We start from the raw sequence: 69,388 nt of genomic DNA on the forward strand, positions 1-69,388 counted from the left end.
ATTGTTGTAATTATTATTGTTATTATTATTACAAGTACAAGGAATTGAGCCCAGGGCCTCTTGTGTGCTAGGCAAGCACTGTACATTTGAGCTGCATGCCATTTTGAGTTTAATTGTAAAGCCAGTTTGAAAATGAGTACTGAGGGACTGGGGTTGTAGTTCAGTGATAGTGTGCTTGCCTTGCATGTGTGAGGCACAGGGTTTGATCCTCAGCACCACATAAAATAATAAATAAATAAAATAAAGTTATTTTAAAAAAGAAAATTATTCCTCCAAATAATGAGTGTTGGATTGAAACAATATTTTAGACCTCTTGTTGACATGAAGAAAAATGACCAAAGTAGAAAAATCTCAAAGAGAAATACATACATATGATAAAGTAACATGTCCAAAGAAGACAAGGACATTTGGAAGAGAGAGAACAAGAAATTACTAATATACTAAATAAATAATAAGTTACTAATATTCTAAACAAAATACTTAACCTCACTTACTTACATACTATAAACACTGAAAGCAAATTCCTTTTGCATACAAGACTACTACCACTTTAGTGAATATTTAAGAGGTTTGAGATAGCTTAGGGAAACTTTAATAATTCTGTTAGTTTTATATTTTTAAATTATGCCAAGAGTAGATGATGTTGGGATTTAACAATTCAGCTATGCTAAGCACATGTTAACTAGGCAAAAGCAGAATTGATTTTTTTTTTTTTTTTTTTTTTTTTTTGCCGGGGGTTAGGGGGACACAATCTGAAAGCATTTATATATGAATAACTAATGATTCATTTACTTCCAAAGTGAAGTATATGTATACTGTGAATACGATAGTAATGTAGTATGAGAGCTTTATTTGGATTTTGAAACACTATAAAGGTTTAGTGAATAGAATGTGATCTTTATTATTTAAAATGTTTACTCTGGGGTAGGAATGTTATTCAGTGGCAGAGTGATTGCCTAATATGCAGGAGGCCCTGGTTCAAGTCCCAGCACCACAAAAAATAAAATAAAATAAAATGCCGGCTCCTAGACCAATTTGATCATAAGAGAACTTTTTTTTTTTCCTTTTTACTAACTGCTTTAAAACCACAACAAACAAGTACAGAGAATACCCTGAAAAAAACACAATAAATGTTCAAAAAGTTCAAACTGTTCTGTCTTTGCAAGGCTAAAGATTTCCGTCTCTGGTACTTGGAATTTAGACTGCAGTCCTTGTTTGTGGATATATCACTGAGTGTGTGGCAAGTCCATGCTTTTAACCAGATCTGAACAGAAGAATGGCCACTTGGCCTTGTAGAAGGCTGGTTTCATGTGTTATATAACTACTGAAGTTCCTCTTCACAATGTAGTGTATGTGAAGAACAGCTAGGAGACAAGTGTGGCTGGAGCAAAGAGGGTAAGTGCCAAGAAGATAATGAGTACTGAGAAAATAAAATATCACAGGTTCACAGATTTATGTACACTGATGTCCAGTAATAAATATTACTGAAAAAAATCAGGATATCTCCATATGATATAATATCATACAATCCTGTTCATGAAGAATATTTAATGACCTAATAAAATGCTCATCACCTATGGCAACTGAAATGCATGCTCTAAAACATAAAATATAAACAGATTATAATAGATTATTTATGATACATAATCATATTGAGTAATAATCTCTTATTAATGTTATTGTAGCCAACTTTTCTTTATACTCTTTTTCCAAATTATTCATGCATGATTTTCTTTCTTTGTTTCTTTGTTAGAGATTGAACCCAGGGGCACTCTCCACTGAGCTATATCCCCAGGTCTCTTTATGTTTTATTTTGAGACGGGGTCCCCACTGAATTGCTGAGGCTGGCCTGGAACTTGTGGTCTCCTGCCTCAGCCTCCCAGGTCAGTGGGATTATAGGCTTGTACCTCTGAACCTAGCTCCATGCATGATTTCTTGTTTGGAAAAAACTATTTCCAATCTAGAAAAGTTTCCTTAAATTTTGAAAGAGATGGGGGTGGGGAGGATGTTGTCAATTAACTAGTTGCATCCAGGATCTGCATGATAGCATCTATAAAGTTAAGTGAATCAGTCTGTGGCAATCTGAGTAATGACTCAGTAAATATTTATTCTTCCTCACACTGTAGGTAAGATATACTTCACCAGCCTTATTGGATTGTACTTGGGCTTGTGATGTGCTTTTTTTGGCCAATGAATGTTAGTAGTCATGAGTTGAACAGAACCAAATGTGCTTGGTTCCTATTTGGCTCCTGGCATTCTAGTATAGTGACATACCATGAGGGCATGGCTCCGGTAGAACAAACACACATAGAACAAACCTGAATCTGACCTATACTCTGGACCTAAACCAAAAGCATGGCCACCTGGCTGAGCCCATATTAAATCAATGAACTGTAGTTGATTTGCAGATCCTTGAGCTTGAGAATAAATGCTTGTTTCTGAAAACCTTTGAATTTAGTTTGGCCATGTAATATTATTATGGTAATAATTAATTTGTAGGCCTGAAGTCATAGCTCTTTGGTAAAGTGCATGCTTGGTGTGCACAAAGTCCTGGGTTCCATCTCCAGCACTACATCCAAAAACAAAAAGCAAAATTAATACATGGACAGTATATTTTTCTTGAATGCCATTGAAAACCATATAAATAAAAGATTGAGAGAGAGAAATAAATTACAGTAGATGGGGTAGGGAGAGAAGATGGGAAGGGAGGGGAGGGGAGGGAAGAGATGAGGAGGGGAGGGGGGATAGTAGAGGATAGGAAAGGCAGCAGAATACAACAGACACTAGTATGGCAGTAGGTAAAAAAGTGGATGTGTAACCGATGTGAATCTGCAATATGTATATAGGGTAAAAATGGGAGTTCATAATCCGCTTGAATCAAATATATGAAATATGATATGTCAGGAACTTTGTAATGTTTTGAACAACTAATAAAAAAAAAGATTGAGAAGAAAAGATATAAGGTCATTATACTGCAGATTTTTATACCTGGCCCAGGATCTGACAGATTTGTTCCCTTGTTGTTCCCCCAGAGGAACTGGATACTGATCTTTTTGTAAATAAATTCTGGTGGCAAGAGTAGGTAAAGTTAGATTAGAACAAAATTATACGGAATCATTGTGGTTGCCAAGAGTAACCTGGTGGGGCTGTCAGCACTGCATTCCCACTTCTGCCCAGTCTGTTTCCTTTATTCTCCCACAGGGGTCATTCCTGGGCTCACCTTCCATATAGGATCTGTGTGCAAATCTCCATCTCAAGTCCATTTTCCTTGGAGGCTAATTTAAGGTAGTGAACTATGTGTGGAGTTTTATATTTATATGCTAACAATAAATAGTGAATAAGAGTGTCCGAAATACACATACACACATACACACACTTGTTAATACTTAACAAATTCTTGAAATGCGATAAGAAATTGTTGCTTAAGGAAATGAAGCTAACATGATTATTGAATTAAAAAAATAAATTGTTGCAATGGACATGGGAATGGCAGGATTGCCAATGAGAGGATTTAGTCTCTCGTGATACCTTTTTTCTTTGAGATTTTCTGAGATTACATTGTTTTCTCAATTTAAGAATTTATTTATTTATTTATGGTGCTGGGGTTAACCCAGGACCCTGCACATAGTAGACAAAGGCTCTCCCATTGAGATACCCCCCCCCAGCTCTCCTTTTTTTTTCTTATTTTGAGACAGGGTCTTTCTAAGTTGCCCAGGCTGGTCTTAAATTTGGGATCATCTTGTCTAAGCCTCCAGAGTCACTGGGATTACAGCCATGCACCACCACACCAGCTTAAAAAGATTTTTAAAGTCAAAACAAATATGATTTTAAAACCTCCTATAGGCTCCATTAGGGTAGAGAGCTGAATCAAAAGATTTTCTGACTGCCAGGTTCTGTGGCACAAGCAGAATCAATATAAAGAAATTAAGCAATGCAAAAAAAGCTTTAAAAACAAGCTTTAAAAATTATTGCCAATTTTCCCTCATAGAAATAACTTTACTCCAGAAATATGTCTGTACATATGTACATACAGAAGCATAGATTTGAGGAAATAACTTTTTAATGAGATCTTATTCTAAATGAAGAATATTACATTTAAATGTTTTTTGTTTAATGGAAATAATATTGGAGGGATATTCTATTTAGAGAGTTTCCTTAGCTTAAAAAAAAAAGTGATAGTGAAAAGCATTAAGAAATTGAAGTCATTCTTAAAAACTACTTCTTTCCATTTCTAACAGTATTGATTGAAGTCTCTGCTATGGAAAATGAGGACAGTACTAGCAAGAGTTAACTAACACACACTTGAGGGATGACCACGTGTCAGGCATTATTCTAAATACCTCTTCCTATGAGGATGACTGCAATTCATGAGGTGGAACTATCATTTTCATTTTTTAGATGAACAAAAACCCTAAAGTACAGAAAGTTTACATGAGCGTCCAGGGCCACATCACTGAGCAAGCAGTGTGGTTGGAGCTCTCTGCTAGGCCCAGAGCCCTAAGCTCCAGACCCCACAGCTGTGCCTTCTCTACAGTGGTGTCCTCATCCCCAAAGGTTAGGGAAACTTGTTTTATATTGTCAAACTGTGCACTGCTTACGTTGTTTTTCATGCCATTGTTGTTGAACCACGCTAGCATAGTATTTACTCCGTATTTAGGTAGATTCGTGCCTACCCGTCTATTTACGTGGATTTTCCACTTCTGAGTTTTGTTAACTTGTTTTTGTCTTTCGGTTTCTCCCCCTCTGAGTAAGAACTCATGAGTCCTATGTTCCTGGAGCTCTTTCAGATTTCTGAAGGTTTGCTTGGTGTTCTGACATCTTGATTGAATAATCTTCTTGGGCCATATGCTTTTTTTTTTTTTCCTTTAGAAAATTCCTTTATATATTTCTCCTCTGTGTTTTGGACTGGATCAGGCTGTGAGAAAGTAAAGACAGCCTCGGTTTTGTCTTCTTAAGGATTTTCATTTTCTGCTTGATGCCCGAAAAACGCCTTCTGCTTCCTTCTGTTCCCTTCCCACCTTTTTTCTTCCTCTTCCCTTTCTCTCTGCTTTCTTCCATTTGTTTTCTTCATTTAAAAAATATTCTAATTTTACTAACATATATTTTAACTTGATTATTCTGTGTGAAGTTTTCTTTCGTGTTTATACAAATGTTCAGTCTGATGGAATCATTCTTTATTTGAGTGTTATTTTTTAGTAATAATTTTTGAGTGCTTTTGTGGCATGAATTAAATTTGTCAGTTTCTGGATAACTTCTGTTAAATCTTGGATATCTGTGCTCCATATTCATTTACTTACATCTGATTCTTTCAATACCTACCTTTCTCTCCTATATTTTTATTTGGTGATTGATTTTATTGGTCATTATTTCAAAGCTTTCTCTTATCGTAGCAATTCAATTTTCATCCATTCTGTTTTTAACAACATAACATTAATTTTCTATATGCATAATTATGCTGTTTGGGCCTTCCATTGAATTCTTATAATCTATTTCCTTCCCTCCTATTTTTTCTTATTATGTTGTTTGTAGCTCTTGTTTTATTTATTAATATAATAGATTGTCTTTCCATTCCTTTTCACCTTATTCTTGCTTGTATTATCCAAAATTCATCTTTTTCTCTAATGCTTGTTGATTTTCTTTTCACTGTGCCTCACAGGAGCTGACTTTCTTTTCTGTGACACAATTTAAAGACGTTTCCTATGGCACAAAGCATGAGAGGGGGAATAGATTGCTCAGAGAAAATGGTGTCTCATATTTGTAACAATATCTAGGCTCTGTTGCCATATCTGAAATTTTCTTAATGTTCTGTCCTGGGGTTACCTATTAGAGTAAGTTATCTGCTGTAACAAGTAGTTTTCTAATCTTGAAGACTTACCACAATAAAAATCTTTCATAGTTCACTTAGGTCATAGTCTAATGAGGATATTGTGGGGAAGAGACTCATTGTCATTTACAGACTAAATTCCTTCTATCTTGTGATACTGTGATCTTCAACTTGTGGCCTTCAGGGTCACTATGGAAAGGTAAGAGAAAACCAAGGACTTCATATGGATCTGGAAGTGGCTGAAACTCAGTTTTGTGTCCCCAGTGTAGTTGTAAAATAGTTTGGAGATACAGAGAAAGTATGCTTAGGCCGGACATGGTGGTACAAGCCTGTAATTCCAGCTACTCAGGAAGCTGAGGCAGGAAGATCACAAGTTCAAGGCCAGCTTCAGCAACTTAGTGAAATCTGTTTCCAAAAAAAAAAAAATTGAAAAACATTTAAAAGGGGTTAGGGGTGTAGCACAGTGGTAAATTGCTCCTAGATTTAGTCTCCAGTGGTACTGGGAGAAAACAGTGTGCTCAGGAGGAAAATTAGAAAGATTTGGTTAACTCATAATCCCTTGTTTCTAGCACAGGTTCATTCCATGCTTTGATACCCTAAAAACAATTGCAAAGATTGAGTACCCTGGGGCTGGAGATGTGGCTCAAGCGGTAGCGCACTCGCCTGGCATGCGTGCGGCCCGGGTTCGATCCTCAGCACCACATACCAACAAAGATGTTGTGTCCGCCGAGAACTAAACAATAAAAAACATTAAAAATTCTCTCTCTCTCTCTCTCCTCTCTCACTCTCTCTTAAAAAAGATTGAGTACCCTGTGGCTTCAGGTGAGTCCTCAGTTCAGTGTGACTTGTTGAGAATGCGTCAAAGTCATGGTTCTTTCCCTGGGTTGAACCAGTTTCTTCCATCATTCATTTCTATGACGAAAGGAAGATGACTCATTTGGTTTTTATCCAAAAGTAAGCTTTTGGAGTACTAGAATTCTCAAGAATTTGTTTAACTCCATAGTATAGAGGGACAAGCACTAACATTTCAAGTACTACTATGACATCTTTGAGCCTCATAAGGTCCCAAAGGGCTGTGAGTTTCCCTGCCCTTGCTAGGTATGGCCCCATCCATCAAGAGGGTTTCCTCACTTGGTCTATTCTCCTTTGAACTCCAGCTGCACCCTCCCCATCCTCAACCTAGTGGGATTTTTCCCTCCTGGCCAGCCTGCAGAATTCCTCAAGCCGGCTAATTATGTTCTCAAGTGGGAACCAAAAGCCACCCCATGCACACTTGTTACCTCAAAGTCTGACTTCCTCAGCCCTTGCTGGTTCACTCCGCTCCAGATTGCAACCTCTGCACTGGCCTGTGTGGCATGCTGGGTCTTTTCCTCTGGACTAACTGCTGCCATTCTCATCTGTTCAGTCTTGGATGTTACATGCTAGGCCATTTTGTACTATTTAAGGTGAAGGATCTCTTCTTCATCAATAGGGTGAACAGTAGGTGATCAGAACAAGAGGGTTAGGAGGGCTACCACACTGCCTGGCCCAGCTTTATTCTGGAATTTTAAATCCCCCACCCCCCACCCCCGCCATTTGGTGTTAGAGATTGAACCCAGGGCCTTATGCATGTGAGGCAAGCACTCTACCAACTGAGATATACCCCAGCCCCAGAATTTTAATTCTTTATGGTGAAAAACCTTTTAGACAAGTAAAGAAGGACAATGGTGTGGGGATGTTCAGGAGCAGCTAGCATCGGTATTATAATTGGATGTGAACAGTAAATAAGACAGAAAACTTTAAATAAGAATGAGACTGTATACTGGCATTTAAAAGGGAACAAAAATACTCAGAGACTTTTTTAAAAATGAACTCAGTGAAGCTACTAAAATGCATAAACCATGTGATGTCATTTTAATTTCATCATGTTGAAAATTCTTATTTTATGAGAGGCCAATAGGTTAGTGCCATCAAAGACAAACTGGAATTACTGAGTTCCAGAGCAAATGGATCCTTAAGGACACTTAGTATTTTAGGGACTAAATCTCCTTTTTAAAGATTAAAAAAAAATTGTTATGAAATGCTTTCCTTTCCAGTGCCAGAGTATTCTTTTGGTTCTATCCACATGCCTCTACATAATAATCAATGTGTTTTATTATTAGTGCATTTTATTTCCTTAGACTTCCCTTAAGTTGGCAATTATGCCAACTATTTTTCATCTATAAATAAAAAAAAATAGTCCATATGTTGGATCTTGAGTTGATTCAGACCTGTGTGTCTAAATCCACTGCCTTCATCTCGTGGTCTACTTTTGTGGCTGACCATGTTTTAAAGAATACTATGATGTAGTCCTTTTCCCTCTCCATCTCTTCTTCTGTTCTCCTGTCTTGCTCTTCTTCTCCCTCCTTCTCTATCTTGCTTCCTTTATTTTCAGCAGTTTGCTTTGTGTTTTCCCTCTGTGATTCTAACTATACCACAAGGTCAATAAGCCTTAGAAAATATTTATACATTCATCCATTCATCATATGTTTTTCCATTATCTCCTGTGTCAGAAACCAAGGTAGGTGCTATGTTTGCACAAATGAAAACAATAGAACCAATCTTAAAAATGTTTGAAATAGAGTTGGGGAGATAACAGAACATCAAAAGTATAATGCAATAATAGATGTATTCAAAGATTTTATGGGGTACAGAAGAGAGTCACCTATTACATTAAAATTCATCTAAAAAGTGGACTTCTAGCGGGGCATGGTGGCATATACCTGTAATCCCAGCAGCTCAGGAGGCTGAGACAGGAGGATCCTGAGTTCAAAGTCAGCCTCAGCAAAAGCAAGGTGTTAAGCAATTCGGTGAGACCCTATCTCTAAATAAAATACAAAATAGGGCTGTGGATGTGGCTCAGTGGCTGAGTGCCCTTAAATTCAATCCCCGGTACAAAGAAAACAAAGGACTTCCACATGTTTGGTTATTCAGGAGAGAGCTACATCCATTTTGTATCAATAAAACATTTCCATCTCTAGAGAGTGTTTCCAAATACATCTTCTGCATGATGTGTTTCCTTGATAGAGATGTTTCTTTAGGAATAACCTTTCTTTCTTAGCACCTTTTTGACCAATTTGTATTTATTTCAATGTAGCTGAACTGCACTGCAAACCAGAGGATCATGTGCCTTTGTTATTCCCAAAGTGTTCTAACTTCTCTAGTTATGGATGTGATGATAATGTTAATTATTTATTCACTGTTTTGGTACTGGGAATTGAACCCAGGAGTGCTTTACCACCTAGCTACATCTTCAGCACCCCCACCACCTGCCTTTTGAGGCAGGGTCTCACTAAATTGCAGGGAGTGGCCATGAACTTGGAATCCTCTTGCCTCAGGCTTCTGAGTGTCTTGGGTTATAGGCGTGACATCCACACTGGGAAAGTCTATTCATTTTGATCACTGAATGAAACAACCATTTCAATAAATTAATTCTTTTTCAAATCTGGAATATATGCATATATATGCTGTTGATGGGCCTTTATTTTATTCATTTATTTATATGCAGTGCTAAGAATTAAACCCAGTTCCTCACACATGTGAGGCAAGCACTCTACCACTGAGCTACAACCCCAATACTTGAAATTCCTAGTTCTTGAAAAGGTAACTGAAATGGAAATAGCAGGAACTCAAGCAACTTAGATCTTCTAAGGGAAGCATATCTTCATATGACTCTTCTTCTACTTGAGAAGATGCTCCAGTCATGATCTGATAGGATATCAATGTGTATTACTCTTTGCTTGGGAAATCATTCAACAATAATGTTGTCTAAATCCTAATTTTCCAGTTTGTTGTTTTGCATCTTATCTTGAAGTTACTACTTAATAAAAACTCTCAAGTCTGATATGTTGAAATGATTCCTCAGGGGAGAGAGAGAGAGAGAGAGAGAGAGAGAGAGAGAGAGAGAGAGAGAGGGAGAGGGAGAGGGAGAGGGAGAGAGAGAGGGGAGGGGAGGGGAGGGGAGGGGAGGGGAGGAGAGGAGAGGAAGCTGACATTTTTTGCAGAAGTTGGGAAAAGACCATTCCTGACCTGAGGAAATATTGTGTTTGGACAACCATGCAACTAGGAATGCTTACAGGTTTAAAACCCATTAGTGGATTATTCACAAACCTTCATTCTCTGTTTCTTCTCAGTGATAGAGAGCTCCTGGGTTCAATCCCCAATTACACACACACACACACACACACAAAAAAAAAATTGTTTAAAAATTATTTAGAAAAAGATGTCTCAGTTATAAGTTTGTGCCAAGTACCAAAGATGATGAAGATGATGATGATGATGGTTGGCAGCTAGCAAATATGAAACCATTACAGAATGCTAGACATACTGCCAAAAACTCAATGTGATTCTATCTAATTCCCACATCAGCAAAATGTTATGTACCTCATTACCTGTGTTTTGTCAATAGAAAAATCATGGTATAGAGAAGTTTAGTAAAGAGCCACGGGTGTGCAACTAACATGTTTTCAGGCTGAGAATATAACCTTGTATTTCTGACTCTGTTGTCAAAGCTCTTAAATCCTCCCTGAGTATCCTGGGCTGCAGGAAAGAACTCTTGGCACAAGGACTACTCAGGCTGTCTTACAACTTTCTCCCATTTCAGCTTTTTTTCCAAAAGGCTTCTCTTGGGACTGGGGATGTGGCTCAGTGGTATAGCATGTGCTTAGTGTGTGTGAGACCCTGGGTCCAAACCACAGTGCCACAAAACAAAGCAAAACAAAAACCCAGAGGCTTCTTTCAAATTTTACTTTAATTGCTAGTGTTTCTATCCAGAAGCCATTTCATTGACCACTGATTCTAGCCTTGGAACTGTGCTTGATACTGTAAATATAAGAATGATTGAAAGGTAGTCTCTTTTCTTGAGCAACTCATGGTCCAATAGGAAAGTTAGCCAGTAAACAAAGAAATATAAATACAACATAGCAAGAACCACATTGGGACAAGCAAGGAGTGCTGGGTGCCCACAGCTGGTACTGGACAGTAAATGACTGGAAGTGATGACATTGTACTATGGTTCCCTTCCTTTAGAAATTCTCAAAGGTGAAGACTTTCCTTCCCTCTCTTTTTTGCTGTTTTTGTCTCACTCTTTCATCAAATGGTGAATGTATTTATTAAAAATAACCATGAAAACCACACAGTGGTTAAGAGCTCAACCTCTGAGGTCAGGCTCACTCACCTTCTTCACTCATTAGCTGAGAGACCTTGGATTAGTTACTTAACCTCTCAGAACCTTGTGTTTTCTCATTTGTCCTTCTTGTGCTAAATGAGATAAGGTCATCATACTCTAACCATTTTCTCTACTTTATTTTTCATGATTTTATTTATCTTGCCCCACTAGCATCTGTACTCCAAAAATGCAGGAATATTATGGGCTTTCCACATTGCTATAAGCCATGTACAAACTAGTGTTTGACAGTTAGAAGTAAAATAAATTAGTGAGTGAAGGTTGGCAAAGCACTCGTCAGCATCTGGCTCATAATAAACATTCAACAAAATGAAGTTTTATGATTTTGATTATTATCTGACATATACTTGCATTTCGAAAGTGGCTAAGTGTGGGTGCAGTGGTGTATACCTGTATCCCCAGTACTTTGGAGGCTGAGATAGGAGGATCCTTTGAGCCTAGGAGTTCAAGACCAGATTGGACAACATAGTGAGATCCAGAATGGGGGTGGGGAGCCTGAAAGTGGCAAAGCTAGCCTTAGTTATAAGAGAAAATTGACCATGATTTGTGTTGTGTGCCCTGTTTAATCATCTTCCATCTATCCCTGCTTTCCCATTATTTTTTAAATCAATATTGTAAAAGGTGTTAACTGATAGGTTTACCCTTAGCACTGGTATTTAAGAATTAATAAAAAAATGCCTGGACACAGAATAAGTCAAGAACAGAAGAATGAATCCTTAACTAATGTGGTTTGAAATTAGTGGTTGAAATCTTGATGAGAGCAAGGGATGTGTTTTGGGGGGAAGAGAAGAAACAAAACTGAGAAACAGTTTGAGGGAATTGTCAGTGTTTTTAAACCAGCCGCCTGCGGATCTCTTAAATTGTGCTATTAACCTGTTACAGTCTGACTAGAGCACAGCTAGATCATGTTTTGTGCATTTATAACATATTATTTTTTCCTAGTTGAGATCTGATTACTTGTGTTGCCCTTAAGAAAATCTGAACCATCTCTTGCTAATCACAGTCCTGATGCATATGTGGGATTGGGTGACTCGGGTAGATCCTGACAAAGATGTCCTCTAAAATCATCTCTGCCATTTGGATTTGTTTTACAGCTTTAGAGATGGCTCTGATTTTTTTGGTCGTTAACCCAGATGCTGTTTTCTGTATCATCAGCAGACAAACATGCAGGGAACTTTTATGAGGTTTCATATTCAAGGTATTAATCCAGCATGGTAATGACCCTAGTGATCATGTCACATTTTTGTTACCTATCTATAATATTTTCTCCATGGAATATCTGTTTTGTTTATTGTGAATATCCTTTAAGTTATATTTCGTTTTGTTTATTAAAAAGCATTGATTTATAATTATAATCAAGTGCTTCTTTATCTGATATATCAGATGAATATATACCAGAGCAGAAAGCTATAAAAAAAAACATACACACACACACACACAACTTTTGAACTATGCTCCAAATTCCAAATGTGTGATTAATCAATAATGGTAAAATTACTATATCTTTATTTCTGGAATGAGATACCATATTAATGTGCCTAAATTCATACCTAGTCTTTTATAGATTTATATTGTTTTAAACACTGTTTCTCTTTAAATTAATCTGCATGCTTATTTCATTAAAAGGAGCCAACAGCTTTCATCTTATTAAATTCTTTCTTCCTGTATTTTCTCTATTGAATTAGTAAGTTACCCTCAATTAAAAGAAATAATTACAATAAAACAAAATATTCTCTTCATTTCTTTCAACTTTTTCTGCACAATTAATATTTTTTACTGGTATTCTATTTCTGGGTAGAAGCCGATATATTAGAATACTTGCCGTATTTTTTTTTTTTGTACATTTTTACGTTTAAAAGTTTTTCAGCCAGTCATGATGACACATGACAGGAATCCCAGCTATACTAGAGACTGAGGTAGGAGGATCAAAAGTTTGAGGGTAGCCTCTGCAATTTAGCCAAACCGATGTCTCAACATAAAAAATACAAAGAGCTAGAGATGTAACTCAGTGGTAGAGCACCCGGGGTTCAATTCCCAGTACTGCAAAAAAACACAAAAACACCCAAAACAAATCAAAACCAAAAGAAAAAAAAACCCAAACATCAAATGCCTTAGAGAAGCAATGTTATTTAATGTGCATATTTAATTAAAAATATGACATCAATTTCCCATTCAAATACCATAACTATGTGACAAATAAATATTTGATTCTTGAGATTTAGGGTTTGTTATTATCTGCATTTTTGCAAACTCAATCTCATAGCTTTAAATTCACAATATCTGATAGCTATTTAAATTACAAATGAGAATACTCATACAGAGGATTATTATGACTTTGATTCTAGATATCAAATTTCTTTAAACTGTTTTGAGAGTCATATCATTCCATTAAGTTACTTATAATGTTGTTTTACAACTGCGACATTAGTCTTTCACATAAAATTGTGACTTTTAAGCCACACTTTCTCTCCCTGTACTTACTGACAACAGTACTGAGATAAAACTGGGGGGGGGGTATTTATTGAATATAGGAAAATATTTTGATTAATACAAATATATTGTATTGGACTGGGGTTGTGGCTCAGCAGTAGAGCGCTCGCCTAGAATGTGCAAGGCCCTGGGTTCGATCCTCAGCACCACATAAAAACAAATAAAATGAAGGTATTGTGTCCAATTACAACTAAAAAATATATATTTTAAAAAATACAAATATATTTTCTCTTTTCCTTAATGCTTTGAAATTTTATAGCCATTATAGCAATAAAAATGTACTTTTTCAGTGGTGTGTTGAAACTCTTGCCCTGGTTCACTGGAGCTGATGATTGTGTGCACCTTCTCAGCTCCAAGTCTAATGGTATCAGGTAGCTTGAAACAAACCAAAGTGGGAGTATTTACACCATGGGGAATAAGAACTCAGAGCAAGAGCTCCCTGCTGGATGTTCCCACAAGACAGGACTGTGGTACCGGCTTTTGCAAAAAGAGGAGTTTCATCGAGCAATCAACTGGCAACAAGGTCAGGAGCAGTAAACTCAGAACTGCCTCCCTGGTGGGTTCTTAACTGACGGAAGAATTTATAGAGAGAGAGAGAGGAGAGAAGCTGCTTGTTGTTTGGATATCAGAACAGGGAGTTTTAGTGTTCTTTTGCACAAGGGTAGATGGTCATCGTGTTTTTCACAGGTCACTTGTCTCTTTTGGAGGGGAAATTATGTTCTGAGTTATTTTTGAACTTGTGACATCAAAAGGTCATTGATGGGATGAGCTGAGTTCTTCTGTAAATGTCTGTTCTTGGAAAGCTGGTTTCCAACGGGTCCTTGAGTACATTCTGGAAACTCTTCCTGAAAAGCACGTTGTTATTTAAGGAGTTTATGTGAAGGTATGTCTGGGCCTTAACAAATTTCAACAGCAGATGTTACAAACCAGGGCTCTCTTTTTTTTTTTTTTTTTAAAGCATGGTGAGCAGTTTGTTAAACATGTACCAGTCTACCACCATTATATCAATGTTAATTTTTCTAGTTTTGATACTTGTGCTAAATTGTACAAGAGAACATTTGAAAAAACAATTTTTTTTTTAGTTGTAGATGGACACAATAGGCAAGGGCTCTACCACTGAGACATAACCCTTGCCCCAACAATATTTTTGTTTTAATAAATATACCCTGAAATATTTTCAGACAAAGAGGTTTTATCTCTGTAACTAACCTTCATGAGGTAAGTTGAGAATATATATATGTATATGTATGTATATATATATACATCTATATCTATATATCATACATATGATATATATTAATAAAATAATCATCACACATAAACAGATATGACAGAAAAAATAAGTACACAAGATAAGATAAATATAGTAAAGTGTTAACATTTGTAGAATTTGGGTGATGTTTATAAGGAATTCTTTGTATTATTTTTTGTAACTTTTCTGTAACTCTGAAATTATTTCAAAATATCTTCAAGTTACCCACATTTTTGTCTGACGTGTTTATAAATCAGGAATTCCTATGTCCCTCTTTCATGTTTGAACAAAGGGAAACACTTGTCTTACCATTCCTGGTTTATTATAAAGGTTTTTATAAAAGATTTGAGTGAACAGCCAGATGAGGAGTATATAGCATGAGATCCAAAAGGTCCTGAGCTCTAGAGCTTTGTGTCCTAGAAGGTGGGATATAGTTCTACAAGAAAAGTACAAAAGAACTTGCAAAAACCAAAACCACGTTCTTAAAAGGTGATATGGGGTATGATAAAGGGAAAATTATGAGATGCTCTGAATTTAATTGCAAAGGGCCAAGGGATAGAAGGAAGGAGAATGGGGTGGAAGTTAATGGATGACAAGCTACAGGAAGAAAAGAACAAGACCAGATTACATCCTTAAATATAAGTTAAATCCTATGGGGACTCCCTCAGTGCCCCAACCTCCAGATTATAGCTCTAGCCAACTGCTTCTGCCTATATACTGTCCTATTCCAAAGTCCTTCCTCATTGGAATAATCCAGCCCCTATTACCAACAACGAGTGTAGGTTCAATGTAATTGCTCCTTCCCTCCCCAAATTTTCATTAAGGGTTCAAGGGTGTAATTCAGTGTTACATGGCTTGCCTACTGTGCATGAGGGCCTAGGTTCTATCCTCAGTGCTGCAAAAGAAAGAAAAAAATTCAGTATAAATTATTCAGTAGTAGTGGAACCTGGTCCTTTTTCTGTCTAGTATTCTGCAATGGCTCAATAAACTCTTCTATTTCAGAGATCTCCTGGGCTCAGGAATTTTGGTTTAATAGGTAGTGGTCAAGAGCACAGACATTGGAGTTGTGCTGCCTGAGTTCCAAGGTCAGCTCTTTTGATTAATTTCTGTGCACTTGGCCTGTTAAATCTCCATGTGCTTGCTTCATCTATAAATTTGGGTAACAATACTTACGTAAAGGAAAACTGTTTCTCATAATACTTCTGACACCAAGTATTTTAGTTTCTCATATCAAACAATTGTCTACTTCTCTGCATACACCAAATGAGTATCCTGTGATTTAATTCAATTCTGACACTAACTATCTGGAGTTAGCACAGACCCCATAGATTAAGAGCTCAGTTCCACAAGACTCCCCATTTCAGATGCTAGTCACAAGTAGTGGGCCCTCAAGTTAACCACATTTCTTGGTGATGAATAGGAGTTTTCCATAATCCCCTCTCCTCATCTTTGATGATTTGCTATAATGGCTCACAAAACTCAGAGAAACACTTTACTTGCTATTACTGGTTTATTATAAAAATATTAAAAAGAATATAAATGAACAACCAGGTAAAGACCTATAAAGGCAAAGACTGGAAGGTCCCAAGCCCACAAGCTCTGGTCCTTGTGGAATCAGAGTGTACCCCCTCTCCCCAGCATGTCCATGTGTTGACCAAGCTGAAACTTTCTGAATCCCTTTGTTTAGCCTATTTTTAAATTTTTTTTGTGGATGTGCCATTAAATAGGCATGTCTAATCACAGTGTTGATTCCTCTTGTGACTAGCACCCTTCCTCTAAAAGTTACTCATTCCTATAAACTCAGGTAAGATTGAAAGGGGCTTATTATGAATAACAAAAGATGGCACTTAGAAAATTCCAAATGTTTTACAAGTGCTTACATCAGGTACTGTGACTCAGGTCAAGTATTATAACAAAAGATGCTTCTATCCTTCTATCACTCAGGAAATTATATATACTTCTTCTTATGTCACACTGTGTCATGCAGTTGTAATGATTAAATGAGTAATGGATGAAGCATTTGTGTTTGTGCCTGTTCCTTACATTAGTTATTACTGAGGTAGGAATTTAGGGATACAGAGAAAAATACTGACTCTCCAAAATGAAATGTCCATGAACTGTTTGTCCAATGCAGGCATGCCCATGAACCTAATGAGTACAAAACAAGCAACTTGCGAGCAATCCAGCTGGTATCCTGTGCCCTCATCTTTGCCTGCAGCTTTCCAGTTGGCTGGAAAAGCAACAAAACTGGGAGATACTAATAAGGCATCTGGAGGAACTTCTCCTTTTTTTTTTTTTTTTATTGGTTGTTCACAACATTACAAAGCTCTTGACATATCGTATTTCAAACATTAGATTGTAGTGGGTTATGAACTCCCAATTTTACCCCAAATGCAGATTGCAGAATCATGTCGGTTACGCATCCACAATTTTACATAATGCCCTATTAGTAATTGTTGTATTCTGCTACCTTTAGGAATCGTACACATTGGTCAACAAGGAGGTAGTGACCAGCATGGGAGCTCATGACACCATCATTGAAGGGTCCAGTCTTTCCTATGACAGCATTTTTCACTGGCTCTTAGTGAGATTTGCCTTTTATCACAACTGCCAGCCATTCTCATCTAATTCTTGTAAAACTTTTTTTTTTGGTGCTAGGGATTGAACCCAGGACCTTGTGCATGCAAGGCAAGCTCTCTACCACTGAGCTATATCCCCACCCCATAAAACTTATTTTGGTTATAATTCACATCTAATGCTTAGTCTATTTTATGAGCAGATTTTATAATGGAGATATAAAAGGTACTTTAAGTGTTACAGATAATTTACTTAAATAACTGTTTAGATTTTATTGGTTAATACAGCCTTAGCATGCCATAAGAACTGTACCTTCAGAAGACGTGGTGGTGCTCACTGGTCTCTGGAGTTTTGTGTGTGGTACACAGTCCTAAAGTACATCACCTGCATAGAGCTATACTTCCACTCTGAGGGCTGTCCTGATGCCCATGCAGCTAGGTTGGGTAAAATGCATACAGATGTTTCCTATATTATAGTTTACATTTTGTTGAGAGCCACAGTTTAGTCGGAATGATGCCTGGCATTTTGCTAGAGGGAATGGTTGAAAGGTGACCCTGCTCTGGGATTAGGGCGGATCCTGCTGGGATTAGGGTGGATCCTGCTGCCTCGGGAGCCCGCTACTTTGGAGTTCCTGTTGAGTTCTCTCGGGGTTCTGGGAGAATTGGCACGCGGAGCCTGATGGAGGTAGTGGTTCCTGGGAAGTGTGTGTAGAGTGCTGGTGAGAGTTCGGGAATAAAGAGTTGTTGTTTGAACCTACAAGGCTTTTTGGCGGCTCGGTTATTTGTGCCCAGCCAGACTGCGGCAACATTTCTAAGTCAAATTTACTACATAAAGCTAAATTTGGGAGTTGAAATTAGTATTTTGAATATTAATTTATTTTTAAAGATGTACGATAGGATTTGGTACAATGTGTTTTTGTAAATGCTTTTCAAAATATTTGTCTTTGGTAGTGTTATTTAGGGAAGAAAAAAAAAGGAGAACAGATCATTTTTACAATCGTCAGTAACCCTCTCAACCTTTTGCAGGTCTTTCTCTTCTCTCTTAGTGGGACCTAGAGCAAACTTGAAGGATCATGGTGTTGGGGATACTTGGAGGCAGACATGTCTGTCAAGTGAAGACTCTTAAAATTTTTGAAGCAAAACAGTCAGTAAGATGACATAAAATCATACCTCATGCTTGTTCTGTCTTCCTTACTAATGGATGAATTAAGAGAATACCAAGGGCTCCCTCCATCTCTCTATTTTATCTCCAGACCAAAAGGATACATCTGTCAACTTCTCCAAATGGATAATACCCATTGATCCCAACTGATGCCCTTTTGGGTTGCATTTTAAATAATTGATGTACCTCTAATTTGGGGCCTCAAGAAAAAGATGTTGTTTTTCTTTTGTAACATTGTATGGCCTCAATACAAGTTTGGGAGTGAAGAAATTTGGCTCAAAAATGTTCTTCCTATTTTGCAGTTGGATCTCTTTTGTGAATGAAAGGCAAAGAGACAGAAGTTCCTTATGTCCAGGCCTTCATGGTACAATAAAAGGACCCAAAACTTAGAGTTTTCTGTCCAACAATCGAAGTCCATGATCCTCTGCTTAAAGTTCAGGAAGAAATTGACTTTCTATAGGATGTGCCTTTGAGCTGTAGCCTAGAATACCTAATGAGCCTCCGCTTCAATTACAATGGGCATAGGAATCTAATGAGCCCCCACACACCTGAGCTTTCCCATTCATGCTGTTAGAGTGTGGTAAGGACATGGTGGTACTAGCCCTCCATGTTGAGAGAATCTTGAGACAACTTTCCAGAAGCTGCCATAGGTTATCTTGCCTTTAGGATACCTCCTCTTCTTTTCCTTTACTGCATTGACTGCCACTAATCTTGTTGGGGGAAAAAAAAAAAAGGAAATGGCATTGGGGGACACTCAACAGACTCCATCTGAATAAGTCCAGAATCTTGTCTCCACTCTGAGGGATTTTATACCATTTAGATCTAATGTGGAATGTTTGGGGGTAACAAATTTTTTTTTTTTTAACAGAATAAAAAAACGACAAGTACCAGCTTCTCCTTTGGGGACATTTGTTTTGGAAAGGTGCTTTATTTGGTTTTGATTTCCCTTGGTTATTTCTTTTGTTTCCTTTCTTAAAATCTGAAGTGGGCTACTCAAACTCAATACCTTCGGAGAGCCCAAAGGGGTGATTGGTTAACATAGAGGTACAAATCCATGACTAAGAAAAAGATGATTTTCTTTGTAAAATCATTTGCCTGGTCTTGGTATTTGAACTCATTTAAAAAAAAAAGAAAGAAAGAAAGAAAGAAAAGTCTTCCTCTTCAGAGGGTCCCAGAGAAGGTGATGAACAGCCCTGATGTTTGATGCAGATCTGCTTCACGGATGACAAATGGCATCTGAACCACAGCTTCAGTGTCAGCCATGACTGATAGGTGCTGCCCCAGCCATCCCTGCTATTCTATTATCTTTCTCTTATCCTTAGTGCTCATGTGTCACACAATAGTCATCTGTGACAGGTTCTGTTTTGGTTTCGGAAAGTCCGTATTAGATTACAGACTGAGTGAACCATTACATGGTCTTTGTTCTGGTTTCTAAAACTCTGTGGGCTCTGTTTTGGTTTCTGAAACACTAAATATGGTGTGTGCTCTGTTTAGTGAGCATCTGCAAATCTCTTGTCCCTTATATGTGGGAGTTCAATCCTTGGTCTATGTAAGCTATAAAAGAAATAGCTCTGTCTTTGACTCTTTTCCATTTCCTGTCTCTTGAAACACTTTTATACTTCTTAGTTAAAAGGGATATCTGGCCCATAAGTGACTGGGAAAGAATCTCTATAAAGAGAATATCTTACTGACCCCAAAACACTTCCTTACCATTGACTCTTGCTCAAGCCAATAAACCTCTAAAACAATAAATTCTAAAAACAGCATTGGGCAAAACATTCAACTAAAAAATAAAAAAATAAAGTTTTATAAAGCTCAAGGAAGGCTTTCTCAAGTTGGGTACGCATAAAAGTGCTCTTTTCCATACTCATTGAAGAACTCCATCTGGTTGGAAAACAAAGTAGGTCAGAAGGAGTAATCAACTAGATAGTTCTCCAAAGTATGTTTTTTTTTCTGACCTTTTATGACAGAAATTTCCATTTGTAAATATGTCACTCTCTATGGATTAACTTTAAAAATATAGAAAGATATTAACTTAAATTTGAATAACCAGCTTCACCTTTAAACCTTTTATTTTCACTGAGTTTTCTCAATGATGTTTAAATTCTGTCTTTGAGATGAAAATTTTCCAATTAAGTCATACATTTGGAAGTGAAGATTTAAGGTTAAGAATTGTTTAAGGCTATAAAATAATAACTTTAAAAATTTTATTTTTTAGTTGTAGATGGACCCAATACCTTTGTTTTATTTATTTATTTTTTTTAATGTGGTGCCAGGGGTGGGAACCCAATGCCTCAAACATGCTAGGCAAGCACTCTACACTGAGCCACAACCCTGGCCTCAATAGTAACTTTTTAAAAACTAACAAATGACCAAATTTAAATGAAAGCTGTAAAACAATTTTCTATTTTTTAAAGGATGTTTGTGTTCATGTGCCTATTATATGTTGTGTCTACATGTGTATTTGTGTTTTTACTTTGCTTACATGGTTACTGTTGTGGGAGAAGTGATGTCTAAGAAGAAGGGTCTAAGGATTTCCCAGAGAGAAGAGGGAACTTGACTCAGGACTGGCAGGGTTCTTGGCATACATGATGGGAAAGAATTTCAGCACATGCCAGTTAAAGGCATAGATAGAGGTTTATTTAGGAACATAGATACATGTTCAATGCAGAATGCAGTCTATCTCCAGAGGAAGAGTCTGCAACCCATCTGTGCAGGGTGTTAATATTTATAGAGGTTTTATGCTAGGGGTTGGACAAGAGATGGAGGCAGGGTAGAGCTACACAATTTTCCCCCCAGTGTTCCCTTTGCTTCTGCATTGCCCTTATTTTACAAGAGCACAGGCCAAGGGATTGTTACTCAAGATTTACAACTGTGCATTCTGCATCTCAGTGGCTCATGGGCTTTTCCTTTAATTCAGTTTTATCTTTCTTTTTATCCAAAATCCCTACCCTCGGTGCCAAATTGGCTTGTAGATAAATGAGCACTCATAAACTCAGAAAACATGAACCCAAATGCTTTTTTGCTCCTGGGTTCAATCCTCAGTGCCACATAATTAATTAATTAACTAATAAATAAATACATGCATATAAAAATAAGATAATAATAAATAATTTAAAACTATGTAGTTGCCTAGGTTATTAACCAATCAGGATTGTATTTGTCTCTGTTAGATGTTTGAAATACAATGTCCATTGATTTCAGGGTTTTTCTTTGACAAGATTAAGTATGCTTTTCTGATATTTCAGTTTTCATGGGTAATGTAAAACTAGCTGAAAGCAGTACATTATGTAGATATAAATAGGATAAGCAAAAACACCCAAGACAAAGGTATGTGGGGAAGATCTCATGAAAATCTAATGTAGATCAGTAGAATAGAGAAAAGGCACCAGGGTGAGGGGGTGGGGAGGACAAGGAGAAATGATGGAAATGATATTGGCCAAATTATATTTTTCTATGGTGTACATTATCAATATGTAACAACAAATCTCACCATTATGTATAACTATAAGGCACCAATAAAAATATGAAAAAAGACACTAATTGTTTATAAGTAACCTGAAATACTAAAATGTTAATTATAAACTCAAACATTCTTGGCTTCTTAAAGTCTGCAAGAAGACAATACATATGGGTCTATTAAATGTGTTCTCATAAATTTCTGATGTATAGAAAGTGGTTTAAAATTATTTTCTTTTGTGTAACTGTGATGCTAATAGTTACTGGATTCTATGTATGTAAAATGTATTTATGTTTCTCCAAGTGTACAATCTTTCTAAAATATAAAGTTTAGGAGAGCATTTCACCAAGCTATTGTTCTCCAAATTACAATTGTTAGTAGTGATAGCCTTTTTCAGGCTTACATAAAAATTGAAAATTTAGATGGGATTTTTTTATGTCACTTAAATTTTGCAATTGGCCAAGAGTAACATGTTATTGATAAGTTATATATGGAGACTTATGTTATTATTTACATGAGGGTGGAAATATAAATGTATATTTGGAAAGATAATAAGGAGAACCTGATTGGTTTAAAGGTTGACAATGTGGAACATGGAGTCATTTTGCCATTTTTTCCACAAAGAAATTAAAAGCTCTCTTAGCCTTTCTGTTTTATTCATGTTTCAGATGCAATGCTATTATGTTAAATGATCCTCAAACAAATTCAAGAAATAGGGCATGAAACTTTGTTTTCTTTTACTACTAAATAGAAGGATATTTAGAAGGAGGGCAAGGATTAGCTTCAAATATAAAAACTTAAGCTAAGATGTGTCAAAAGGCCATCCTCACTGGTGTAAGGCTCTGCTTTTTGCCCTGTTCCATGTTAGGATAGGCCTCAAAGAATGCTACAATTAAGCCCATTTAAAATTCTGTCCAAAAGGATAAAATTTGTCATAAAGCTTTACTGTGATCCCAAATTAGAAAAATAGATAAAACTAAGTAAGGGTCTTATAAATTATAAAAGATAGTTAAAAGTTATAAATGGGCTTCAAAAAGAAATAGAATTGATAAAATTTATGTGTGATTAAATTGACAAATTACTTAAGGTTTTTTGGAAAGGCCAAACAGGTGCATTAGTGTTATCATAAGGAAATTGTTTCTTGTTTCAGAACTATTATATACATTGGCTGTTATTAATCTTGTTAATTGTTTTGCATTTTTCTTGTAAACCTTTTTAAGTGTTGCCTGTTAGTATATTGCAGAAGTACATCTTCTAACAATATTTTTATATTCTATATATTCTAGCAGTATTTTGAGATGACAACCATCATATACAGGACAGATAGGATGTGACACTGGCTTCTAATACTACTACTGATCCCTTTTCAATGGAAGGGGTGTCTGTAAACTTGCAAAAATTAAAATTAGAACCCACTATTCCCACTTCAATACTGGTAGTACTGGCTTTCTGGATATTCAAGAACTGAGACTTGGAAGCCAAAATCAGAAAAGAAAAGGGCTAAGAAAACAGCCAATATTTTTGCCCTCACCCTCCAAGGTCAGCTAAAACCCATGGAACAATGGGACTTCTTATAAAGGGCCTGTAACTCTGGGGAGTTGCCCAACCTCCCAGTTAAGGGGTGAGGCTTTGATAAGGATAAAAGAAGAGTTTTAAGTTATAAAGCAAGAAAACTGAAAAACAGACAAACGAAAAGTAGAAACAACCACCCAAAATATTACTCCTTGGATTGGAGGAGGATTTGGAAGAGACAGAGAGCTTAGGTACATGTGAGGCTTCACTCCACTGCTGGGTTGAAATCTTTATAGCAATATTGATAATGATGATAGTGGTGATGTTTTCTAAGCAATAGGCATGTGCAATATTTTCTCAGTGCTTTACATAGATTATTTTTTAAATTCTCATAATAAAACTTAGCAGTGGTGATTTTCTCCATTTTAAACATGAGGAGTATGAGGAAGAAACATTAAATAAATTGCCCAGAGTCATATAAGGAGTAACTATTGAACCAGACATGGCGGCACACATCTGTAATACTGTGACTTGGGAGGCTGATGCAGAGAATTGCAAGTTTGAGGCCAGACGCAGCAACTAAGCGAGACCCCATCTCAAAATAAAAGAATAAGGGCTGGGAGTGCAGGTTAGTGTTAGAGTATCTTGGGTTCAGTTTCCAGTACTGCAAAAACAAGAACTGATTAAACAGAATTAGAACCCAAACAATACATTTCGGATCCTGTACCATCTCCATGGGTTTTGGGATTAGAAAGAAGAATGACTTTTGCCCAGCATTCCATGTGGAATTCTGGGACAAAGGAAGCTTGATGGATACTGATGTGAGAGTTGGCCTCTTAGAGGTCTCCCAGTGATCTCCTCCGGTACTGACGTGCTTTTGTGGTCCCCTTTAACATTGTATCAGTGTGACCAATGGAATAGGTCAGATGTCGTGGTAGACTTCTGAGCTTAGGTCAGAAGAGAGACCTGAGCTTGAACTACCCTGCTAAATTGCTTCTGAATTCCTCACTGACTGAAACAAAGGCAACACATGTTTGTTGTGTTAAACCATGAAGTGTTGGGGGTAATATGTTATACAATAATAGCTGACCAGTAGAATCTTGCACCAACAAAAGTTGGCTCCAATAGAAATGGTGGTGTGGTATATTTGGATAAAGTGAACATGAGCTAGTCCATTCTTCCCCCCAACTCTTTCTGGCTAAAGATTAAGATCTGCTAGGGGATTCAAGACCAGTGTTATGGGACTATGTAGCAGGATTTGCAAGGTGGACCATCTAGGTTAAGGCAACAGATTGTGCTTACTAGCCGAGGGCATTTATGGGAGGGCGGTAGAGAGAGAGGCAAATACCCAAATCCAGGTAGTCAGAACTCCACTCCAGTTGCAATCAAATATGAGTGAGGTCAGCACTGAGACTCAGATCCTTGTTCTCCCACAGGCACCATACAAATCTCTCAGGAAATTTATTCTGTGAAGAGAGGTGAAAGGAGGAGAGTTAAGGGACAGTTTTAAATTGAAAGTGACTAAGCTACCTTGAATTAATGAGAATGAAGTATCTACTACAGATAGAAATTGGAGTTTGAAAATAAAATGAATTTCAATTATAGATAAATAAAAGTTATTTACAGACATTTGCACTCCTGATATTTGCAGTTTGAAATCTTTATACCTGCTGGTTGAGTGACACAGGCCTGTAATCCCAGTGACCCAGAAAGCTGAAGCAGGAGAATTGCAAGTTCAAGTTCAGTCTCTTCAACTCAGCAATACTGTGACTCGGAATAAAATTAAAAAGGGTAGTGATGTAGCTTATTGGTAGAGCACCTCGGATTCCACCCCTGATGCTGCAGGGGAGAAAATATCTCCCCCTCTCAAAAAAAAAAAAAAAAAATCCTCACATCCACGGTTTCATGATTGACAGGGACCACATTTATTCTAGAGCAAGATGTCAGTTTTGTGTCCCTGTAACCAAAAGACAGAAATACTTTAGAGGTGGAAACGTTTATTTTGGCTCATGGTTTCAGAGGTTCAGTCCATGGTAAGCCAACTCCATGGTTGTTGGCCTGAGATGAGGCAGAACATCATGGTGAAAAGGTATAGCAGAGGAAAAAGCATCTCAGAACAAGGTAACCAGGAAGGGGAGAGAGAGAGCAAGAGGGAGAGGGGAAGGGGCACTCTGCTCACAGGGGTAAAAGATAAACCCAAAGGTACACCCCTCAGTGATCTACTTCCTGCAGCTATACCCTACCTGTCTATAGTCACCACCCAGTTGATTTATTCAGGTGGATTAATTCACCCACAGGGTTACAGCTCTTAATTTAATCATTCCACCTCTTAACATTTTTTTTTCATTGTCTCACACATGAGCTTTTACAAGATAAAAGAGATAGATCATTGGTGTCATAAAAGAGCAAGGGCAATTTCCTATTTTTAGAGAAAAGATACAACTTTAAGTTGTTTTTGGCATTTGGAAATAAACCATTATGAACAACAGGATTTCTTGCATTGTACTAATGACGGAGAATCCTCTTGATAACACTCAGAATGTTCCAGGGAATTGTTCTCACTATTTTACGAAAATTAAACTCATTCTGCTCTCACAATAAATATATGGGGTGCTTATTGTCAACTCCATTTTAAAATGGGGGGCTGAGGCACAGAAAAATTAATCAAAGTGCTAAAGTTTATAGCTAGTCTGACTCTGGAATATGTATCACTTCCTTCTCATGCTTCTCGGGATGTGTCTTCTATTTCTTCAAGTTTTTTTATTTCCAGTAAACCAGATTCAGAGAGCTGTTACTAAGTTGGAAAAGCATAGATTTAAAGGCAGATTAAGTGTGGATTCCCCCAATGACACTGGATGACTAGTTTATTGGCTGATCCCTAAAATGGAATTAATTACATGTAACTCCATGCATTAATATTTCGGGAGATTAATCTGTTATATCTGGGTTTCCCCTTAAAAGTTAATAGCATTGGGTGTCCTAGCTGAGGAGTAGAGGACTGCAGAAATCTTTAAAGGCTGACTAGTAAACATGTAATTGGAAGAGTTTGTGCTGCCTGAGAATCTAGAGCAGGTTTTAAATAGCTCACAGGGAGCTAAGCTAGTTTAGCCAAGGCCAAGTTATCAAAAATAGTTTCTTGGTTTTTGTGTGTGACCTTTCCTGGTCACAGAGGCTGAGCTTTGAAGGCCATTCTGCCTTTGTCTATCTCTGCAGGCAGGAAAGAACAAATTCATGGCACTCTCAATATGAACTATCATTTAAAAATCTAAATAATCTCAACCGTGGTATCTGCATAGAGTCCTGTGAGGTCCTTGAGTTTCAATGAATTCCATAGAATCATTCTTTCTACCAAATCTTTTAAAAAGAGCAAAACAGGGCTTCAATGGCCAGGTCCTAACTTCACCAAAATATTCAGTCAGAAATAGGAACAATTATAAACAGAGAGACTTGTGGCTTCTTCTATAGATAACCTGAGACTCTTTGATAGTGTTGGTTAAATTGTTCTGCCTGACTTGCCCAAGAATTTGCTGAAAGAAACATGAACACAATCTAATGGTTCTGCTCACTTCTCATTAGACCTGGAAGATAGGTTCCAACATTGCTAAGTCTATTTTATTAACTTTCCTCTGAGAATAGCTCTGGTCAATACCTATATGTGAAACCAGTTGGGAAGAAGAAAAATCATTTCCATCCTGAGATATTTTCTCAAATTCTTATTGTATGGACATATTATGAAACATGATAAATAAACTAATAAAATTGGAGGGCAAACATTCAAAGCAGTTAGGGAACCAAAATTTGGTGCCAGAAAAACATCCGGGCCCAGTGGTATACACTTGTCACTTCAAATACTCAGGAGATGGAGGTTGGAGATCATAGTTTCAAGGCTACTCTGAGCAATTTGGTGAGACCCTGTCTGAAAATAAAATTTAGAAAGCACTGGAGATGAAACTCAGCAACAGAGTGTTTTGCCTAGCATGACCCCGAGTTCAATACCCAGAACCACAAAATCGATCAACCAACAACAACAAAATCAATCTACTACATTGGTCCAGGAAAATAATATGGTTCAGTGGGGTTTTTTTTTTTTAGTTGTTGTTGTTGTTTTTTCTGTAAAGGGATTTCTAAATTTCCAGCAAGCAGAACTTGTTATGTTCACATGAAATACTAGGCACAGATCTTTCAATACCATTACTCAATTGCAAAGGATCTAGATTGATTTTCTGTGTAAGCTGGCAACGATTTACACTGCTTATTTTGCTTAATCATGATTGTATGTCAACATTTATTCAAAGATTAGAATGAATGGCATTTTATTTTTCTTAGAATAGCTACAGAAATTAAACAGCTATTTCTGGAAACTTTGTATTTCTCTTTTCTCGTGACTTTAATTGTAAGCAACTTGTCAGGTGCTATAGTTTGGATCTTAAATGTTCCCCCAAGGTCCAAGTGTTAAAAGATTAGTTTTCAGATTGACACTAATAAGATGTGGTAGAAACCTGCAAGAGGTGGGGAGATCTTAGGTCATTGCGGGGTGAGGGTGCCCTTAAAGGGAATAATGGGACCCCAGTCCCTTCCTTTTCCCCTCTTTCACATTTGTCCAAAGGTAAACAGGCTTCCTTTGCTACATGCCCCTGCCTTGATGAACTCTACTGCCACAAGCCCAAAGAACTGGGGCAAATTGGTCATGATCTGAAAGCTTCTGTGAACCAAATAAACCTTTCCTTCTTTTAAGTTGACTATTACAGGTATTTTTTTTAATAATTATCAAAGCTAACTAAAACACTAAGCCTGTGGTTTTCAAATCATGTAGATAACATTTTTAAATGGTGCATTGTAGGCACTCAAATTTCTTCTATAGACTGCTCCATTCAACCTTTCCTTGCACATGAACATTGCTTACCATGGATCCATTTCAACAGTGCAGAAGACTTTCACATTCACTAGGCACAGATCTTTTCAGGGTCATTTCTGCTTCCTTTATTAAGTTTCATTTTCTCTGAAGAAGAATCTGCTGGCCCAACTCATCTTCTTTATTAGGTCACATAGAGCAGCCATAAGCCACTGAATTTTGTATGCCGTTGGGCCAAGTAACTATCCCTGATAGACAGATGCTGAAGGTAATTGTGTTCTCTTAGTAAGAGGTGTGGGCTATGATTTGAATATGACTTGTCCCAAAGGTTTATGTGCTAGAAGTTTGGTCTCCAGCGTGGTGGTATTGAGATGGTGGAACTTGTAAGAGGTGAAGCCCGGTAGAAGGTAATTAGGTTAAGGGGGTTTCACCCCTGATGAATAGATTAGTGCTGATCTTGCAGAGTGGGTTGGATCCAACAGGCGTTCATTAATTCCCATGACAGTAGGTTGTTTTAAAAGGGAGAGCCTTGTCCTTCTCCCTCTCTTGCTTCCTGTCTTACATATGGCTGTCTTCACATGGCTGCCCCTCTTTCTGTTTCTTTGCCACTTTGGGACACTAGAAGGGAAGCCCTTGCTTTAGGGATTTTGTTATACCTACACAAAGAGAGTGTACAATGTCAAAACTTTATGTTGTTGTTGTTGTTGTTTTGTTTTGTCTTTCTTGTAGGGCCTTGCACATGCCAGGCAAGTGCTCAGCTTCATCCCCAACCCTTTTTATTTTATCTTGTTACAGGGTCTTGATAAGTTGCCAGGCTAGCCCTGAACTTAGAATAATGCTTCAGTCTCCTGAGCCACTGGGAATACAGGTGTGCATCTCTATGCTTGATTGTCAGGCCCTACTGTCTTATTCCTATAGGACATCATACAAGATGAGGACATATAGGTTACTATAGTTCCTAGAATATTTAATTCTATCAAAATCAATGACTTACAGTTTATTTTGAAGTTTTCAAACTTATTTGTTTCATAATAAGGATTTTAGGCTTAAGAATTAAAAACAGTATTTAGGCTGGGGTTGTAGCTCCACAATAGACTGCTTGCCTAGCATGTGAGAGGTTCTGGGTTCAATCTCTAGTACCACAAAACAAAACAAAAACACAGCTTGGTGGTGTAGCTTATAGTACCAGCTAATGGGGAATCTGATCACTTGAGCCTAGGAGTTTAAGGCCAGCAAGTGCAATAGAGCTGGAACCTGTCTCAAAAACAAAAACAACAACAATAAAACTAGCTGCTGAAAATGTCTTAGACTGTTGGTTAATTTACCCAATAGTTCTTCAAAATGACTGCATTTTCTTGGTTTTAATTTTTTCTTTTTGTAAAAGACACGTTATATAAGGTTGTACTACCTCCCTTCCCTAACTCTTCCCCTGGTTGGTGTTGCTATACCTAAATCTCTAGCAGCATCTTGGGATCATTAGGGACTTTGTGGAGATAAGCCACTGAGTGATGGCTACCTCAAGCTTCCTCTTATGCAAGAAAAAATAGACTATATTTTTAAAACTGTTCAGATTTCCTAGAACCTCATTTGTACATAGTTCTAACTGATACAATGAGAGATGATTATGCAAATACTTGGAAGACTGATGATATTGAGGGTAAACTGGACATTGTCTGTATAAGGAAAATTTTCAAGGCCAATTTCAAAATTGAAGATGTATTTATTATTTACCTTTCCCCCTTTCCATCTACCATTTTTTTCTATCTAAGTCTAGTTATAAGTATCAACTCATGAACAATGCAGACAAGCATGGATTTTTATAAACTGACCATTTCCCCTCAGGCATTATTATAGGTCAATATAAGAGCTTCTACTTTGAAGCCAGGTGCAGTGATGCACAACTATAATCCCAGCTACTTGGGAGGCTGAGGCAGGAGGATAGCAAGTTTCAGATCAGCCTGGGCTGTTTAGTAAGACCATGTCTCAAAATAAAAGATAAAAAGGTGAAGCAGACCAGGCACTCCCACCTAAAAGACTCTTGTCATAATTAAGTTTCTCCTCTTGTCAGATCAGCAGGATGTTTGTAGATGTTCTTGTGGTTGGTAGTTTCCTCTCTTGTAAAGGCCAGGTTTGTGCACAAAAGGTGTGACAGGGTTAGAGTCTGTAGGCTTGTTGTACTTTTTAAAAAGATATTATCTCTGTTTTCTTAGTTAAAAAAAAAACAACAACAAAAGAACTTGTGAACCCTGTGTCTGGTTGAGGTGGATGGAACAGAGAGCACTTGTCATGCAAACTCCAACCACCCCCCACCTATACCTTCCCGGATATAAAATTCAAAGAATTTCCTAAATCTTTGTTCAACCTTTTCTGTCCTACTTCAAAGGCACTGGGGATATTCAGTGATAGAGCGCCCCTGGGTTCTAGCCATTGTACTGCAAAGGCAAAAACAAAACAAGCAAACAAATCCAAAAACTTTTGTTTTGAATGATCTCTTAAGATTTGAAGAATATGATTTAATTAATAGCAAGAGGATGAATTAGATTTCCTTTCTTACATTTTTCATCTCTCTTCCTTTCCAACTCTCTCTTCTTTTAACATTTTCCTTTAGTCTTCCTGCCCTTCATTTTTCTTTGTTTTGGTTGTTGTTGCTGTTGTTGGTTGTGGTCCTTTTATCACTGCATTGCAATATATTTTTTTGTAAAGTATCTGGAGATTTTCTTAATACTTACGTACCTTTGTGGCAAGACACTTTGTCCTTATGAAGTTTGTGAGTTTTGTGTTTGTCCTTGTTTTCCCCAGCATGTTAAACAACACACCATGTGCAACAGAACTAGTAGTGGAAAAGTTTTCTAAATTTTCAATTTTGAATAACTCCTCCCTACTTTATTCTGTACAAATATGATCCTTGTCTTAAGTACATGCTATTATGTCAGAGTTGTAACTTTTTGATCCAAGTAAAAATATGACATAAAAACGCTAGTTAACATTCAATTATTTACTAACATTTTTCAGTTCATAAGTATAAAAATACTTAACATGTTGATGTTATATTTATTAGCTAAATGACATAACTCCTTGATCAGTGTCCGAAAAACAAGACAGAATGCAATAACACAAATTGATATGTTGTAAATATTTTAAACTGAAGGATCAGAAAAAAAATGCTGGTGAGTAAAACACTGAAAGCAAACCTTGATAACGAATGGCCACCTAGACAGTATGTAAGAGAGAGAAGCAAACCAGAACATTCTTTCTAAATTTAGAAGGTTGGAAAGAGTGTATTCAAACAGTGCTGTTTTCCTGTGTTAGTCTAAAAGTCTAAACACACATCGTTTAACTAGATTCCAAAGTTCAGAGGTAAGATAGGTGAAAGATCCCTAATTTTAAAATCATTGTTTGTAGAAGCAAACCTTTGTCCTCAATCTGTAAACTATTACAATAAGTAATCTCTGAGTTTGTCAGGATGAACTCAATTACTAAGCATAACCACAAAGACCTAATAAAATAAAAAACAAAATTAACAAATAAGTAACTTAAGTTCTCAGGCGTCCTCATTTGATCTTGTACATGCAAATATTTGTTTCCTTACTTATGTAAGGACAGGGGCTGCTTAGTGGTGGAGCAGGTGCTTAATATGCATGAGGCCCTGGTTCACTCTGCAGCACTGAAACAACTACAAAGAAAGAGGCAGGTGGGGGAAGAGGAGATATATATGGGGCAAAGGCAAATTCCCCCTTTGTCTCTGAAGATTTGCCTCTTTTGAGTTGGCTGAAACAAATTGGCAATAGATTAACAGAAGAAAACCATATAAATTGATTGATGCATGCAAGTGTGCAGGAGCCACGCAAAATATGAAATTCAAAGCAGGGCCAGATGATGGAAGGTTGTATAGTGTCTTCATAGGGAAGAGGGAAGTCAGGGGGCTGTAGACAATTTTAAAGGGAATAGTAAATGATTTGTAGGGGAAATCAATGGGCCTGAAGAACAGACAATGGCCTGGGACAAAGTTCCTACAGGCTCTAGGTGTGGGTGCTCAATTTTTGTTCTCTTTCTTTATGATATGAATTCAATTTTCTTTGGTTAGCGAACTATCAGGAAGAAAGTTGAAAGTAATTGTATTTCTCTTTGTGGATTCTGTCTTTAGGTAGTATCTTTGACTGTTTATGTTACTATAATACCAGAGATTGAGTCATTTATAAAAGTAGAAATTTCTTTGACTCATGGTTCTGAAGGTTGGGAAGTCTAAGACCATTGTGCCAGCATCTGCCCAGCACCTGGTGAGAACCTTCTTACTGCATCATAGTGTGGTGGGGACATGATATGATAAGACAGAGCAAGTTACTAGCTAGCTTGGGTCTCTCTTCCTCTTTTTGTAGAGCCACTAATTCCATCAAGGGGACCCTACCTTTTTGAGCTTATACAATGGGCTGCCTCCAGATGCCATTAAATTATAAACTTGGGTTTTGAGTTTCTAACACATGAACTTTGGGGAACACATTCAAACTATAGCATTCTGCCCCTGCCCCCTCCACACATTTATGTCCTTGTCATATGCACAATACATTCATTGTATCCTAATAGCCCCAAAGTCTTAATTCATTCCAGTGCCAACTTGAAAGTCCAAAGTTTCATTTGAATCAAATATGGGTGAGACTCAAGGGCAAATTCTGGGGTAAATTCACTCCAGCTATGAGCCTTTGAAATCAAAACAAGTTATCTACTTCCCAAATGCAATGGTGGGCCAGCCCAGGACAGACATTCCCATTCAGAAGAAGAATAGAGGCAAGTAGAAAGAGATAACTAGTTACAAGTAAGTTCAAAACCAAACAGAGGGGCTGGGGACATATCTCAATTGGTAGAGTGCTTGCCTTGCATGCACAAGGCCATGGGTTCAATCCCCAGCACCACAAAAAACAAACAACAACAATAACAAAAACAAACAGAAAACTTAAGTTTTAATGAAGAATAATTTCCTTTGAGTCTGTGTTCCACATTCTGTGCATACTGGCATAGGCTTTGGGCCCCCAAGGCCTCTGTAGCTTGGCACCTGTGGTTTTTGCTGGACTAGCCCACATTTTAGCTCTCTTGGGTTAGAATCTCCTGTGGGCAGCTCTCCCATGTTGATATTGCATGTTGGTAGCTCTACAGTTCTGGGATCTCCAAAGTGATACTACTCCCTTGCCTCTATTAAGCCCCTGAGGTGGCTTCGGGGTTTACTAAGCAGTGTCCTACCAGGGGTTTTCAGCAGTGACTCCACCTCTGCATCAGGACTCTACCTGGGCCCCCAGATGACCTGGATAGAAGAAGCCATATCCCCTCAGCTTTTGATTTCTGTGTACCTACAGACTTAACACCACCAAATACCACAAGGCTTGCCATTTGGATCTTGGCCGAGCAGCAGGTGGAGTCATACTTGGGCTGCTTGAGTCAGCTTGAGCAGAGGTTGGAGCAGCTCAGGAGTTCTGTCTGGAATGCAAGGAGCAGAATCCTGACAAAGTTCTGTGGGGAACCAAAATGGGGAGGGCACCCTGGGCCTTTCCTGCCGACCATTCAGCCCTTCTCAAGCTCTGGGCCTGTGGGGAGGGGAACTTCAAAGGTTCCTGAGATGTCTTTAGGTTCTTTCTCCCATTGTCTTGATGAGCCCTTCTCTATGCTAATCTCTTTGCTTGTTTGTTTTTGAGAGAGGGTCTCTCTGTGTTGTTCAGGCTGGCCTCAGACTCCTCAAGTGATCCTCTTGACCAGCCTCTTGGGTAGCTGGGATTATAGGCACATATCACCTGACCTGGTGAAAATGCTCTGTCATTCTCTACCACACAGCCAGGCTGAAAATTTCCCAAATGTTTTCATTCTGTTTCCCTTTCAATTATAAATTCTGCCTTTGACTTCTCTCTTTGGTTTTATTTCACTGGAAGCAATTAAAAGCAGCCAGGCATGAACCTTTGCTGCTAAAAAATTTCTTTTGCCAGATATCCTAGTTCATTGCTCTTAAATTTTGACGTCCATAGACAAGGGGCTGGGATTGTAGCTCAGTTGATAGAGCATTGCCTTGCATTTCTGAGGCACTGGATTTGATCCTCAGCACCTCATAAAAATAAATATAATGAAGGTATTGTGTCTGTCTACAACTAAAAAAATCAAGCCAAAGGAAGAAAAAAAAAAAATATATATATATATATATATATGAGAAGGTCTTGCTAAATTGCCCAGGCTGACCTTGAATTTGCAAAGCTCTTGCCTCAGCCTCCTGGGATAACACACGTGTGCCACCATGCTCAGCTTCTATTTTTGATTTCTACTTTAACTCCACTTGTATGATTCATATTCTTATAAACTTATTAATACTATACTGCATGGCTTAGTATATGATTTATCCTGAAGAATATTTCATGTATGGTTAAAAATAGGGTATTCTGCTGCTGTTAATGGGTATTAGCTTAAGTTGGTTGATAATTTTTCTTTTATATTTTACATATCCTTGCTGATTTTCTTTCTATTTGCCTCTATTAGTTTTTGAGAGTGAAGTATTAAAGTCTGCAAATATTATTGTTGAATTCTCTATTTCTATCTTCAATTCTGTCCATTTTAGTTTTGCATATTTTGAGTTCAGTTGTTAAGTATTTATAAGTTTATAATTATCATTGATTCATAATGAATTGATCATAAAATATCTCTCCTGCCTTTTATATTACTTTATTCTGTTTGTATAAAATCCTAGAAAAATATAAAACTACAGGGACAGAAAGCAGATTCATGATTGCTCAGAATCACAGATGGAGAGAAGGAATGGCCTGCGAAGAGGAAGAAAGGAACATTTTTGAGATGATAAAAATGTTCCATATTGTAGTTATTACATTTGTTATATAATTGTGTGTGCAATCATCAAAACTTAGATTATACAACTTAAATTTAGTCAGTTTTATTATGTATAAATTTAGTTTCAATAAAACTGAATTTTAAAATGTATGATGATAGCTATGACTAAGTTAAAAGTACCATGCTACTTAATTATTATTAGTGGTGATCATGACTTGAAAGGGAGGACTATCTCTCCTGAAAAGAGTCAAATATAATCAAATGGATCTCCTTCACATCAGATTTTTATGGGCTGAATGCTTTCATTTTAAAAACCTTTTTTATTGTTGATTTTTTTTAACCAAACACATCTTATATAAATTATCTGTGTTTGTTCCCTTTTCTTTATTCAGACATGAATTTACAACATAATTCAAGTCTACAGATCAAATTAAATCTTTCTGCATTAGAAGACTATCAACTTCGGTGTTCTAATTCAGGAGAACATAGTAGTTACCAAAAAGACATTTATATTGCTTTTTAAATATCTATGTGGTTGCCTTTACTGATACTTCATGTGGATTTTAGTTATCATCTATGTCATCTTTTTAGGCTGATGTAGTTCTTTTAGGACAGATCTGCTAGTTGTGAATTCCTTCAGCTTTTGTTTATTTTGGAATATGTTTTTGTCTCCTCCAACTTTAAAAAATTGTTTTGCTCTATATAGAATTCTTTTAGATATTTCCTGGGAATTTGCACAGCTCTGAATATACATGTAGACTTCTAAATCTTCAGGAATATGCCAGAATTTTTTGAAGGTCCTGTGGACATTTCCTCCAGATAGTCCAGTCTTACATTCTGTTTTTCTCAACTGGTATTGTAGCCTTAGGCAATGGCTGTGTTAGATAATGACAGTCGATTGTTTCAGACAGATGACCTACAAATAGGGATTTTCCCATGGAGCAATTTCTTACTCACATTAAATAGCAACCTATGCTCTGTAAATGGGACTTTTTCAAGGACTAAGAGATCTGCCTTAGAGCACTAGTCTTAGAGCTAAGAACAGTTCTCTGGAAATGTTTTTTTTTTTGTTTGTTTGTTTGGTTGGTTGTTTTTTGTTCTGTTTTGTTTTTGAGAAGTTTTGCAAAGAAGCTTCTTTTTCAAAAATACCATCATGTTTGAAATTCCGTTTTTTTTCCATCTGAAAAAATTAAATTTTAATTTTGATAATAATTAAAAGACAAGTTAAACTAACTTTCACAAGTAATTTATTGTTCTTCACTTAAATGTGTCACATATAATATGTTAATTATTGAAAATAGACTGTATTTAGTGAGGGTAGAACAAAAGGGACAGCACTGTTTTATTTTAGAGAATCCATCCTTTTCAGCAATATAGGCAGGAAAATTCAGAAAAGGTAACTTATAGATTTCAAAAGCTCCTCAATTACCATGGATAAAGAGAAGAAAATACAGCTTAAGAGAAATTTTGGATATTTCAGGGGCACAAGTTTTTTAATTATTAATATAATTGGTGCAGGGATTTTTGTGTCACCCAAAGGGGTTTTGGAGTATTCTTGCATGAACGTGGGCCTCTCCCTGTGTGTTTGGGCCATCTGTGCCGTGTTGTCCTTGACAGAATCTCTCTGCTATGCAGAGATAGGAATAACCTTCCCATACAGTGGAGCTCACTATTATTTTCTCAAGAGATGCTTTGGCCCCTTGATCGCTTTCCTGAGACTTTGGACAAGCTTGTTTGAGGGGTCAGGGATAATTGCTACTCAAGCCCTGCTTCTTGCTGAGTACAGCATCCAACCTTTTTTTCCCAGCTGCTTAACACCAAAACTACCAAAGAAATGTCTAGCCCTGGCCATGTTGTGGAGTGTGGGAATTCTGAATTCTCGAGGTATGAGAGAAGCAGCCTGGCTTCAGATGGTAAGCACAGTGCTGAAAGTGGCCATACTTGGCCTTATTTCCCTCAGTGGAGTGTTCATGCTGGTGAGAGGCAAGAAGGAGAATGTAGAAAGATTTCAGAATGCTTTTGATGGTGAGTTTCCAGACATCTCCCAGATAATAGAAGCCATCTTCCAAGGATATTTTGCATTTTCAGGCGGGGAAACCTTAACGTTTATAGCAGGTAATTACCAGTCTATTGAGAAAAAAATTTTAAAAACTCAAGCTTCACTTATTGCATGCATTATGAAATGCACATCTTTTATTGTATTTTGAGCTTTATCTTAACTAAATGAGTCAATATTTTTTCCTGTCAGCCTCATACTTGCTACTTCCTTTTAATTATTTTTCCTTTTAATTCCAAAGTTCTTTATTGAACAACTTCTCTTTTTTACCTTTCTTTTCTAGGACCACAAATATGAGACTCCTTAATTAATATTTTTTTAAACAACCATTTCATCGTTTTTCTCTTGATTCTCTTAATATTTGTTGACCTTTGCTTCAAATGCTTGAGAGGAATTTTCTTATATATTGGAAATGATTGGCTTCCATTGGGTAGGATGTCACCTGGTTCTATTGCCAGTGATCAGGGCAGAGGCTCACATTGTATAAACAAGTCTGTAGTTGTTGAGTTCATTGGGTTGGGGTAATTTTCAGAGAATGTCAAAATTGAGAAAAATGGTGTGACAAATTGAAAAGCATTTGAAAATAACAGTGTTCTAGAAAAACCATTACAATAATGCTAAAGCATGCCCCCATCCCCCCCTTTTTTTACTATTGGTATAAAGGAAAGGGAGAGAAAAATCTATGACTGATTCTTTAATTCTCTTTAAAATAAGCCTTGCAAATGTTTAAAAAGTCAATTTTGTTAACCAGGGATAGTTTCCTCTCTTCCTTTCCCAGAAGAAGTAGTAATTTTGCTGTGCTGTGTAGGGATCATCTAGGCAATTAGGAAAAGTAAGGTCATTCCACATAAGAGAATGGCCACATTGGCAAGCCAGGGCATGACATTTTTGAGGAATAAAAAAGTGCCATTCTGTCTATTTATAACAGAAATGGCAAATGGGACCATCAAATTGTCACATGATATATTCCACAACACTTTCTTTCCAGATGGTTAAATAGTCATTATTTTAACTTTTGTTTATGTGATTGTTTAATGGTTAAATTTCATGGAATTTTTGATCACTATTTTATTCCTACTACTTTAACTCAGTGCCTAGTTCCTACTAGAAGAGAACGAAGATGTAGGTAGATTCCAAATGGTCCAGACACTATGGGCTCAAATTTCATTTTTGATTTTTGTATGTTCAAAAAATTATCATCTAGGAAATATTTGGGAAACTTTCCCTTTTCTTCACTTAGCACTAAATTTGGAGTGGGATAGGTGTGTAGTGGCTTGCTTCTGTGTGTGTGTGTGTGTGTGTGTGTGTGTGTGTGTGTGTGTGTGGGTGTGTAGAGGAGGAAGAATCCAGCCTAATATTTGAAATGTGTAACAATTTTAAAGATACATTTAAGAAATGATTTTTTTTGCTAGATATGATTTTGCTCTTTCATGTTTTATAGGGGAGCTGAAGAAACCCAGCAAAACCATTCCCAAATGCATATTTACAGCAATACCTCTGGTGACTGTTTTGTTTTTACTGGTTAACATTTCCTACCTGACTGTTCTGACACCCAGAGAAATTCTCTCTTCAGGTTTGTACACAAATGGCTAAGGCAATAAATAAAGTGTTGCTCCTTTCAGCACATCTTAAGTATCACTTTACCAGTCAGTACTGCTGTTTGTTCTTCATTATTCTATATATAGAGTACACTTGTAATTTTCTAATAACAGAGTTCTGAGGAGTGTGATTTGGCTTAGAAAGGAGATTCATGTTTAAAAACATGACTATACGTTTTCTGATAATGTGGAAAATGTTTGTGTAATTCTGATGTAAATTCAAGAAATTAATTATTCCTTTCAGGACTGCTTTTTATCACAGTGACATTGTACAATCGGTGTTTATATCTACTAAAATTTTCAAAGCATTTGATTCTTGATATCTTTCTATGTGACAAGAAGAAATGATAAATTTAAAATGGAAGATACTAGCCATTAAAAGAGTAAATACTAATGATTAATCGATGCATATAATTAATATGTAAAATAATGGAGTTCATACTTAATAACTCTAACTCTAAAATTTATAGTGGTAAAAGACCCTGAAAATAGTGGAAATTTGGCTAAAAATTACCATTTTAAAGCTCACATTGTAGAATACAGTGTAAAAGAATAAGAAAATTTTAGAGAAATAAACAGATATTTAAAAATAGCAGATTTAAGGAATTAAAAAAATAGAAAGAAATTGAAATACAGGGAAAGTGGAATCTAGCAATTTTCTCACACAAGCATTAAACCTTAATTTATCACCTTCTGAGATAAGCCTGTCACCCAGCACCTATAGGATTAATTCCTTTTCAAGCCTTGTAATGGTGGCAGCAATTTTGTAGGTGGCACCATAGTTGGGCTTGTGTGGAAAATTCATGAAGTGTTTTAACTATAATCACTTTTAATTTGGTTTATAATGCTTACTCTTTCAGGAATACAGATCTAAGACCATTTAAATTCTGAATTAGTATTTTTGAATTTAAATTTCTGCATAAGTTCAAATTTAGAAAATTAGAACTATGTATGAAAAATATCTATATAGGGATGGTTATCAATCACATCATTAAGTGTGGCAGCAAAAATTAAAGATCACAAAATATCCAATAAATTTGTAATAAACACATAATTTGGGGGAAAGTACATGAAAGACTATTCTGAAGCTGTGGACTGGCAGTGCACATCTGCAACCCCAGCAACTCAGCAGGCTGAGCAGGATTACGAGTTCGAGGCCAGCCTGGGCAATATAGTGAAACCCTGACTTTAAAAGGGTCTGGGATATACCTCAGTGGTAGATCACTTTCCTAGCATGCATAAGATCCTGGGTTTGACTCCCAGTATTGCAAACAAAACAAAAAACCCATAAAAGATAATATTTTTGACGATGCTTAAAGGAACAATGTTTATAATGCAATACTGATAGAAAATATGATATTCTCACATAAAACAGAAAAAGATAGTTAACAATGATGATCAATTGGCATAGTACTGTGATTTTTTTCCTTTGTTTTTTTTTTTACACTGAATTTAACAGATTTTCTTTAGTGCAGTGCATAATTTGTATAATTAGTTAGAAAAGTTACCAACAAAAGAATTAGAAATTTTAAGGATTGGGGGCTGCATTTGTTTCAAACGGGTATATCAGAAAGGTGTGAAGAATTTCTAAATGCAGAGGGATATCTCTGATACAATGTGGATTGGTTGTTACATTTTATTTGAGGAACACTGAAAAAACTATGCCAAGCAGTAATAAATATTAGATTCTATGGTTTATGTGGTAAAAGAACCAAAGCTGTTAATCACGTGACATTTTTGTCTGTGTCAGTGTAGGAGAACTGACCTGTTTCTTCATCCATTGTTTTCTTAGAAGAAAGGAAATATTCTTTAGTGAGGAAAGAAGGGACACCATCTAGAACAAGGTGTATGGAAATGTGGGAGTGAGGAGGCCTGGTTCCATTTTCTTCAGCCCTAGGATTTCAGGGTTCTGGAAGGAGAGCTTACAGTAGTGTTGTTGGGGTTTTGATGACATATTTAAGACTAGAGAATATTGGTCCAGGACAAGATTATCTTAACAGGAAATAAACTGTATGCAGACAGAGCTAAGAAGGTTTTCTTCTTCAGACATACCTTCTAGAAAGCTGGTCTCAAACACCCAGATGTGGTTAAAAATTTAGAAATTCAAGTGGGAATTTAAGAATTATTTGCAGATTGATACAATCATTTTTAGAGAGTGATTTTATAATATTTTCCTTACTTGACAGTGTCTACACCTTTGGATTCACAAGTCTCACTTCTAAGAATTTACTCTGAGGAGAATAATACGATCATTAAAATTTAAAGCATGACTTTTTATTAGCAAAAAACAAAACAAACAAACAAAAAACACCTGAAAATATCCTACAAATCCACCATTGTGGAATGGGTCGATAAATTAATTTATTGAGAATTCACCAACATAATTAGATCGATGTGAATGGTGGATATAAGTTAGATGGATGTATATATAATCAAGATACTTCGGGAAGTGAGCAAAAGCAAGACTAAGCATGCTCACACATATGTACATGCATACAAACATTCAGGCACACAAGTATAAACACACACACCCTCATAGATGCTTTTACAGTATAATTGTAGAAAATCTGTGGAATAGGATCCAAAGAGATGTTAACGTAGTTACATTTGGGGTGCATGAATAAGAAATTGTTGAGGAGAGGGACATTTATTTTTTAATTCATGAATTCAGTGCTATTTTACTTTTTACAAAAGCATATATGATACAATTTTAAAAAGAAAAAATGGCACATGGAAAGGAGTAGAAAAGAGAAAAATCACTTGAGGGATAAAAATTACGTAGGAAGATTATGTATTATTTTTGCCAGCCACACTGGGAGAGCTGCACTGGATTCTCCTCCTATTTTACAACCTACTACATTTGTAGGTCACTCACTAGGAAATTGGAGAATTTACTTTTCATTACAAGAAAAAAAATTTAAAAAATGTATCTGAAAGTGGGTAGTTATGTGGAGGTCTGGACAAACATTTAACAATACTTTTTTTGAAATGATTAAGAACTGAAACTAGAGATATTTTAACCAGTATTATAGAATAGTATCAAAGAGAAAATCAACATGACTCCTGAAGCTATTAAAAATGGGTTAAAAATAAAGATCTTGAGAACATAAGCATCGATGATATTTTAATTTTGTCACATTTGAAAAGTCTTTTTGTTATATAAACCAGTATACTGATGTCCTGGAGGTTCCCCTGGAAACCAGCCTACCTACACATCAAAATGTGATCCCAGAGGGTACTACCCCCAGGGACATTAGGCCCTGTTGTGCTTACTCTGCTGAAAAACTGAGAAGTTGTTTCTCTGTGATAGAATAATCTGTCCTAGTATATATCTATGTAGTACAAATTGAACTCAAGTGGATTTTCATCAACAATTTATGTTTATCTTCATTGGTGATTTTAATACCTATTGCCTCATATTGAATTGGTATTATAAGGTCTCTTCACCTTTAAGCCAAAAAAAAAAAAAAAAAAAGAAAGAAAGAAGGAAAAGAGAAAGAATATTTTCTAAAGATTCATCTGTAGCATGTATAGCAGGGTTTCTCAATTTCAACTCCATTGACATTTTTGGACATATATTTGTGTGTGTGTGTGTGGTGCTGGGGATCAAACCTAAGGCTTCATGCATGCTAGGCAAGTACTGTGCTACTGAGCTACGTTTCCAGCCTGGACTATGCAGTTCTTTGTTGTATAGGGCTGTTCTGTGCATAGTAGGGTGTTTAGTAGCATCCTTGGCTTGTACCCAGTGGGTTTCAGTAGCAACTTTCTACCCGGCTAGTTGTGATAACCACGAGTCTTCAGACATTTCCACATGACCTCTAGCTGAGAGTCACCTGCCTGTAATTTAGACAAATCCCAAAAGTCATACATGTTTTTATTCTTGTGTAATTTATTTTCTCTGTGTACTTGGTTCTTTTTTTCTGAGTATTTTATTACACACCGTGGTGTGGTAAGTCTCATTCCTGGGGCAACAGGGTTGCGCTGTGCTTTTTTTTCTCTGACTGTATCTATCAGCACTCTGCATATTTGTTTTAGAAAACAAGCATGCCTTCAATCATCTGTTCAATAAAACCAATTCATTTTACAAGCATTTATTGAAAACTCACTCTATGTCTGTTGGCGAGTGAAGTACTAGGTTTGTAGAAAAGATATGGAGGGACCTTGCCCTCAAAAAGTTCCTGGTCTTTTGGGGAAGACATGAACACAATAAGCACTTATGATACATTGTGATGAGGCTAAAATGGACATATGCATATGACATTATAACAAAAACAAATTTCTATTCTCTTTAAATTTTTTGTTTTCAAATAAAATAATATTATTAAAAGGCTCATGCTTCATTTCTCTTTCTTAACACTTTTCCTTTCATGTATTTTGTTTCTCTGCAGATGCTGTGGCTATTACATGGACTGATCGAATGATCCCCCAATTAACATGGATTATTCCTTTTGCTATTTCTGCTTCATTATATAGCAACCTTCTGGTTAATGTGCTTGACTCAACAAGAGTGACATATATTGCAGGCCAACAAGGCCAGCTGCCTTTGTTATTTAATACACTTAACATTCACTCCTCTCCACTAATATCTGTACTACTAATTGTTGCTCTAGCATCCACTGTGATTGTCTTAACAAACCTAATTGAACTGATAAACAATCTTTATTTCATGATTTCTATCTGGACCGTATTAACAATGATGGGAATACTAAAACTGAGATACCAGGAGCCGAATCTCCATAGACCTTATAAGGTAAAAGTGGGTTTTCTAAATATTTTTTTTCTATGTGAAATAAAACATATTATGTATAACTGTATTTGAAGATTATAGTCAGGACACCTATGAGTAGATGTTTTACTACTCAGCAAATTGTGAAACACGTAAGGATAATCGGATCTTAATTTTTATTTTAAATTTTATTGGATAGGCTTTACTCAGTATAAAGAGTGTAAGTTTCCATCTAATGGTTCATTAGAAAGATAATTCTCTGGGTGATGGGACAGATCATTATGCGTCTTTTGACCAGAGATTACTTGGTTTACTTATGTAGCTATTTATACAAACAAGTTTCTTCCACTTTTGGGGTCAAATTCAGCAAATGAGAAAGAGAAGAGGCAAAGTGAGATCACAAAGGATGACATCTACTGTTCTGAAACATCAGCTTATTTTGATCATTTAACTGATTTTGATCATTTAACTAATTTCGTCATTTCAGCTTTGCTACTTTTAAACTTACTTTCAGTCTAGATGATGAAACATTTCACAGGAGAGGAGACAGTACTTTAACGAAAAAGATATAAGCAAAAACTTAGCAGCATAAAGGATATGATGGGGAAAGATGTCCTAACAGATTAATACAATAGTTTTGGTTGGCTAGGTAGTATGAGCAAAGATTTGCTTGGATGATCACCTTTAATTCCTTCAATAATACAAAAGGTGGATACTAGCCAGGCTCAGTGATGATGCACACCTGTAAATCCAGCAACTTGGAAGGCTGAGACAAGAGAATCATGAGTTCAAAGCTAGCCTCTGCAATTTAGCAAGGCCCTAAGCAACTTAGTGAGACTCTGTCTCGAAAAATAAAAGGGGCTGGAGATGTGGCTCAATGATTAAGAGCCCCTGGGTTCAATCTCTGTTACCAAAACTGAACAAACAAACAACCAAAAAAACCCAAAAGGTGAATACTTCTGTTCCATTTTACAGACAAGGAAATGAGTTTAGAGGAACTAGGTCACTTACCAGAGCTCACCTAGCATGGAGCTAGTTCCTGTAAAGGTCCTGGTTCAAACCAAGATTTGAACTAGGCAGTCTCTTCAGCGTATTTAATAAAATAAAAGAAACTGTTCTGGGAGGAAGAAATGAATGTCCCAATCATCACAACTTTGATTGACTGACAGCCATCTTTCCAGTTCTCCCTTTACTTCTTCCATCCAGCCTCCACTTCAATGTTGTGTATTTCAATATTTGTTATTAAGAAGTGACTATATTGGAAGCACCTTCCTAGGTTCTTTGGGTTGAGAAAGAAATTAAGACTTGGCTCCTTCCTTTAGGCAGGTTGTAATCTCTTGAAACAATCAGGTGACACAAAAACCATAGTGTGCTAACTGTTCCATAGTGGCATCCAGAGGATCCTTCCTTGGGAGAGGATGTGTGGACGTATGGTATGGATGTCCATGTTGCCCTTTGGAGGGGCCTCCCCAAGGTCTTCTATCCTTCTGGTTTCACACCCTGCATCTTTTCAGTCTATCCCTTCTTTGCTGTTTTCTGACCCACACTGTTAGACGCAATTAAAGAGAAGCTATGAATCAATTATGAATTTGTAATACTCCAAGAAACAGTATAACCATTAAGAGCTTGAACTCAAGTCCAATTCCTCACCATTTTTCTGTACTTTATCTTGTTATTTAGCCTCTGACCCTCAATTCCTTCATATCTAAAATGGGGATGCATAATACTTGCCTCCTAGAAATGCTGTATATGCTAATATGTTGTATATTGTAGCATGCCAAGGCATGCTAACAATCCAGGGTCAGACATTAATGGTTATTATTTGACTTATGTTTGTGACAAAAGGAAGGCCAAGTACAAGGTTAAAATTTTCTTGTCTTCCCACATTAGTGCTTTTTCTTCCTTTCTCAATTATTTGACAACTAATGTTGAGCTGTAGGATGATCGTTATCTTAGGGGTATTTTTGAAATTAGGAGGAGATTCTTCATTCATTAAAGCCTGAAATGAAGGACCCTCTCATTAAAGTGTTTCATAAATTGTGACTAGATGTGTTGTATTTTAAGGGTATAAACTCATCTCAAAAATGACTGATGTTATCTCCCTAGAATGGGTAATATAGGCTCTCTCTAATCCTAACACAAAGCAGGTGCCAAGGATGGATCTTTAAGATTTTTGGCTAAACAAACAACAACAAACAAACAAACAAAAAACAGGGAGAACTGTTTAAGTTTTTGGTTTCTTTCTTAATATGCTGAGCTTATAAAGTCATAATTTTTTACTTACCAGTATTTACCAATGTAACAGAGAGTCTAAATGGTCTCTATGTTTTTGTTTTGAATTTTTTACTAACTTGAAGTATTTTCCAGGGAAGATGGTTGTGACCTTCCCTTGGCCCTAGAAACTCCTTCTGAACAAATTCATGCCATCTAGATCAACAGATGGCTATTTTACCAGCACATGGTCATAATTATTTCCAGGCCCGAACAATCAAAGGCTACATGTCCATTCCCTCCAACCTAACCTTGCAGATTAGAGTCTTAATCATTTCCTCTTATTCAGACATTGATCAAAAGTTCTAAGCCTGCTTTATCTAACTTAATAGCCAATTTAGCCTATTTTCTATCATTAATTTATGCCTCATTTTTTGTTTACATAAATATGTATCACACATGAATATTCATATCTAATTATTATTCTTTAAATTTTTGCTCTTTTCAGGTGTTTTTGCCATTTACATTCATAACAATGGCCATCAGCCTGGGCCTGGTTTTGATACCATTGGTAAAGTCTCCCAAGATGCATTATATCTATGTCTTTTTGTTTCTTCTCAGTGGACTGCTGTTTTACATACCTTTAGTATATTTTAAATTGAAGTTGGTTTGGTTTGAGAAGATGACTTGCTATTTACAATTACTATTTAATGTTTGCATTCCTGATGTATCTGATGAAGAGACAGAAGTAGATACTTTAAAAAATTAGCCTTCTGGGCTGGAGTTGTAGTTCAGTGGTACAAAGCTTGCCTAGCATGAATGAGGCACTGGGTTTGATTCTTGGCACCACCTATAAATAAATAAATGAATAAATAAATAAATAAATAAATAAATAAATAAATAAAAGGTTTATCAACAACTAAAAATATATTTTTTAAAAAAATAGCCTTCCAAAAAATACAAAACAGACTATGGGATAGTAACAGTGAAATTCCCATGACAACTTTTTCAAATGAAATAATATGTGTAAAAGACAGTACCTGACTTTAAATTCATAGAGAAATAATTATGCATCGCTAAAGCTCTGTTTTGTTTGGTAATAAACTTAAATCAGTTTGTATAGTTTGATTTATTGATGCTATCGCATTTTCTCATTTTTCTTTTCTGTATCGCATCCCTTTGCTACTGAATTTGTACTGCTCTAATTGTAAAAGTTGATGATTAAAAATAAAAAAAAGCATTCTCTTCATCTTAAGTCTTTTTTTTGGGGGGGGGTGCTGCTGATTTGAAGCTCTAGAGAATGATTCCATTTGTTCTGTTAGCTTTTCCCCTCTAATGGTATATATTTTTAACCTAATTGTTATTTTAGAAGCATAAGTTTTTAACTGATCTTCATTTGGTTGCCTTTCTTTAAATTCAGAGGTGCCTTAGAAGAGCAATCTTACCATGTACTGTACTAAAATTTGACCCATTTACAATCTGTGTTTATTGTATGTATAAAAATTGTGTGAAAGGGGTGGGTAGTGTTCCAGTAGACACCCTCATGTGGTAGCATTCAATTTGTAAAAATTTCTCTACTTAGTATAGAGTTTTAAAGGATCTGGGTTAAGAGATGTCCTTTTTGTTAAGGTAGCTGATGCAAATATCCACCAGAGACACAAGCTCTGAGTTCACGCAAAGGTTTGACAGAGGCTGTCCTTCTTCAAGGCGCAGAATGGAAGCTTAAATATCTTTTGGAAAAGGAACAAAAGCAAGCTGGAAATGACCTTAGGTACAGCAAGCTAGAATTGACCTTGGGTGCAGGTGGTTGGGTAACAACAGATTTTGAATTTAGGGATCTTGGAGTGGGGGGGAGGGTATGGGAACAGGGTATCTTAAGTTTCTATTTCTTGGCAGTTTATGTTTTGGTTTCTGGTCAAGATAAGAGTCCCAGAACCAAAATGGAGTTACTAATGTCTTGGGACCTAACACTTTCAGAAAGAAGAGAGGCAATATCAGAAGACATTGAGCAACCTTTGTTAGGCAGCTCTGTTGCTCATCTTTTTGGGCCTCAAAGGTGGCATCCACAATACCTCTTGTCAAGTGTAAGAAGCCATCCTCTACTGTGATAGTTAATCATTTCCTCTTCCTCCTCCTCTACCTCCAGTACTTCCTCCTCCTCCTCCTTCTCCTTCCTCTTTTCTTTCCCCTTTCTATTCTCCTCTTCCTTCTCTTTTCTTTTTTAAATTTTATTTTTTGTTTTGAGATGGGTTCTTGTTATTTTGCCCAGGCTGGCCTCAAACTCCTGAGCTCAAATTGTCCTTCTGCCTCAGCTTTCCCAAGTACTTGGGACTACAGGAGAGTGCCCCCATGCCTGGATGGGCAAGGAACAAGAGCAAGCTGGAAATTATCGATGGCTAATTTTATGTGTCAACTGCACTGAGTCATACTGATCAGACGTTTGGTCAAACATTATTCTGGATGTTTCTGCAAAGATGGTTTTTGAATGAGGTTAGCAAATTAAGTAAGAGGACTTTGAATAAACCAGAATAAGGTGTGGATGGGCCTCATACAGTCAATTGAAGCTCATAATAGAACAAAGATGGACTCTCCACCCCACATCCACCAGCAGGAGGGAATTCTCAGCAGCTGGTCTTTGACTTTGAACTACAATACTTGTTCTCCAGCCGGCCAGCCCACACCACAACCTCAATAATCCCGTAGCTATTTCTTTGAATTACTGATGCCCCCTTCTCCGTGTATACATGCGTTGGTTGGTTCTGTTTCTCTGGAGAACCCTGACTAATAAAATTAACTTAGCTTTCTGTCAATTTAGACTTCCTGTTGCTGCTTTCTAACAACAAATCTTCTCAGTTATAGACACTCCTTCCTTCCTCTTTTTTTTTTTTTTGGTACTGTGGATTGAACATAGGGTGCTTAACCACTGAGGCACATCCCCTGCTCTTTTTTGTATTTTATTTAGAGACAGGGTCTCACCAAGTTGCTTATGGCCTCACTAAATTGTGGAGGCTGGCTTTGAATTAGCGACCCTCCTGCCTCAGCCTCCCAAGCAGCTAGGATTACAGGTGTGTACCACTGCACCCAGCTTCCTTCCCCTTTTGGCATATATGTTGCTAAACATTCAAGTTTAGCCAACATATTCAAGTTAGCAGGATAGATACATCTATGTATACCATATTACTTATTCATTTCCTAAGATAGCTGCCCTTATGGGCAATATGGTTCAACTTTCTCTACATAGGAAACCTATGTCATATCTATACAACAGCTTAACTTTCCTCTTCCTGTGAACTTTCAACATAGTGTGTGGCAAAAAAAAAATGCTTCTTAAATTTAGTTCCATAGAAGCCATTCATATTTAGTAGATTCAGGATCACAACTTCAGATTCTGAGGACCTGAAAATGTTTAAATTATAAGTGAGAAGAAATACATATTTGATTAATGTCAGAATTAAAAGAAAGCTTTAATGTCATCACCCCCTGCAAAATAGCTCACACTCCTATACCTGCATATTTTCAGGGGTCAGGGAATCAATACTCGGTAAAGATGCTGGTCCCAATGGAGCCAGAATTAGATAGGCAATCAGTTTAGATAGGTAAATTCAGTCAGTTTGGATCAAGGAGGCCAATTTTGAGTGAGCCCTGGAAGTTGGAGTCTGCCCTCTGAGGGATTGAATTGTTAATTGCTTCAGAGCCCTTTCTCCAAAGAACCTGCCCCTGCTCCAACCTGTTGCTAAGGTAACCTGTCCCAGGAATTATCCCTCTCTACAGGGAGCTATACAGTTGTTAATGTGTTCTGGGCTGCACCATTCTGCCCTTCCGCCTTCAGCCCACCTGTTTCCCACCTTTTGGCCATACCACTGAGCAGGAAGGAGAAAGATAAGGGGAAGAGAGCAGGAGAATAAAAGAAGCCTAGGACATAAAAAGGGCAGAACACCTTGCTTCTTAGGATACCAGGATACCAGCTCTGGTCCCCCTCTCCCTTGCAAGAGAATTTTATGTTTCCCCTTTTAAAATAAACCCTGCTTTATACGATTGCCTCGGCGTGCTTCTCTACCAAACTTCAACAAGAGGGGAAGCAGGACTCACCAATAACCGGTGTTATCATCCTCTTTGGACAGATGTGCATTTCTAAACCTTTACCTAACATGATCTCCATGTAATGTTTTTCTACTGGGTAAGTCTAATACTCTGTCACATTATATCCTTTCAGAATTTAGTGACAACCATATCATGGCTCTCAGTCTCCTCCAGATTAAGCCCCCCCCCCCAATATTCGATCTCTTAATTTTTATTCTGTAAGCAATGTAGTCTCTCTAGATATGGTCTGACTATGGCCGGGTAAAGCAGAACTATCACCTCCTTTGTTCTAAATATTTTACTTTTGTTATGCCTCCTACATCTTTCATATAAATTATGGCTGAGACACACCTATTCTAAGTCTGAGTCAGATACCACCTAGGCAAGTGTGACAGGTCAATAACATTTCCCAGGGAAATTTTGTTCAGTGGCAAGTTCACAAGAAATTGGCTGATAGTAGCAAAAGAAATGTTATTTTATTTTGCAGTACTGGGAATTGAATCCCCAGAGCTCATGCATGCTGGGCAAGTACTCTACCACTCAGACTTGAGACCTTTTCAAAATTTTTGTTTTTGAAACAGGGTCTCCCTAAGTTGCCCAGGCTAGCTTCAGACTTGTTATTCTCCCATCTCAGCCTCTGGAATAGCTAGGGTGATAGGTGTGTCACTGTGCCCAGCTCTGGAGGCACTTTAGTGTGCGAGTGAGATCTATTGTTTACCCTTGTCTTCCTTGCTAAGAGAAGTTATTTTTATATATGTAAAAGGCAAAATTATTCCACCTACTTGGGAGACCAAAGGCAGAAGGGTTGTAAGTTTGAGTCCAGCTTGGGACTATTTTTTTTTTAACAAGACTTTGTCTCAAAAAAGAAAAAAAAAATCATATTCAGCTTCAAGGAATGAATCACAAATAATCTTAGCCAATCATTAAATCCCATCCCTTCTGCCCTGTGCTTTGGTACACACACGTGACCCAATTTTTGCCAATGAAATGGCAAGGAAAGTTGTGTTAGCTTTGTGTTGCTGTGACAGAATACCTGAGATAAACAACTTAAAAGGAGGAAAAGTTTATTTTGATACATAGTTTCAGTTCATGATCACTTGGCCTGGTGACTTGAAGGCCTAAGGTGAGGCAAAGCATCATGGGAGAAGCCCACAGTGACAGAAGAAAGCTGCTCTCCTCATGGAGGCCAAGAAGCAACGCTGGTGGAGGCATGTGGAGTGGGTGTGTGGGCGTGCACGCAATATTCCCTTCAAGGGCATTCACCTGATGACCTAACTTCCTCTCACCTTCTAAAGGTTCCAAATCTCCCAATAGCACCATTATCTGGAGACCAATCCTTCAACACACCAGGCTTGGGTGGATATTTAAGATCCAATCCGAAGCTAAAGTCTAGTAGAGTTTATAAAATTACCTCCTTCCTGATTGAAAGAAACCAGAAAAAGTTCTCCATCCGTTCCTTTCTTAGTGTGGAAGTATGACGCTTGAATCTGTGCTGACTGTTCTGTGACCCTGAAACCAGTTAGGGGAACCAGGGTGAAACAGAGCTTCTGCAATCCTGGAACTGCCTGCTTTCAGATTTCTTGTTCTGTGGCTTAATTGAACATGTTGTGATTTAAGACACTTTTACCTAACTTTTCTCCTTCACACCAAAAATGGTTTAACTAGCAAAAAAAAAAAAGATCAAATATAAGGTGCTTAAGATCACTTAGTGATGAAAGTTGGTGATTAATCTCTTTAAGCTGGTTTTATGATCTACACATTGTACTTAATGCCTGCCACTTAGATTTTTATGAGAATTAAATAAGATAAAATTTTAAAAATAAGAAGTGTTTTTCTTAGTGATTGGCACATGGTAGATGCCAAAGTTATGGAAGTTAATATTATTTTAAATTAAGACCTCTATTTTTTTTTCGTTTAAATAGTCATCTTGAAAACACCTATGATTTGGCCTAATGAAGGTATGCAAATTGGAGGTATGCACAGCTCTTTTTTTAAAGTCCAACATCTGGCATATGTAAATGCTCCATAAAAATTTTAAAACAAGGAACATAATAGATATCAAATACATTTTTATAAATGAATAAATGAAAAAATAAATGAATACGTGAATAAACTAATGAATGTCAACAGATTTTAGTGCCGATTGGTACTACTTTAAATTGCTAGAAGAAACAGTAGTGTGGTATCCAAACAAATGCTATGAAAAATGTAATATAGTTTCTCTGGAGAACTTAGAATGGTAAGTGGCAAAATATGAATTCTCCATAAAACATTGTATTTGCAATTTATTATGGGGAAAATAGCTCTTTTATGTTTTTTTAAACTACTTTTTATTATTTTTTATTGTGGGAAAATAGATATAAGATAGGCCTTATCATTTTTATCATTTAAAATTTTTTTCTTGTATTTTTATTTTTATTGTTTTCCATATTCTTATTGGTGCACTATGGTTATACATGATGGGATTCATTATTAAGTATTTGTACATGAATATATCATATGACATCATAATTTGATCAATATCTTTTCCCAGTATTTTTTATTTCTCTTCCCTCCTACCTCCCCCTAGTTCCTTTCCTCTACTCTACTGATGTCACTTCAATTTTTATGAGATTTTCCTACCACTACCTTTCTTTTCCTTTTTCCTCTCTAGCATCCACGTATGAAAGAAAACATACAACCCTTTACTTTCTGGGTTTGATTTATTTTATTTAACTTAATGATCTCAAGCCCCACCCATTTCCCTGCAAATGACGTAATTTCATTCTTCTTTATGGCTGAATAGAACTCCTGTTTTAGTCAGATTTTTTGCCTCTGTGACCAAAAGACCTGACAAGAACAATTTTAGAAGAGAAAAGGTTTATGAAGGAATTATAGTTTCAGAGATCTCAGTTCATAGAGAGTCGACTCCATTGCTCTGGGCCTAAAGTGAGGCAGAGCATCATGGCAGAAGGGTGTGGAAGAGCAAAGCAACTGAGGATGCTATAATCAGGAAGCAGAGAGAGAGCTCCACTCATTAAGGACAAAATATAGACCCCTGACCTGGACCCAGCTTCTCTGGTCATGCCTTACCTGCCTATGGTTACTACCTAGTTAATCCTATCAGTGAATTAATTCTCTGATTAGGTTAAGGCTCTCCCAACTCAATCATTTCACCTCTAAACTTTCTTGCATTGTCTCTCATGTAAGCTTTTGGGTAACGCATTATACCTAAACAATAACAACTCAAATGTGTCTATATACCACATTTTCTTTACTCATTCACACATTGATGAACACTTAGGGCAATTCTATAGTTTGGCTGTTATGGATTATGCTGCTATAAATATGAGTATGCATGTATTGGTTTAGTATGCTGACTTTAATTCTAACACTGACGAGTGGAATAGCTGGGTCATAAGGTGGTCTCATTCCAAGTCTTTTAAGGAATCTCCATACCAATTTCTACAGCAGTTATACTAATTTACAATTCCACCATCAGGGTAAAAATATTATTTTCTCCACATCCTCTCTAGTATTTTTATTGTTTGCGTTCTTGATGTCTGTCATTCTAACAAGCGAATTAGAAGTCTGAGTGTAGTTTTGATTTGCTTTCCTTAATTGCTAAGGAGGTTGAACATTTTTTCATATATTTGTTGGCAACTTGTATTTCTTCTTTTGAGAGAGATCTGTTTAGTTCATTTTCCCCTTTATCAACTGGGTTATGTGGGTTTTTTTGAGGGGAGGGATGTTTTTGAGTTCTTGTACAGATATTAATCTCTGTCAGAAGAGTAGCTAGCAAAGATTTTCTCCCATCCTGTAGGTTCTCTCTTTATATTCTTAATTATTTATTTTGCTGGGCAGAAGCTTTTTAATTTGATGCCATTCCATTTATTAAATCTTGGCATTATTTCTTGAGCTTTAGGGGTTCTACTGAGAAAATTATTGACTGCATCTGTAGGTTGGAATGTTGACCTTATCTTTTCTTCTTGGAGCTGCATAGTTTCTTGTTTAAGTCCCATGTCTTTGATTTGTTTTGAGTTGACTTTTGTGCAAGGTGAGAGATATGGATCTCTTCTTATTTTTCTACATATGGACAACCAATTTTCTCACACCATTTGTTAAAAAGGCTATCTTTTCTCCAGTGTATGTTTTTGGTATCTTTGTCAAAGATTAGATGATGGTAGATGTGTGGGTTTGTCTCTATGTCTTCCATTCTGTATGATTGGTTTATATGTCTGTTTTTATGCAAGTACTAAGCAGCTTTTGTTGCTAAAACTCTGTAATATAATTTGTAATATAATATAATATAATTTGGAGGTATTGTAATATCTCCAGCATTATATATTTTTTTGGCTTAAAATTGCTTTGGCTATTATGGGTCTTTTATTCTTCCAAATAAATATTAGGACTATTTTTTTTCCTATTTCTGTGAAGAATATCATTGGTATTTTCCCGATAACCTAAACTGCATCTGTGTAGTATGGCCATTTTAACTGTATTGATTATGCCTATCCATGAACATGGGCCATCTTTCCGTCTTCTTGTGCTTTTTTTCAATTTCTTTCTTCAGTGTTCTGTAGTTTTCATTGTAGAGATGTTTTCCTCATTAGATTTATTGCTAGGTACTTTTTTTTTGAGGTTATTGAGAATAGAATTGTTTTCCCAATTTTTCTCTCAGCAGATTCAATATTAGCATACAGTAAAGCTATCGACTTTTGTGCTTAGATTTCATTACTTTGCCACATTTGTTTATTAGCTCTACCAGTCTTCTCATGGAGTTTTTCAGATCTTCTCGGTATGGGATTATATCATCTGCAAACAGTGATCATTTGACTTCTTCCTTTGCTATTTTTATACCTTTATTTCCTTCTCTGGCCTAATTGCTCTGGCTAGATTTTCTAGTACTAAATTGAATAGGAGTGATCAGAGTAGACATCCTTATCTTAGTACAGAGTTTAAGGAAATGCTTTCACTTTTCCCTCATTCATTATGGTGTTGGCTTTAGGGTTGATGTATACATTCTTTATAATATTGAAATAATTCCTCTATTCTTAGTTTCTTCAGTGATTTTATCATGAATGGGAGCAGAATTTTGTTGATTTTCTGTGCAAAAATTGAAATGACTAAGTGATTTTTGTCCTTAATTCTGTTTACAGGGATGGGGGGATTACATTTATTTATTTGAATATGTTAAGCCATCCTTACATCCCTGGGGTAAACATCAACTAGGTTATGATGTATAACCTTCTTAATGTTATTTAATATGATTTGTTAATAATTTACTAAGGGTTTTTGCATATAAATTCATCAGGGATATTGGTATGTAGTTTTCTTTCCTTGATGTGTTCCTTATCAGTTTTGGTATGAGGGTGATACTGGCTCCATAGAATTAATTTGGAAGTTCTCCATCCTGTTCTGTTTCATGGAACAATCTGAGGAGCATTGGCATTAGTTCTTATTTAGAAGTCTGGTAGAATTCAGTGAGAGTCCATCTGCTCCTGGAGTTTTCTTTGTTGGAACTCTTTTTATTACTACTGCTTCTATTTCATGGCTAGATTTTATGTTGTTGTTTATTTGTTTTTATAGTGCTGGTGTAAGTAATTCATTGCATCATGGAAAATTCTTGGAGTCCCGCATGAGAAATCTCTTTAAATTGTATTAAGGACAGATCTTGTCTCTCATCTTGGGATTGTATCTGAGCATCTTACATGTGTATATGGCTTTGAATTTCAATTTATATAACATGCACTTAGCATTTTGCCATTAACAGAACTCATTAAAACAAATGGAATGCACTGAAGAGGTTTCTACAGAACAAGGTGTTTCTCATAAAAGCCTAGGGCCTCTGTGATTCTGTCCCCTTCTGAATTAATGGGCACATCCTGAGCACAAGCACAATTCCAACTAGAATTTCATTGTCTGTTAATCCCAATCTTATCACAACAGTTTATATTTTTAAAAGAAATACATAACATTGAAAGATAATATTATTTTCTTTTGCTCATAGGAAGTACACATTGTGTTTTTCACTGAAAAATTCTGGCTCACAAACCTCTTGATGTCATACCTGAACTCAAAGCCCATTCCTGTTTTGTAATTTTTACAAAGCCTGATTACAAGTTCTACAGAAATCATATTTTACAAAGCAACAGCTCAAACCTTCGTGATGTTTTTGATGGCTGATTCAACAGAATCCAAATTGCCTTTTATAAAAGGAATGACTTAAACCAATGATTAAATTGGTGTAAAGTTGTCTGGAAAGAAGTAAATGACTTCTGTTTAAATATTTTATGAGCCTAAAGGCTGAACCTTAGACATATGGCTTCAGAAAGCCAAAGTCATCGAAGAATTAATTCTGTAGCTTCTTTTTTTTTTGCTCTTCTAAAAAGCTATTGAAAGATCATGAACACATATCTGTGGTTGAGAGAAAGAAAGCCACTAATGGGACAGTGCCATCAGCTTTCTTCACCTTGTAGATGAGCTGGAAAATGTCCCTTGTTGAATCCCAAGGGATTAGTAGCCTTCAAGTGCAGTCAGGAGAGGACTTAGCTTGTGGTCTGATGAGGACAAAAGTTCATTCACACACTTGTGAATCTGTAATTCCAGAAGGGACAGCATGGATGATTTGGGTAGAGCCTGTCTGCATTGAGGAAATTTTCAGTGGCAGTAATATTAGTAAAATGAGAGCTCAAACTCCACTATAAGAGAATATCCAGCCAAAAATGTCTAAGTTAAGGTATGCAAAAAGTCTAAGAATAGCAGTTATCACTGTCTACATTGGATTTTTGAATTTCTGATGTGACAAGATCCCATCTTCTTAGAATTGTTGTGAAAGTTAAATGAAATTATGCATAAAATTGCCTAACCTATAATAAGGGTTCAATAAATGTGAGTGGGTATTGCTAATATATGTGCTATATAAAATAGCTATTGCACAGAGGCTATTATTTAGATTGTCTTTAGATGCTACTCTGAATCAGGCAACTATAGAAAGAACATGTCAACCATTCAATCAGACATTCAGGCTTTACTTATTTTTATTTTTTATTTTTTAGCAAGACAGGATGGATGGAAGAATTTCTGACATTTTGAGAGAGAATTATCTTTCAGTCCAAAAGTATCAAGACTCCTTTTAAAAGATACTAGAAAATGTTCAGCAAAGTTGAAAACTGCTATGGTGTGCCCCCACCAACCCTAAGGGTTTATTTGTTTCAAGCTTGGTAGTTCTGGGAGATGGTGTGAAACTAAGGGGACTAGTGGGAGGTGTTTAGGTCATTGGAAGCACTGACCTCAGAAGAGATCAAAGTGGTTCTTGTGGGACCCTGAGTTAGTTCTTGCAAGAATTAGTTGTTGTAAAAGAGCAAGCCTGACCCCTGAATCTCTTTAGCTTCTTTCTCACTGTGGGATCTCTCCTTCATATATGCACTCCACATGATACTGTCTGCCATGCTGTGCTGTAGATAAGAGAACTGTACCAGAGCTGACAACATGCTGTTTGTTTTTATGCCTCTCAAACTATAAGCTACATAAACCTCTTTCCCTTTTGTTAACAAACCTTGGGTATTTTATACAGTAACAGAAAATGTACTACTATAAAAACTACAATGCTAATCATTAGAATCAGAGCTGCAAATCAGAGCTCATGCCACAGTCTTAGAAGTACTCTTGAGATTGTGCAGAATAACCTTCCTGTATTGTGTATCTCACAACTTCTTGTCTCCCACCCATTCTCCCACTACACCTTGCCAGCTTTCTGTTGTATCATTTCAATATTCTGAGGAAGGATTAGACACGGTTAGCTGCTTGTGAAAAAGTGGAATGTATTAAAGGAAATTGCTAATATATATTATTTTCATATTTTTGAAAGGGTACATTTCAGAATGTAGAAAAACAGAAAGACAAGAAAGTCTTAAAAAAAAAACAAAACAAAACTATACAGAAGAGCAAAGGAAATAGAAATGGACCTAGAGAAGCAGGAATATAATTAACACACCACACAGACAAACGCATCATCTGGTCTCCAGGTCAGTGATAGCACATGTTCTATAAATTGTCAAAGGCAAACCCTTCAGGGATTTAGTGATAATTTATATTTTCTCTTTTCCTGAAAATCAACTTTTTCTCAACTTGCTTTTTTAGTAATAAAAATGATTTCTAAATGTTTGATTTTCCTCTAAAAGTCACCCAACATGGAGGATAACATATCAACAAGTCCCACGTTAGTTGAGCTGATCTCCATTGATTCAATACAGTGTAACATTGTTGCCAAACTGCACTCTAATATTTATGTCTGTATACTTGAGCTGTTGTAGTGGAATATTTCACTGGCATTTCAAAGGCAGCAAGTATAAAATTAGAACATCTTCTTTACCAAATCTACTCTACTTTCACCTCTCTGCTAGTGGCATCAATATCCTCCAGCAACTAGAATCATAATTACCCGTCATCTTTGAGCCCTCCCTTCCCCCACTCTCCATATTCTGTCAGCTATCTGAATTCTCTTAGTTCTACCTGAACAGTGTTTCTGACGTAGCCACTTTTTTTCTTTTAGTATGAGTCTAGCAATTACTGCAATACCCTCTCAATTAATCTTCTTGCATCTAGTTGCATTCTTTACCAATCCATCTTCTTCACAGATGCTAATTTCATTTTTTTCTGAAGCACAGATCATTCCCCTGACCAAAATTCCATAATGTGTACCCTATTAAGATTATATCATTGTTTAAAATTTTACCATGGTATTTATGTATCTTTCTGATTTTTTTTTAAATGAGGTTTTGCTATGTTTCCTGGTTTTGCTATGCTTTCCTATGTTTTAAACTCATGGATTCAAGTGACCCTCCTGCCTCAGCCTCCCCAGTAGCTATGACTACAGGTATGGAATACCCACCCAGCCCACATTCTGATCTTCATAACGTCCATAATATGTTAAGTATCTGTGTCAGGAGCTGGTAGAGGTATCACCAGTATTGTTTTTATTTCTCATTATTAGGCAAATATGGTAAGACTATCAATTGTCCCATATTCTTGATTTGGGTGGGACTTGAGTGGATGTGGGTACTCTAATTTGGGGGAAGGTTTAATTGATCACGGAACCTTCTCAGGCTAAATTCATGGAAAAGTTTTGAAATACAACTGAGAAGATAAGAGGGCATCAGCTCTTTTACATTAACCTGAAGTCATGCTACCAGGGGAGATATGAATCTCTTAACATAGATTCATGAAGGGATGCTTTTGAATTATTTTATATTCTCAAAACAACCAAAGAAAAACAAATCAAAAACTCAAATTCTAACACACATGGGAAGATTATCTTCATCATCTTCTCATTTCTGAGGCTTGAAGCTGCCTCTTCTTCCCTACCCAATAGTGGACCCTGGGGGAAGTGGAGATTGACTATGATTCAAAACTTGTGCTAGAAGCAAATAACACTTCCCAGATGCCAGAGGAAGCCTATGAATGTCTAACTGCTGGTGTATGGTAGTGCCCAAGAAGTGGGGAAGGAAGAAGATCAAGAAGGGGAAAGTTGAGACTTTGTGGAGGGACAGTGATAGGAGCATAAGAAACATCAAGAGGTCTATGTAGGACAATCCATTGACTTAGGAAATACTCTTTGAGGACACCTTGAAGACTAGGGAATTTCAAGTCCATATTTTTTTGTGGTACAATACACATAACATAAATTTACCACTGTAACAATTTTCTGTGGCCTTAAACCCATTTCACATCGTCATGCAACATTGCATTGTCCATTCCCAGAACCTTTTTGTTTTCCCTACCTGAAACACTTGCTCTGCATTGCCTCTCCTTAGCCCCTGGCAACTGAATTCTTTTTTGTAATTTTGACTACTTTAGGAAGCTCAGGTAAGAGGAATCAAAGAGTATTTGTCCATTTGTGACTGGATTATTTTGTTTAGTCTTATGGACTTCAAGGCTCATGCATGTTTTAGCATGTATCAGAAATTCCTTCCCTTATAAAACTGAATTTTATTCCATTGTATGTATCTTCCACAATTTGCTTATTCATTCATCTATATATGCATGCTTGGTCAATTCCATATTCTTATATAAGATAACTCCAACAGAAGAGTTATATAAGACAACTCCCTACATCTGTGATATTTTGATTTTATCACTGAAACCTTGAGCACAAATAAGGATGCTTAAATTTTACTTAGAATTTTCTGTGCCAGGCAATAGAAATTCCTTACCACTCTCAGGGCTCAATTCAATAGCAGGTAATTGAGCTTTTCAGTTTTTGAATGAGAAGATGGAGTTAAAGAAATAATAGTGCTGAATGCCTGACTCATCTTCTCCTTCCCCAGCCTCCCTATCCCCCAGTCTTGTCCCCACAAAGTCAAAAGAAAAAGACGGTAAGACCCATATAAAATTAATTTACCAAAGAAGATCCTGACACTCCCATGGCCAGAGTTAGTATGTGACAGAGCCAAGAGCTGAACCTAAATCTCTGTGTGTCAGTGTTCATTACATTTCTATATTCATATAACATTTTACTAACAGATAGCCAGATTCCCACACCTGAGAAAGATACCTGGGTCCATTGGAGAAGTTGCATGGTTGGTGGAAAGGGAATGAATAATGCTAGTAAGGAGATGTGTTGTTTATAAAAATAGCATTATTCTTCAACCGTTAAGTTTCTCAATTACTTATTTCACATTTATTTCTTAAATATTTATCATAGTCTCAAAAGTCATCTTGTAAATATGTCACCCTAAAAACTGTGAAATACCAGTTTCATAGAAAGCGCCCAAGGGAAACAATAGCTCCTTCACCTCCTACCTCAGGTTCTTATAAATGGCAGTCTCTGCTGACCTTACATTTTATGATTTCCTGGTTTATACTCATGTTGTGATTCAATTGATCTGGTTGCCATTCCTTTAACATTTAATTTATAGCTCCATTTCCACGTATTTGTTCATAATTTCTCTTTTCTTTGTCTCTGACTTTGTTATTGGAAGGTAGCAGTCTGAATCCTCCCTTGGAATCTCTGTTCTCCAAGCAGTAGCAATCCTCCCTATAATGAACCCTCTAATAACAATCCTGTAGTAGCAATCTTCTCTCTAATGAATCCCAGCATGTATTATAGACATAGTGCATATCATAGTTCCTCATTTCTAAATGTTAGTTTCTAAAAAGCAATGATATGTTATATCATGCCTATAATATAAGCATGCCTATAATCCAAGAAGTATGAGAGGCTGAGGCAGGAAGATCCCAAATTCAAAGCCAGCTTCAGCAATTTAGCAAGGACTTAAGCAACTTAGGAAGACCCTGTCTCAAAAAAAAAAAAAAAAATTTAAAGGTTGGGGATGTAGCTCAGTGGTTAAGCACCTCTGGAGTCAATCCCTGGTACTAAAGTAAATAAATAAATGAATAAAAATAAAATATACATATATATGTATTTGATTTACAGAGATTTATTTTCTTTATGAGGCAAAATTAATTTGCATTGTCATTGTATTAGTCTGTTTTTCATTCTATAGCAAAATATCTGAAGCATATTGCTTTATAAAAAAAAGAGATTTATTTAGCTCAGAGTTCATAGGCATACCTCTAGTGATGGCCTTCTTGCTAGGAGACTCTCCAGGCAGTATAGGTCATTACATGGAAGATACAGGGTGCATGTGTTCCTGGGTGTCCTCTGGTCCTCCTCTCTCTTTGTATAAAGCTACCAGAATTTTGACATGGGGGCTCTACCCTGATGACCTTATCTATTCCTAATCATCATCCAAAGATCCCATCTCTAAACATTGTATTTGGATTTTTCACTCAATTAACATTGCACAATGGAGATTAGATTTCAACACATGAACCCTTGGTGGACACACTCTAACCGTATCAAAACCATGGCAACCATGAACAAAGGAATTATTTACATTTTGATCAATTTTCTGCAGTTTAACTTTTATCCCCACAGAGTTACAAAAAGCCTCATCAACTAAAATTTTCCAATAAATTTCTCATTTATTATTTTATGTGTAGATTTTCCAAATTGTTACTTTTTCCAAATTGTTTAATTTGTTTTGGCAGGTAGTACTACTAAAGGATCTAATTTTTTTGGTCAAATTTCTTTTAGAAACTTTGGATAAAATAGATACATTAATTGACTTAATAATTTGGGAGAGGTAGATTGTTTGAGGTAATAACAATCAAAATATTGTAATTTGGGAATGCCCTGAGAATGATTTTTTTTAACAAAAATTAATGTTATTTTCATTGATAATTATGTTTCAATTTGCCTCAGGTAAGTTAATTGAAACTGAATAGGTTGGGTCTGGGACTGGGAATCAGTTCATGGTAAAGCCCTTTTATTTCTATGCCTACTATTTGCCAGGCAAAACTTTTTTTATAACTTCAAATGTGTTCTGGGGATGAAAAGGAAAATAATCTGATAAACAGGAAGTTACAGCATCATGGCCCATTTAACATGATAAATCTTCTTTACACAGTAATCTTTTTCTTGTACCTGGAGGAAATGCCATGAATCAAATGTGGAATTTATATGACACTATTTCATTTGAGACTAAACAAAGAGATTAAGGTCAGCATCATGCCTGATGCAAGATCAAATGTATCCCTAAAACTGATCCAGCTAAAATCACTTAATAAACATACCTAATTAATTCATAGAAGGAGACATAAAGGTCACTGGTTTCAAACTTCCAAAGGAAAAATTCAGATTACCTAGTTTCAGGTTTACAATGCTCCTCAGAGGGTTGAACTTATTAGCTGGTTGAAGGATATGCAGACCTAGTCAGATATTCCAATGTGCAACTTGGTTTGCATTATACTCATAGTTATCCATTATGGTACTGCATTGATTTGTCTGCCTAATGCTTTTAGGAGACCAGAATTTTCCAAGAAACTGGAGTCACATGTCACCTGCACAGAAAGAGTCTCAGAATTTGTTGCTGATGTGATATTGATAGTGGAGGTTGGTAAGATGCTCCAGGGTAGGGTCTTTTGGAAAGAAGAGGTCTGGAGCAATTGCTTCTAAAGCTTGTCCAAATCTCAGCAGAAGAATGGCAGGCATGGTATATATATATTTCCCTTTATTCACTGGAGGAAACCCTCCAGATAGGTTTGGTGTGAAAGAAAGGAAGGTGCAGACAAAATGAGGAAAATTCCACTGTGAAAGCTCTTTTCATCATTTTCCTTGAATACACATACACATACACATATACATATACATATACATATATACACATATACATATATACACATACACACACATATATACATATACATATATACATATACATATTATACATGTATAATTTTTTTTTGCCATGCTGGGGATTGAACCCAGAACCTTACGCATGCTAGGGAAGTACTCTACCATTGAGCTACATCCCCAACCTAACAATCTTTTTCAATAGTTATTGGATTAACTACTGTGAAATAAAGCTTATAAAATAAATGCTGTTTAATATAAGGAATCTCCTATCCATTGTCTTATGTCATTAGAATACTATGTTATTGAAATGCAGAGCATTATCATGACATCTTTCTTCCCACCAATGGCTCTATGAATCACTGAGACCACTTGGATAGCAATGACAAGTGGCTTAATATCTGTTGTCTTCTGACTTTTACTTATAGGCAAACTCTTTGGAAATGGAAATATTTAGGCCAGGATGAACTACAGGTAATGTCCTTTAAAGAATCATGGAATCTCTTAATTCTTTGATAAATCAATCCAATAAGAATTAAATAAGGAGCAGGACAGAGAAAAATTATATGACTTTTGGGAAGGGGACTGCCATCTTTAATTTGAAATCTTACCTCCCCTAGGTGGCCCATGAGAATTATTGCTATATAATACACTGCCTTAGACTGGCTCTGTCTCAGGCCTGGTAAAGGGCCACCAGCTACTGTCCATGAGCACCAAGAAGGACAAGGTTAATGCACTGCAGGCTTCTCTTTTTTAACTGCCATCCACTACCACCATACACAGAACAGTCTTCTCAAACTATCACACAGCTCAGGATAATTCAAGGGCGGTATCAAATATGCCCCAAATGTGCCTTTTCCCAGGGTTCATTCAGCATATAAGAAACTAACATTTTCATAAGGGATCTACTCTTGGACACGTTCCTGCTCCTAATCTGGCTCCTTCAACCCAATGCTTAATTTTTTTGACTTTGTTTGGCAAGCTTCAACAAGAATATGGCCCTGGTCAGACACCCAATCTATGTTTTGGTCTTGAATTTCCCACCTTCTAGAACTGTGAGAAGTCCATTTTCTGTTATTTATAAGCTACTTTGTCTATGGAATTTTGTTACAGCAGCCCCAAAAGACTAAAAAAACCATGCTTCTTAACCACAGAAATCAATCTCCTCCCACACACCATTCTTCTCTTCTACTGGAGATTTTCCTAACTGTGAATCATTTATTTTGAAGTAACATTCTCCAGAAGGGTGGGAGTAATTCAACAAGGCAGTGAATGATCTGGGCTGAACACTCCCTAAGTAGCCCAGTGACATTCAGATGGGGCATGAGTCTTCCAGGACGGATAAATTTGTGAGAGCCCTGGAAATTGAAAGAATGGCAGTTTCTTCCCTTAAATGTGCAGTGAAGTAGATTGGGAACATACACACACACACACACACTACACTTCCCAAAGCTGTGTATCATTAAAAAACAAACAAACAAACAAACAAACACAGATTAGTGTTTAAATTATAATGCTTAGTTCAAAAATAAGAGGTGGAGAAAAATGTTCATATAAATCTACTAGGACAACTGAAGTCCATAGAAAATCCAAGCAAAAACTACAAAAAAAAAAAAAAAAAAAAAAAACCTACAAAAAACTACTATTCTCTCATTACGGAGAAGAATGAGGTTATTTTGGTCTAAATTGTCAGTTTGTTGTCTATAATGATCAAATACAACTGAAAGACTGAGCAACTGCCTGTTCACTTTGTGTAGACTTGGAGCCAGAGACTAATTACAACAAATAGTGTGTGCTGATAGGGAAAGACAACATAATACTAAAACAGTGCTTCACTGAAGAACAGGAACACTTTCAGAATGATAGACAAACAAGAAAATTTAATAAGATGATGCACAAACATGCAGTTTTGCAACCAAGGGACATTGTATTGCTGGATGACATCCAGATATAAGAATAAGAAAACCAATGGAGAGAGGCCAACTCACAGGTAAGAGTTGGCCACTTAATCTGATTATTCTGTATAAGGCCTTTGTTTCTGTTGTGTCTAATATGGAGATGATTTGGACTTGCAACCATAGGGGACTTACTAGATCCCTAGTATTAATCTAAAATATATCTACCCAATCACAACTGGCATTAAATTCCAAAAGACAGAGATTAATAAAGAGTAGCAACTGTTTCTTCATATTATCCCATGATGGAGCATCTTAGTCTCCCTAAATTAAGATGCAATAATGTGGAAGAAATAGATATACCAAGAAAAAGGTATGAAGTTTGCAAAGGTATTGCATTTACTAATTAGTTCACATTTTGTTTCTTTGTTAGTTTTTGTCTTTTGTGGTGCTGGGGTTTGAACCGAAGGCCTAATGCAGACTAGGCAAATGCCCTACCACTGAGCTACGCCCCAGTCTTTGAAATTGTTCACATGACCAAATAAATATAATTTGCATTTAGTGCCCTAAGGACAAAAGAAAGCATTCATTGGGAGGAAGAGAACAGCATAAAAATGTACAAATAGTTAAAAAGAACCAAGAGGAAATAGTCATGAATATACTTTTCTATATACATGGAAATTCTTCCAGTAGATATAATCTAAATAATTATGACAATGATGCAATTTTCACTTTACTAGAAGTTACTGGAAGTGTTTTCCAAGAGAGTTCTGATAATTGAAACAAATTTCTTCTGACAGGAAATAGTTTAATATTATGTTTTAACTATATTAATGTGTAAAGAGGAAGAATGTGTTTCTGGAAAGCTGATTTTTAAAATAGGAGAAAAGAAATTTCAAAAAAGTTATTATAAATATTACCCTCATTCATTCTTACATAATTCTGTTATAATAACAAAAGTCAGATCTAATTCAAGTTAAATAATTAGTTTATCATGGTTTAGTTATGAGTGTTTTATAGAAACAAAAATGTCATCATTTAGGAAATGAATTGTGAAACCTTAAATGTAAAATAGAAAAAGCTAATAAAAATAGAAAAAAAATTGTTCAAAAAATCATAATATGTTTTTTAAAGACTAAGTTTAATTTATTTTTAAAATTTTAGTTGTAGATGGACACAATATATTTATTTATTTATTTTTATGTAGTGCTGAGGATCAAACCCAGTGCCTTACATGTGCAAGGCAAGAGCTCTACCACTGAGCCCCAGCCCCAGCCCAATATTTCTTAATATATATATTTTGTCTATATTATTTTATCATTTTCAAGGAATTATAACAGGCAGGTATGTATTCAGCAGGTACTTACTGGGTACCAAATATGTGCCAGGCACTGCTGGCACTAAAGCTACCATGTGAGGCAAACAGAGAATCACAGACTTGTTGGAGTTAATAGTTCCCTGGGGAAGAGAAGCCAATATATGTCTCTCATGATTTAGATATTAGATGTCCCCCAAAAGCTCATGTGTAAGACAATACAAAAAGGTTTAGAGGAGAAATGATTGGGTTGTGAGATTTAACCTAACCAGTGAATTAATCCCTGATGGGATTAACTGTAGGCAGGTAAGGGGTGGCTGGAGCAGGTGCATCCCTGGGAGCCTGCCTTTGAGATGTATATTTTGTACCTGGTGAATGATGTCTCTGTTTTCTGATTAGCATGTGAGCTGCATTCTTCTACCATACTCTTCCACCATGATGTTATCTTGAGTCCCAAGGAATGGACTGAGAGCTTTGAAACTGTGAGCCCACAAATAATCTACAGTTGCTCTGGATGGGTCTTTTGGTCAAAGAAGCGAAAAAGCTGACTAAAACAGTGTCATAGTTCTTAAAGAGGAGGTAGTGGGACACATTACAGGAACTTACATTACAGCAACCATCTTGGACTATAAAATACAGAGTAGAAGGTAGAAAGGACCGGATGATAATGGAACCCCCATACTAAGACTGGATGCTCAACTCCACACCTAGTCTATGAAAGGACTATAGCCTGAAGCTGTCTAATCCTAGTGAATAACATACTGTTCCTAACTCTCTTCCCTTTCTCATATTGGCTCCTTACTGATCTTCCTACTATTCTTGATTTTCCAACTCAATCTCTTTTTCCTTGATCTACTCCTTAATTGTCTCCAAGGATTCAGCCAGAGGTTTGTGTTTAATTTATTATATGTAGAAAATGCCCTCTATACTCACACTTTGAGCTATTTGTTACATCATGTCATTGACTCAGAAGCACAAGTCTAGCATTTCCCTTTTCTGACTGCAAACTCATGCCTGCACCTGGTCTTAGAATGGTTTCAACATTCTCTTCCTAAATTCTTTAATTCAGTGAGTCCACTAGCCAGTCTGCTGTCTATGAAAGAAAACTAAATTTCCCTAGGTGTCTCTTTTCTGCTCCGTTGCAGCTATCTTATATCGGATCATCTTTTATTCAAACTGTCCTCCACACTGCTGCCAAAGTAGATTTTTCTAAAACCAACCTTTATCATATCAATTCCACAAATCATAAATCCTTCAACAACTCTCCATTGTTTAAAGCTTCAAGTCCATTCACCTTGATGTTTTATAATAGAAGCTTCAGGGACCCACTTCTTTCTCTAGGCTGATTTTCAGTATCATCTTCAGATTCTAAATTTCCAACAGTACTCAACTATTTGCAGCTCTTAAAGGAGCCTTGCTCTTTTTTTGTTGTTGTTGTTCTTATATGCTTTGAAAGGTACCTTTTCTATAGGGCATGTCTTTCTTTCTGTTTCATAGCAAAACCGCACTTAAGCTCAATCCAAATAGTCTTTCCTCTGAGAGGTTTTCTCTAAAAATCTCTTCAGGCATATGTACACTGACACTTTTCTTCAAAGCTTTCTAATAGCCCCCTACGTATGCACAAGCCTTGTTATTCACTCTGATGCTAATCTCTTTATACTTTTGCATCTTTCTTTACTTGAGTGAGAGATTATCTTCTTATAGGTGGCATATTGCCTTCTTCCTGGTATGCTGTAAGTACTTCATAAAATGTTGAAATAATTAATTTAAAAGGTTAAAAACATGTGAAAAAACAAAGTTCGGCTAATAGCTACATGAATCTAGAGCCTGGATATGTGCTCCCCAATAATAATAAGTGCAAAGTGGGGTTGATAGGTGCAGACAGGCGTGAGCAGTGAGGACATGCGATTGTGGGGATAGTTCTGTGGACTGGGACTACTGTGGTGTCTCTAACATGCTTTCTTTTCAAGGGCAATTTACCAGGCGACTCTGGCCCTGCCTGACTTAAGTCAATAGGATACGTAGGAGAAATGCAGACTCAAAAGCTTCCTCCCTGCTGATAAGAACAGAAATTAACCTGGAGGGGTAACTCTTTTGACCTGTACACAGACAGATCCCAGGACTCAGGGAGACAGGATAACTAAAAGCAAAGCCTCCTCCAACTATAAAATCTATAAAAGCAAGTTCCAATTAGAACTGGTCAGTGTGGGCCAAGGTGACCCAGGGCTGCCTTGGATCTTTGGCATGTCATTATAATAATAGAATCTCCCCTCCAAGGGGTAATGCCATGCACAGTGGGAACTTGAAGGTCTGAAGCAATTCTGCTGCAGATCAAAAGTCAAGAGGTGGATTTGAGTGGAACTCTATGGAAACTTCCCTGGGACAGGGAAGGAGGGCAAGAGGGACACACTATTCCTCTTCTCTCTGAGAGAACCCACTCTCTGTTTTTCTCCCTTAAGAGTGTTCCACTTTTCCTTTTTCCTGTCCCTTCTAATAAACTCATTCCCAATACTCTGAGTGACTTCTCTGAAATCCTTCTGGTGAGATCCCAAAGAACTGAAGGCCGAGAACCTCCGTGATTGGTGGTTAGTCTTGCTCTGCAACAGGGTTGCTGCTCAGTACACAGTGAACCTGTGAGTATTGCCTTCCCTTGATGCTCTATCCCATATCAATGGCAGAGAAATGAGGCCTGGCTGTGACAAGCATTTGGAAATGAATTGAGATGTACAGAAACTGAAGTTTCCTAGATCTGATGTGAGCATCCTGCAGAGAAGTTTCATGAGCATCAACCCTGGTCATTTTTCCAGATCTACTGCTATTTCTCTTCTCTTCAAGGGTTTTCTTGTACCCTGCTCTTCCATTGATGCGGTGAGCAGCCCTTTTAAAACATACACACACAAACACACACACACACACACAGACTCACACCCATTTCACTAGGTTGAGTTAAAGTCTGTTTCTTTTGCTTGCAAATAAAAGACTCTTCACTATTATAAAGTTACTACATTATTGGCTGATTCTCTGTTCTGTAGATTGGCACTTCACTTCTCATAAACCCACACACTAAAGCTCTTCTGAGAGATTAGATGTTGCAGGGAAAAAAAAAAGTAGACCATCAATTGACAATAGTCTTTCCTACGATCCACGTGTATTCAATTTGAATAGTGTTTTTCTTTTGGACTGTCC

At 36.7% G+C, this 69,388-nt stretch overlaps 1 protein-coding gene across 2 annotated transcripts; it reads left to right on the top strand.

Moving 5' to 3' along the window:
• Nucleotides 1–36,468: 36,468 nt before the first annotated feature.
• On the top strand, nucleotides 36,469–46,984 carry Slc7a13 (solute carrier family 7 member 13). 2 transcript variants are annotated; one of them, XM_078016950.1, is made up of 4 exons: nucleotides 36,469–37,028; nucleotides 38,642–38,773; nucleotides 43,187–43,548; nucleotides 46,244–46,984. In XM_078016950.1, exons 1-4 carry the CDS (start codon nucleotides 36,575–36,577, stop codon nucleotides 46,502–46,504), a joined length of 1,209 nt encoding a protein of 402 aa, XP_077873076.1. In that variant the 5' UTR covers nucleotides 36,469–36,574; the 3' UTR covers nucleotides 46,505–46,984. The 2 variants fall into 2 exon arrangements, with proteins under 2 accessions (XP_077873076.1, XP_005328733.2); XM_005328676.3 differs by having other exon boundaries at nucleotides 36,470–37,259.
• Nucleotides 46,985–69,388: the final 22,404 nt, after the last annotated feature.

This window comes from Ictidomys tridecemlineatus, chromosome 7 (assembly GCF_052094955.1).
Source record: "Ictidomys tridecemlineatus isolate mIctTri1 chromosome 7, mIctTri1.hap1, whole genome shotgun sequence".
In the NCBI taxonomy this organism is placed as follows: Eukaryota; Metazoa; Chordata; class Mammalia; order Rodentia; family Sciuridae; genus Ictidomys; species Ictidomys tridecemlineatus.

What these genes read in the sequence shown, in the direction of transcription:
- Slc7a13 (XM_005328676.3), top strand. Translation starts at nt 36,575, where the DNA reads ATGGATAAAGAGAAGAAAATACAGCTTAAGAGAAATTTTGGATATTTC. An exon ending in AACCTTAACGTTTATAGCAG is followed by an intron (nt 37,260 to 38,641) that starts GTAATTACCAGT and finishes CATGTTTTATAG; the next exon opens with GGGAGCTGAAGAAACCCAGC. An exon ending in CAGAGAAATTCTCTCTTCAG is followed by an intron (nt 38,774 to 43,186) that starts GTTTGTACACAA and finishes GTTTCTCTGCAG; the next exon opens with ATGCTGTGGCTATTACATGG.